This window comes from Capricornis sumatraensis, chromosome 3 (assembly GCF_032405125.1).
Source record: "Capricornis sumatraensis isolate serow.1 chromosome 3, serow.2, whole genome shotgun sequence".
Taxonomy (NCBI): Eukaryota; Metazoa; Chordata; class Mammalia; order Artiodactyla; family Bovidae; genus Capricornis; species Capricornis sumatraensis.
In genome coordinates this window covers 170,629,408-170,684,189 of record NC_091071.1, presented here as the reverse complement: position 1 = coordinate 170,684,189, position 54,782 = coordinate 170,629,408, and the positions used below count along the sequence as shown (strand labels likewise).

At 49.3% G+C, this 54,782-nt stretch overlaps 4 protein-coding genes across 5 annotated transcripts; 1 reads left to right on the top strand and 3 right to left on the bottom strand.

Annotated features, from left to right (window-relative positions):
* Window positions 1-5,989: 5,989 nt before the first annotated feature.
* SFN (stratifin) lies at window positions 5,990-6,736 on the top strand. Its single transcript, XM_068968694.1, has one exon. It carries the CDS (start codon window positions 5,990-5,992, stop codon window positions 6,734-6,736), a length of 747 nt encoding a protein of 248 aa, XP_068824795.1.
* An 8,179-nt stretch (window positions 6,737-14,915) lies between these two features.
* Window positions 14,916-25,427, bottom strand: GPN2 (GPN-loop GTPase 2). 2 transcript variants are annotated; one of them, XM_068968077.1, is made up of 5 exons: window positions 24,829-25,427; window positions 24,089-24,245; window positions 21,684-21,844; window positions 17,921-18,051; window positions 14,916-16,459 (listed from the first exon to the last, which is right to left on the bottom strand). In XM_068968077.1, exons 1-5 carry the CDS (start codon window positions 25,237-25,239, stop codon window positions 16,387-16,389), a joined length of 933 nt encoding a protein of 310 aa, XP_068824178.1. In that variant the 5' UTR covers window positions 25,240-25,427; the 3' UTR covers window positions 14,916-16,386. The 2 variants fall into 2 exon arrangements, with proteins under 2 accessions (XP_068824178.1, XP_068824179.1); XM_068968078.1 differs by having other exon boundaries at window positions 17,921-18,045.
* A 578-nt stretch (window positions 25,428-26,005) lies between these two features.
* On the bottom strand, window positions 26,006-32,611 carry GPATCH3 (G-patch domain containing 3). The gene is made up of 7 exons (XM_068968976.1): window positions 32,176-32,611; window positions 30,428-30,846; window positions 28,448-28,622; window positions 28,054-28,113; window positions 27,223-27,344; window positions 26,985-27,112; window positions 26,006-26,394 (listed from the first exon to the last, which is right to left on the bottom strand). Exons 1-7 carry the CDS (start codon window positions 32,609-32,611, stop codon window positions 26,178-26,180), a joined length of 1,557 nt encoding a protein of 518 aa, XP_068825077.1. The 3' UTR covers window positions 26,006-26,177.
* Window positions 32,612-44,330: 11,719 nt separating this feature from the next.
* Window positions 44,331-46,416, bottom strand: NR0B2 (nuclear receptor subfamily 0 group B member 2). The gene is made up of 2 exons (XM_068968666.1): window positions 45,856-46,416; window positions 44,331-44,895 (listed from the first exon to the last, which is right to left on the bottom strand). The coding sequence occupies exons 1-2, from the start codon at window positions 46,394-46,396 to the stop codon at window positions 44,654-44,656; spliced, it is 783 nt and encodes a 260-aa protein (XP_068824767.1). The 5' UTR covers window positions 46,397-46,416; the 3' UTR covers window positions 44,331-44,653.
* Between the last annotated feature and the right edge of the window lie 8,366 nt (window positions 46,417-54,782).

Sequence of the window (54,782 nt, the reverse complement as noted above, 5' to 3'; positions counted from 1 at the left end):
AGACAGCTCGTAACCCTGGCCCACCTCTCTGGTATCTCCCCCAGGAGGACACCTGTCAGGATTTTGCCATCTCCTGCACAGCCTGAGGGGAGCTAACAGGCCTCTTTGCAGAGGGTTAGCTGGTAAGACTGTATCTCCCCTGTCAGCCAGCAGCACTGCCCGCTCCCCTCACACACCATACCATCCTCATCGCATGCCTCGCCGCCCCGATGGGGCCCATTCATCTGTCTGGTGTGTGGTGCAGTGTGTGTGCTGGCGGTGGTAGGGCCCTCAGGACTACCCCCCATCAGCGGAAGGGCCGGGGCGTGGGCGCAGGGCTAGGAGCCGCCCCACCCTGCACGGAGGAAGTGGCTTCACGCAGAGCAGCTCTCCAGCTGGAGCAGGAGGTGAAGGGTGAGGTCGGGAGAGGATGGCGTACCTGCCCTGAGGCGCTGGGGCCTGCTCTCACGGGTCCTGGTGCGCAAGGGGGCCCTCGGTCACTAACTTGTGTCCTGGCTTTCTGTCCTGCTGAGCTTTTTCTCTCACCTGCCCGTTTTCTCTCTGCCTGGTTGCCTGCTGCCCGAGCCTCAGCCCTTCTGTGGGGAAGACGCAGGTGCTGTGGCCACCCCCTGCTCCCCGCCAGCCTCCTCTCTCCTCCCCATCGCGCTAACCCTCTCTCTTCTCCTCCTTTGCTGTCCTGCCCGGGATCTCCAGTGTGTGCGGGGGCTTAAGGACCTCCTGAGGACCGCTGCTCTCTGCCTCTCCAGGAGCGGCCTGGGGGGCACCAGGCCCCCGGCACCTCCACCTGCCTAACCCGTGGCCCGTCTGCCACCGTCTGTGCCTACAGGGTCTGCCCCCAAGCCTGCCCCACACGTATTCTCTCTAGAGCACCCCCCAGAGGAGACAGGAGTTGGCCTCTCTGCTCCCGCTCTCACTCCGCGCACAGGGCCAGAGTGTAGAAGGCCAGAAAGCAGCTGTCAGCACAATGATGTCAGACTCTGCTGAAACTCGCCCTCCCCTCCTCCACCTTCCTTCCCCTTCCCTAGATCTGTCAGGAGTCAAGACTCTAGGAATCTTGCCTTACAGCCTGCCCACCCCAGGATCAGGCAGAGCTCTAGTCTAGCCGAGCAGGTTTCTTCAGGAGCCTTCTGGAGTGTTGATGACGCTGCTGAACAAGTTTGGTGACTGTTCTGAGCACAGCTGGTTTAACACTGTTCCCACGCCCCCCCCCCCCGCCCCCCACCCAGCGGGTAGGACGCAAGGAGGACGCTGTCCCCCTTTGCTTCAGGCACCGAGGGGCTGGGCTAGCGCTGACAGTCCTGAGCTCTTCAGAGGAACTGAAGGCAACCAGGCGGGCCTAGGGAATCTGCTGAGCCCATGGCGGGGTGGGGGTAGGTGGCTGCTTGTCTATTGTCCTGTACCTTTTTTTAACCAAAATAAACATCTCCATCTTCTTGCCATACCTTTGAGTGTCTGGTACCACCTTTATTTGGGGTCCAGGGCTGGGGCCTATGATGAATCTGCAGGAGAACATCTGGCTTATCCTCAATGCCAGCCTAGTCAACTGGTCAGAGCCATTCTAGAGATTTTTAAAAAGAGGCACAATGAAACCAGAGGGAACAGAGGCAGAGGGGCTAGGGTTGTCTTCACTCTGCCCCTCCAGAACTCCTGGTCTCAGTTCCAGAGACCTTCAAGTCTTAGCTGACCTCTGAACTTGGAGAGGTCCCAGTCCAGGCTGGGGCAGCGGGTTTAACTCCAGTCTGGGGCTGTCCCACCCTGAAATGAGTCCAGCCCAGGGTGATAATGGAATCTTGCCTTTCCCCAGCTGACACCCCACATCAGAATACACGCCGAGGCCCATTCTCTCGCCTAAACCTATGAAGAAGGTGATGACAGCCTTTTAAGGAATTGCCCAGGGTCTCGCAGCTGATCAATCCAAGATCTGCACCTGCCCCATGTCTCTCCCAATCTCTGACTTTTCTGCACCACCCAAGGAATGAAGATGGCTGCGGTGGAAGGAGGGGATGTCAGAAAAGAAACCTTAATATCAGAGAATGTCATTCAGAGCTAGCAGGGGCTGAGTGATGATCTGTGTTGGCCTCCTTGAACTGATGGGGAAACTGAGGCCAAAAGACAGGAATGGACCTGCTCAAGGCCTTATAATGGAGCTGGGATGCAGTTCCACACCCAGACCTCATTCATTTCTCTTTCCAGTAATTCCACACTGTGTCCTAGAATGGCCAAGGAGATGTAGGGTACTCTAAACAGCAGTGCCTTGAGGAAAAAAGACTCAGATAGCTGAGTCATTTAAAAGTGATCTAATATCTCTCCCAAAGACAGCCAACTAGTGGAGTGAGCTCTTAGCTGAATAACTGAACTCTTGTTCACAACTAACCATGGGAGAAGGTACCATAGTTTCCCCTCTCTCAAGTCACTAAGTTATGTCCGACTTGAGACCCAATGTACTGTAGCCTGTCAGGCTACTCTGTCCATGGGATTCTCCAGGCAAGAATACTGGAGTGGGGTGCCATTTTCTTCTCCAGGGGATCTTCCCGACCCAGGGATTGAGGAAGCCCTTAGTTTCTTCTAAAGCATCTGCCTACAATGCAGGAGACTTGGGTTCAATCCCTGGGTCAGGAAGATCCCCTGGAGAAGAAAATGGCACCCCACTCCAGTATTCTTGCCTGGCAAATCCCATGGACGGAGGAGCCTGGTAGGCTGCAGTCCATGGGGTCTCAAAGAGTCACACACGACTGAGCAACTGCACTTTCACTTTCTTTCACTTTAGTTTCCTCTAGTTACCTGATTGATCATTCCAAAACTGAAAAAAATTCCCGAGGAAGTTCACTCTGAAGTCTAACCAGCGTCACTCCTGCTGCAATCAGAGCCCTGTCCTTGTTCTCAATGGAGGTAGATAGCAACTGGTTGGTGCCTTCTCTATGCCACAACCCTTCAAAGCCTGTTATTACCAGTTAGGAAGGAGTAGTTGTCTGTGGGACAAGAGGCTTTGATCCTGCGGGTAGGAAGGATGCTCTATGGGAGGGTGGGGAGGTAGCAGGCAGGATGAGGAAAGCCCCTTTGCGCTGCAGACCCCACTCCTGCCCTGCTGACTCAGGCAGCTGACAGTAGAACCCCATGCCCTGTCAGGGCCTGCTGCCTCCTGCCTGCCTGGGCTCCTGGACTTGGGAAAGGGAGGCCTGGAGGCAAAGGGAGGTGCCTGAGACAGGAACTGAGTCAGGACTGACAGGCCAGAGCGGGCAGGAGGTGTTAGGTAGCCTGGCTCCTAAATTCACCCCTGAGCTTCAGCAGGGGAGGGGAAGGAGGGACGAGGCTCCCTTTCCCATGCCCAGTGCTGTGCTGAGGGCCTGGAGCTCGTGGTGTAAGCCGCCACCAGGTCTCTGGTGAGAGTGGTAGGAAGAGAAGTAAGTCTTCCTGCCTTGAGACAGAAACAGCTGCAAAATCCCTGGGTCTACCAGGCCCTGCCCTCCAGGTTTCTAATGTTATGGAATCTCCAGCTTTCCCCCAGGACCTGGGAAAGCCCAGGCTGGATGACTAGTACCAAGGAAGGTCCTCGAGGGCCCAAGGCCTGTGGAGGCCAGAGGAATGTGTGAGCTGGAGAGGGCGGAGGTAGTGCTGAGTGAGTGCCTCTGACCATTCATTCATCGTCTCTCTGGTTGGGCAGGGTCTAGCCTTTGGTTGAGACTTGGTTTGGGGCCGGCCCTTCCTTATTTCGTAGAAATCAGCTCCGTATTAAGTGCTTCAAGTGTGTATATTTATAATAATAAGGCTCGGTTTTCTTTTCACATGATGTTAATAGTTACCATCCACTCTGCTAAGTGCTTTCCATCAACTCATTCAATTCTCACAACAAGCCCCATTTTTATTCAGGAAAACTGAGGCTCATAGAGCCCAAGTCACTTACCCAAAGCCACAGTAGCTTGTAAGAACTGAACCCAGGCAGTCTGATTCCAAGACTGTAGGCTGCTCTGTCATAGAAAAATAATACATATTCACCATTGATAACCTGAAGATACTAGGAAAGTCAAAGGAAAACGAAAAACCCACTTAGAATCCGACTACCTAAACATACACTGTAAATTGGTATTCCAGTATGTTTCTTTTTCATTGTTTTCTGTCAGTGATGTGATTTAGGCAGAGCCTTCAGGATGGCAAGCCTAAAATCCCTTCTGCTTGCTTCCTTGGAAAACATGGCATCAGCTCAGACACGTCCCTACTTTCCCTTCAAAGAGGCAGATCTCATCTCTGGGCCTCAGAGTTCTGGCCTAAGCCTCCCTCCAGGAGGAGAGGGTGGGTGTTCAGACACCAAGAGGAACTGGGGAGGGACAGGCTTGTGAAATAGTTCTGGTTCAAGCATTAAACTGGCTGGATCCCAGAGAGAGGAGCCCCACCCCGAGCCCCATCTGAGCTTTGGCTAGAGGTAGAGCAGACAAGCAGGAACCCACCCTCCTAGGTGCAATGCCAACACCTTGGGTGAAAATTTCAACTGACATAGAGACAGGGTCTCAGTGAACAGGGACAAAAGACTGGCAACAGAGAAGTCTCCATCTCTGACGCTTCTGCCAGGAATCAGAAGTGGGGCCGTGGTCAGAGGGAAGGGCAGGGAAACTTCTGAGAGGCAGGCTCACTCAGCTGGGGGGAAGAGGAAGGCAGCGCTCAGCTGGGACTGCTGCCCCATAAAACGAAACGACATGCGTCACAGCCGCCTCCATTGCCTTGGTCCTGTCTTTTCTCCCCAGTCGCTAGCGTTTCCCCCCCTCCTGGTACCCAGCTGGGCAGGGTACCCAGGTGGCAGGCATCCCTGCCTCTGACAGAGGGCGGGGCTGAGTTAGGCAGGAAAGTGGAACAGCCAGTGAGCTGGGTCCCCACCCTCTGTGCGCCCCACTGACACATGATGGCAGCCAGGGGGGGCAGGTGACCTGGTGTGGACAGCCAGAGGGCAAGTCCTCAGACAAGTGGCAACAGGCCACCAACTTGAAAGGGAAAATTGTGCTGTGATGGGGAAGGTATCCAAAAAACCTACTGGGTGACTAATTACAAAGGCTGGGCCAGAGCGTCAGAGGCCGCTCGTTAAACACCTCATTAAGTGGCACTCTGAAAGCTGCCACTTTTGCATTCTGGGAGCTCAGAGGGGACAGGATCCTGAGGAGGAGTGAGGGGTGGTGGGTAGAACCATTTCAGGTAGACTCAGGAAGAAGCCTGCATATCACTTTTAAATAGTCTGGAGCTCACAAGTCAAAAGACTTGATGGGAGCAAAGCCAAATTTAGTAGCTGTGTGACTGTGAGCAACTCTCACCTTTCTCTGAGCCTTAGCATTCCCATCTCTACAGTGGGAGTAGTGTCACAGACTTGCCCATTTCACACAGACAGAGCAGGTTAGATTAAGTTAGATCATGGGTATGAAGGCGCTTGGGAAGCTAGCTACCGCCCTACCTTAACAAAGAGTTATCTCTCCTGAACCAATACGGGAAACACACCTGGCAGGACTGGGAACCCCATCCTCCTGCACCTGGCTTTATGGGCTCTGCCTAGGCCCATAGCGGCCAGGTAGCTGAAGCCATCCTCAACCCGTGTAAGAACACGGTGAAGGAGGATCTGATTTGAGCAACTGGGACAGCTACCTACGGTAGGCATGTAATAGAAGCCCTGAACCAGAGCAGGCAGCCTGGGGCCTGGAAAGGTGTCGGTGCAGGTGAGGCCAACGCCCAAATCTCTCCCGCTGACAGTCCGGATGACTCACCCCCGGCCCCCGCCTCCCTACCCGCCATCCCAGCCCTTTTACCTTTAAGGAAGAGCGGAAAGGGTGTGGGGGCGAAGAGGAGAGGGAGGCAGGTCCAGGGCCCTAGCCCCGCCCTCTGCCCCTCCCACCCTTCTCTGGGCCTGGCCTTCCAGCCAAAAGGCGGGCAGAGAGCAGGAGAAGCACAGAACCCGGCCTTGGTTCCGAGGCAGCCAGTTAGCCCGCCGCCTGCCTGTCTGCCTGTCCCCAGAGCCATGGAGAGAGCCAGTCTGATCCAGAAGGCCAAGTTAGCCGAGCAGGCCGAACGCTATGAAGACATGGCAGCTTTCATGAAGAGCGCTGTGGAAAAGGGCGAGGAGCTATCCTGCGAAGAGCGCAACCTGCTTTCAGTGGCCTACAAGAACGTGGTGGGTGGCCAGCGTGCGGCGTGGAGGGTCCTGTCCAGTATCGAGCAAAAGAGCAATGAAGAAAGCTCGGAAGAGAAGGGCCCGGAGGTGCAAGAGTACCGAGAGAAGGTGGAGACGGAGCTCCGGGGCGTGTGCGACACAGTGCTGGGCTTGCTGGACACCCACCTCATCAAGGAGGCCGGTGACGCCGAAAGTCGGGTCTTCTACCTGAAAATGAAGGGCGACTACTACCGCTACCTGGCCGAAGTGGCCACTGGCGACGACAAGAAGCGCATCATCGACTCAGCCCGGTCGGCCTACCAGGAGGCCATGGACATCAGCAAGAAAGAGATGCCGCCCACCAACCCCATCCGCCTGGGCCTGGCCCTGAACTTTTCCGTCTTCCACTATGAGATCGCCAACAGCCCCGAGGAGGCCATCTCTCTGGCCAAGACCACCTTCGACGAGGCCATGGCCGACCTGCACACCCTCAGCGAGGACTCCTACAAAGACAGCACCCTCATCATGCAGCTGTTGCGAGACAACCTGACGCTGTGGACGGCCGACAACGCCGGGGAAGAAGGGGGCGAGGCTCCCGAGGAGCCCCAGAGCTGAGCCGCACCCGCTGCACGCCCTGCCCTACCCTGCCCGCTCCAGTCCCCCACTCCCGGCAGAGAGGACTTGTATGGGGTGGGAGGCCCGACCCTTCTCCCCAAACGCTCTGGCCCAGCTCAGAAAGGCTCCATAGAGAGGAGCAAGCAGAGCCGAGTCCCCCCTGGAGCCAGAGGATTCCATACTTCCTGCAGCTGTCAGGGGCTCCTGGCCACTGGTCATCATCCAGCCCTGCTCTCTGTCTCCACCCCCGCCCCCCGTCCCAGACACCCCCCCACCCTGACCACTTCCTCCCCACTCCAACCCCCTCCCGCCCCTGCTACCTATGGATCTTAAGAATTGAGGAGTGTCCCATCCTTAGAGCTGAAAACCGAACTGTGTGGCAGAGGTTGGTGATGAAGGTGTGTGTGTGCGCCTGTGTGTGTGTGTGTTGTGCAGCAACCAGGACCCAGGATGAGAGGGAGAGCATGTCTGCTGGGTGTGACCATGTTTCCTCTCAATAAAGTTGCCCTGTGACACTCCGCCTGTCTTTTTCAGTTATTGCGGAAGGGCGGGACAGGGATTGGTGTGTGAGTTACAGAGACCCTGACCTCCTTGGGGCTGGCTCAGTGACCCGCAGGCAAGACTCTGGAGCCAGGAGAGAGGCTGGAGATCCAGCCCTCTCCATCAGGGTCTGGTCTAGTCCCCTCAAACTGGTCCTATCCCGGGAGGGTCGGGTGAGCAGCGCCAAGGCGGCTTGGAGACTCCTCTGCCAGGAACGTGGGGTGGGAGGCTGAAGCGCTCAGGTGTGAGGGGACAGTCTCCGGGGTGAGGTCGGAGGGGTACGCCGCAGTGAGCGGCACTGAGCACCTCAGACCTGAAAGCGGGGAACAGTCCCATCAGATCTGAGCGGAGGGAAGTATCACCAGGGGGCGGGTATGACGCCGCCATTAAAAGCTCAGGTCTGAGGAGAAGACCGCCTTCCAACGTTCGGAGATGGGGACAAAATAAAACGGGCCGTTGACGAAGAGGCGCAACTTGAGTGCGAAGGGCCGCCGAGAGCGGGTTCGGCCGCGGCGGGCCAAGCCCACCGCCTCCGCATCTCAGCTCCCAGCAGCGACGCTCCTCAGCCTTCGGCCGCCTAGAGAAGCCCTACCTTCACAGCCTGAGGCCAGAGACGGGTCCGAGGCTGATGTCATCCAATCACGGGAAGGAGCTGCTCAGGGTACCGCCCCCGGGGCCAGACTGACCAATAGGAGAAGGAGCGGCGGAACGAGCTGGGAGCGTCTCCCCATCGCCCGCGGGGCCCTGCAGGCGCCGGGACACGCAGCCGGGAGAAGAGGCCCCCGCCACCCGCTGAGTGCCAGGGGCGGAGCTTTCCTGGTTTCACTCGGACGAGTTGCCACCCGCCAGACCCGAGAGCTCTACATCCTGAGAGCAGCGGGACGGGGCGGGGTAGTGCGGTAAAAGCAGTCCCCGCCCTCTGAGTCATCCGCTCTACCGGCGGTGCCTGAGCCTGGCCTGGCTGGCAGTATGGGCTGGAAAAAGGCCACCAAGGTGTCTCCATCGCACTCTAGAGCCCAAGCAGCCCTGACCTGGTGGCCAGGAGGCTTGGATGTGACCCTCACTGGCTTTGCAACCCTGTGCTATGTGCTTAGTCGCTCAGTGGTGCCCGACTTTTTGCGACCCCATGGACTGCAGCCTGCCAGGCTCCTCTCTGGCCATGCCCTCCTCCAGAGGATTTTCCCAAACCGGGGATGTAACCCAGGTCTCCCGCATTTGCAAGCGGATTCTTTACCGACTGAGCCACCAACTTTGGAAAAGTCATTAACCCCCACCCTGGGCCTCGGTTTCTACCTTCTGTATCATACGGGGCTTGAACTAATGGCTTTTTAGTTTGACTCCAAGCCTGCTTTGTCCAGGGTTCTTAACCATGCTTACCTTTTGTCCTTATTTGTGAAGTGAGGATTAAAAAATAGTACCTTCCTCTTAAAAGTTGCTGTGAAGTTTGAGAAAAATAAATGTATGTAAAGTAGCCCATAATACATATTTATACATGTTACCTATTATTAATCCTTCCAGCATCGGTAGTCCAGGATTTATCTAGCATTTCTGTGCCAAAAGCAGAATAATCAGGCCCAGTCCTGAGGAACAGCTTTACTGCCAAATCCAACCCGCCTGATCACTGGGTCACCCGAGAATACTGGCCTGACACAAGTGGGCAGTCCTTCACCTGATAATACTGGGGGAACTGCATCCAGCCTCATCAGGTGGAGTCCAAGTTTGGTCACACTCATAGACTAAAAGGCTCTTATCAGAATTTCTAATTCTTCAGGGGACACTGGCAGGACCACTCAGATGCTCTCTGGGTCCCTTGTCTTCTCTTTTCAGAAGGGTATTAGGTGTTAAGGTTTCAAACCGGTCAAAGACTCTGGGAAAGAGCAGGTGACTTCCCCTTAGCTTTGGAAGTGACCTGGTTTCTCTTACCAGACAGGTCTGGTGACTTTCTCTTAATGAGGTAGGTCCTGGGAAAGCAAATTCTTCTCTTTTCTCTCTGCATTTGACTTTTGCCTACTCCCTTTACGCCACCCATGGTTGCCCTCTATGGGCAAAGAAACGAGCTACTCTAAGGTAGCCTGTAGGTGTTGACAGATTTTAAAAGTAGATGCTATGGTTTGGAATATCACCAGACAGGCTAGCTGTGAGCTGCCTTAGGCACCAGCTTCTGAATTGGGTCCCAGACCTTTCTATCTAAAGCTTTCTTAAGGTTACCCAGGGTGGGGCCTCAGTGAGCATTTCTGGTCCTCTTTTCCTGGCCTAAATTTGACATTAAAATTTTTTCAGTTCTATACACCCCAACACTGTATATCAACTGTACTCCAATAAAATTTTTAAAAAATTTATTTTTTTCAGTCCTGCTGCTCTTGGGTATGAAATTTCTCTTAGGGTGATAAAATCTTCTTGGATTTAAATAGTGATGATGGAGTAGGAAATGGCAACACATTCCACTGTTCTTGCCTGGGAAATGCTATGGACAGAGGAGTCTGGCGGGCTGCAGTCCATGGGGTAGCAAGGAGTCAGAAAAGACTGAGCGACTGAGCATGCAGCATGATGGTCACACAATTTTGTGAATATATGGGGGAAAAAAAAAAGACACTGAACTGTGAACTTTATAGTGAATTTTATGATCTGTGAATTATGCTCAATTAAAAAAAAATCAGCCCCAGAGGGAAAAGTCGGTAAGAATGCAAAGTTTCGATGGAAATTTCATGATGGCCACTCTTCTTTTCTCATCGTCCTCTCCACTTGATCACTTTCTTCTAAACTTTTCCAAATTTCAAAGCCATCTTCAGGTCAAAAAAAGACTAGCCACCACGCCTTTCCCTTTAACACATACCGAGCTTTGGATATGCTACCTGGCCTATCAACTCTTTTCACTTCTTAGATATATTTATTCAGCGATGGTTTCATATCTATTTGGTTCTACCTCTAGCTTTGCAATTATGTCCTGGGTTTATTTTTTTAACTCCCCAGAGAGCTCCCTTAAAATGGTAACGTTGTCCCATTATTCCTTCCCACAGAGTCTCCAGCAAGGTTTCGTGTACCGGAAGGAGCTCAAAACTTAGTTTTAAAATCATCCTTCCAAATGCCTGGAAATTAACATAGGTTAGTACCAGGTCCTCTACTGTGGAAATGGAAATAGAACTAGTTCGGGGATAAAGCAAGGCTGTCGAGACAGAGATTGGGCTCACCAAGAGTTAAGTAAACAGAGTCCTATCCTTTCTGTATTGCTGGATACTCCCCCAGGAAACAGAGACCCAGGGCTTACAAAGATCTTCCTCTGCCAAGAATTTGCCTTGTATGGGGAAAATTTGCAACCTAAGATTTCTCGAGAAGGTATCTACTCTTCTCTCTCTTACATGTAGTTACTTCATAGAGCAAAGTTCAAACTGGCTCTGTCAATCCACAGGGGTAGGTGATGGGAAGCAAGGTGTAGGGGTTAAGGTACTTTATCAGGACTAAATAGGCACCTAGGAAGGCCAAGGCATTGGGGTCAGGCAGGCTACTGTGGCTCCTTCCAAAAAGGCAGAAAGGCAAGAAACTCACACACAAACTTACATACTGCCCAAGTGTCCAGCGCCTTTTTGGAAGAACTTAATTTCAGATGCTTGCACCAAGATTGCTCTTCTGACCAAAAGTCCCTATTCTTGCTTCTTCCTAGAGAACAGAAAACAGTTGTTAAGAGCACACAGTGTGACTGCTATATGCCAGGCGGTTTCATACATTAATCCTTACATATTATCTCCTTGGTTTTGATTATGAAGAGACTGAAGCTCAGAGCAGCTAAATAACCTAATAATCCAGGTTACACATGACTTACGTGCTCGGGGAGTAGAACAGGTCCAACTCCAAGGCTCATGGTTTTTAAACCACAATGGCTATTTTCAAACTTTGCTCAGAGGTTTCCCTAGCAGCTGCCACAGGGCACGGGCTCAGTGGTCAGGGGTTCCCCAGTTTCCCCACACTTTGGCTAAAATAGCCACACATATGCCTTTTTTATATATTGGGAGTTTCATGAGTTAAAAATAAATTTGAAAAGAAACACCTTATGCTATGCTGTCCTGCTCCTATCTTGGACTTTCTAAGAATCAAGAGAGGCTTCTTTCTCTACTTAATCTAAAGCCACCCCAGGGTGCAGCAGAAAGGAGTTGTTTTAAATGAGAAAAAAAAATGTGTAGTGGACCAATTTTCTGGCTTGTTCATCAAGTTAAGATTTCCTTAACCTGGTTACATCTTCTGTTCCTTTTCAATTCTTCACCCTGTTCTTAGGGTCTTCACACCCAGCCCTGCTGTGTGTAGGAGGAGAGGGGTTGAGGAAGGCAGGATTCTGCAGGGGTAAGTGCCCCTCCTCTCACAAACCCCCTAGCCCCACCTACCCACTGAGTCAGGAGCCAGGAATGTCTCTGGGGACAGCAGACAGGTATATCACCCTGGGGTTGTCAGAGGGCTGATTCATCTCTCATCTCCACCCAATCTTTCCCTTACTGCTCTCTAAAAAATTTTAACTCCTTTTTTTGGCCGCAGCCTGCAAGATCTTAGTTTTCTTCTGCCGGGGATTGAACCTGGGTCTGCTGGCAGTGAAAGCTCTGAGTCCTAACCACTGGACTGCCCAGGAATTCCCAAGAAATATAGAGATTTTGTCTAGGGATAAAAGAAGAAACCCCAGACTCTGAAAACACAGAGTCTTCAATCTGTGGCTAGGTACAGTGTTTAAAAATACATCAGATTATGGTATTCAATAAATATTTGCTAAAAGAGAAGGCAAGAGGAAGATACATTTCCCCCTTTTCTTCCTCCAGAATAAAGTTAACCTGAAATTTCCTTGTCTGACTGTAAAGGGGACTGGTTTTTAGCTCAGAATCGATGATGTGACCACTGGTGTGACTTACGAGTTGTCCCAGTACATCTCCTTTGCTGTTTCTGTGACCCCACAGAGCAACGTGGAGGCTCCAGGATTAATGTGCAGGCAGAGGTGACAATCCAGAGTAAAGGGAGCGCTAGGGAACGTTTCTTGAAGCGGTATTTGGACAGTGAGCACACCACTTTAGATTTGCTTATTTGGGATGACTTTGAAGGGCCCTCTCACCTCCCTCCTCTGTAACTGCTTCAGGGTTCAGGGTTTGGGATGGGGAGAAAAAAATTCAACTTTGCTATGTTCTAGTCCAGAGCATTTTACCAGTACTCATATTTTTCACCTCAACTGGGCTCCAAACCTCCAACCTATCCCTTCACAGTCCCTCAGTCTTAGGTCACTTGGAGCTCGGGCTTCTGGGACTGTGTGCAGCTGGCGGGACGTGAAGGACACAGTGGGTTGGAAGTGAAGTACATGGCTCTCTCCTACCCTCATCAAGCCTGATGCCACTGACATCTATGTCATCTGGGACTCAAAGGGGACTGGAAGAAGAGGTGAGCAGCCCAGACCTGGCTGAGTAAAAGGTTCAACAACCAGGGGCAAGAGAAGAAAAAGGAGAGCTACTCAGCTTGATAGGGAATTTCCCACCAGGATGCTGAGGTGGGTAGGCCTCCCCGCTTCTTCAAAAACAGGGTGGGCCTGAGTGGTGCTGGGAAGTCACTCCCATCTCTGTCAGAAGCCTTGAGAATCTCTCAGACCCTGATGGGAGCCTCATCTTCCCACAGACCCTAATGGGGTCAGGCTTCCTATTCTCAGCCAATTGTGGGTGAGCGTTTTGCTACTTCAGCAACAGCAGAGGGCAGACTGGTTGTGCTTCAGCTCTGCGGGCTTCAGGGTGTCATCCTCACTCCTCAGCCTCTTTGTCCAGGCTGGAAGGCTTTCCAGTGAGCTGAGGTCTGATAGGTTCCAAACGCTATCTTCCGATTGTCGGAGGTTCCCAGTTCAGAGCCAGGAAATGCACAGCTTAGCCATAATGTCAGTGGTTAGCAGAGATGACCAAGAAGGTCCCTTGGAAGACATTCAGGGATGGTTTCCTCCCTTCAGAAGTCATGATTGCCAGGTGAGGTTGGGACTGAGAAGAGCACTTCCAGACAGGGCCTGTGAGATGTAAGGTGGCACTTTTCTGGGAGGCATTTTGGGAATATGAACCCAGAACCTAGAAAATGTTGGTAATTTTATTTCTAGGACTTATGTATCATAATTTAAAAGTCAGAGACTCAGACAAAGATGTTAATCCCAACATTATTTATAATAGCAAAAAACTGGCAACAACTTAAAGGCTAACCATGGGAGTCTGGATAAGCAATGTTTTACCCATACTATAGAATATTATCATGACCTTAAAAAAAGTTTTTCTACTTTTCAACAAGGACCTTCTGTACACACAGGGAGCTCTGCTCAATATCATGTGGCAGGCCTGGATAGGAGGGGAGTTTGGGGGAAAATAGATACATGTATGTGTATGGCTGAATCCCTTTGCTGTCCACCTGAAACTATCACAACATTGTTAATCAGTCATATTCTAATATAAAAGTTAAAAAAGATTTTAAGATTTCTCTAGTTCTAATTACACGAAAAAATATTAACTGAAAAAAGGTTATAAAGCAATAACAATATATCCCACATATATAAATGCTATAGCTATCCCTCTGAATGTATAGAAAAATAGACTGAAAGAAAAAACACAAAATATATTTATACATTTGAATAGAAAATTTATTACTTTCATTTCCCAAGTATTTTCTTTTTCTATTAGGGAAAAAAAAAAAAAAGAAATCTTAAGGACAGTTGTCACTTGCTGCCAAATTGAGGGTAGTCTTTCTCTGGTGGTTTAGTCTCTTAAGTTGCGCCTGACTCTTGTAACCCCATGGACTGTAGCCTGCCAGGCTCCTCTGTCCATGGGATTCTCCAGGCAAGAATACTGGAGCGGGTTGCCATTTCCTTTTCCAGGGAATATCTTCCCAACTCAGGAATCGAACCCAGGTCTCCTGTATTACAGGCAGATTCTTTACCAACTGAGCTACAAGAGAAGCCCTAAAGAAAGTCACTCAGCTGTGTCCGATTCTTTGCGACCCCATGGACTATACAGTCCATGAATTCTCTAGGCCAGAATACTGGAGTGGGTAGCCTTTCTCTTCTCCAGGGGAATCTTCCCAACCCAGGGATCGAACCCAGGTCTCCCGCGTTGCAGGAGGATTTACCACAGGAAAGCCCAGTCTTTCTCTGACCCTGCCTCTATCACGCTGAGCAGACCTCACCTGGAACTCAGATGCCTCTGCTTTTCTACACTGTGCTGTCCACCTCGTCCTAACAGGGGAACAGAAAATCATGTTGCTATCAGTGGGAAGTGGTCAGAGCTCCATCCACTGGAGGAGACACACCCTTGTTGTCACACCAAGGCCTGAAAATAAAGCTTGGAGTGTTTCCATCCTTCTCCACTCGCTGATGCTGAGGGTGCTTGCATATGAGGCCATAAAGTTCTACATGACGCCTTTCTTCCATCTGGTGTGCTTTGGTGGTGGCTCGGGCCTCTAGTTCGGGGTAAGCATCAAAACCCCTGACCACAACTATTGGTACCAGCTTCAAACACACAGCACCCACCCTCACGCCTTAACTGATGAGGGATTTGTCCAAGAGCCTGGGCGTCATGATTCCCAGGCTCCAAGCCTCACAGGTGACTCACAGACAGCCCCAGGTAGTGCCTCCTGGCCTCAGTTTCCCTGGCTTGCCCTGTTGATACTCCCCACCTACTGTGTACAGTGTTAATAGGGGTGAGGTGCTTTGAACTCCTCAGATGAAAGAGGCGGGGGAAGTAGTACCCACTTATTATCCTGTATCCTGCCAGGCGTGGGAGTCGAGGTCGACTGCTTTCATACTGTTCCAGTCCGAAAAGCCTCCTATGGCCCCTTCCCCTCTGCCTTCTGCTCTGATGGCAAAACTAAGAAAGCAAAGCTCAGTCACCCCCATCTCAAGGCCACTTCAGAACAGATCCCCCTGATTTACGACTCAGGGATACTCTACAGGTGTCTAAATTCTTTCTCCTGATTGGCTACAAATCCTGTGGGAGAAGGGGCCGTGACTTTTCACCACTAAGGATTCACCATTTAAGAAGTCAGCAGAGCGAGTGTGAGAGAGCCAGGCTGACCGAGGTTCAAACTCCTCTGTTTTCTGCTTCCTCATGTAAAGTGGGGCTTAGCACTATTCCCCATCTCATGTGTATCCCTAGGCGTTCCTGTGAGAGTCATATGAGGACTGTCTGTGTGGAAGCTCTTTGTGAAATGCGAAGCCCATCCCATGTGTTAACAGGCCTGACTGTCTGCAAATAAGACTACTGGCACAACTGCCATCTGTCCCCTTCTGCCTCCAGGCTACAACTGAAAGAAAATTAAAATTAAAAAAGAAAAGAAAGCCTGGGGCGCCACCTATGGTTGAAAATAGGAATTGAACCCAACTAGCTGCAACACCCAATCAGAAGCAAGTACCAGTATTTCCAACCTGAGTCATCGTAATTTTCGTCACAGCCTTCATGATACCATATTATATACTAATATTTTTCTTTCAACAACTCATTTTGTATAAATAACTTCATTCAACTTTAATCATTATTATAAATGGAAAACTAACACTTGCCCCTCAAAAGAATAAAACTGAAATAAACAATAAAATAAAACAATGCAAGATCTGCTAGGAAGTGGTGCTTGTGAAAGCTCAGGCTTGAGTTCACTGTTAGCGCTGAAGATGAACAAAGGAGCACAACTGGAGGCTGAGTCACCCCTCCAGCATGATCCTGGGCTTGGGGGCGACCCTGTTCTGGAGTTCCTCTTCTGAGGAAAGGCAGCCTTCCCACGTTCCCACCTCCCTTGGCCAGGGTGGCGGAAGGAAAGTTTGGAAGCCACAAGAAGTAGAAAATAAGCTCTTGTATTGCAGCACATTCCATCACAGCCCGAGTGCGTCAGTACTGAATGCCCGGTGGCAGCACCCAGAGCTCACAAGGGTGTGACTGGTGCTCTGCTTGGTGGCATGTCTGGCTTCAGGCCAGAAGTCCTCCGCAGGCCTGAGTATCCCCGTGCCTGTCTTCTAGCTCTGGCCTGGAGGGCTGCTCTTGGATCTGCAGCTGCTGAGCCATCCAGCTGGTCACTGGGAGCCGCCACTCCCCCCAGCGCTGGGTCGTGTGTCTCGTCCTCTGGAGCCCAGCTTGCTGCTACAGCTGCATGGCCTCCTGCTCCACTGACTGCTCTGAGGGCACCAGGTACTTCTCCTGGAGGCCCAGGGTGCTGATGGGGGGGGATTGTCAAGGCTGACAGCACAGGCAAGGATGGGGAACTGGTCTGGGCAGGATCTGATCTCTGGGATGCCTGCCTCCCAACTGTGTCTGGCAGGTTTCTCCCATCCTGTTCCCTTCCTCATAATTATAGCTTCAGGCAAGGGGACCTCCTGCTCTGAGAAGTCCCCTGAAGCATCTAGACCCACATGCTCCTCTTTGTGCCTTCTCCCCACACTGCTGAGCAGCAGGGAACTAGAGCGCGCCAACCTTCCGGCTCTGTGTTGCGGCACATGCTCTGGAGCCATGCCCCTCAAACATGGCACAGCCCTCAGCTCCCATCCCTGCTACCCACCTGAAAAACCTGCCCGCTCCTCTTCCTTTTCTTGCCCCAGTGAGCACAACCACCCCTGAAAAGTCAAAGCGTTAATCGCTTGTCGTGTCTGACTGTGACCCCATGGACCACAGACCATCAGGCTTCTGTGTCCATGGAATTCTCCAGGCAAGGATACTGGAGTGGGTAGCCATGCCCCTCCAGGAGTGGGAGGTTTTCCCCATCTAGGGATCAAACCTGCACTGCAGGCACATCCTTTGCCATGCAAGCCACCAGGGAAGCCCTACAACCACCCCTACACCTGGGAGCCTAACTTCTGCTCCACCTCCTTCCATCCTAGAGCCACCTGGTCACCAGCTCTGGTTGTCTAGCGCCTTCGTATTTTTCCCAGGCCACACCCTTTTCTCTATTCTCACTACTACTCTCTACTCCATTTTCTACTCACTACTTTTCTACTCTTACTCCGTTCTCACCTGGAGACTAAAAACGCTCCTGCTCCCAATCACATTCCTTAAATGCACTTTCTGTACTTAGAAAGTGAAGTTGCTTAGTCGTGTCCAACTGCTTGCGACCCCATGGACTGTAGCCTACCAGGCTCCTCTGTCCATGGGATTTTCCAGGCAAGAATACTGGAGTGGGTTGCCATTTCCTTCTCCAGGGGATCTTCCCAACCCAGGGATTGAACCCAGGTCTCCCTCATTGCAGGCAGATGCTTTAACCTCTGAGCCATCAGTGCTTTTCAAAAATGGACATCTGATCACATCACGCTCAGCTCATCGGTAGGATGCTGGTTCCCACTGGCCACCCACAGACCGAAGTCCACACTCCTCCACTGCTCACCTCCCTTGACTACTGCATCTCCCCTTCTCCTTCACGTTCAAGACACCAGGCAAACTGAAGCCCTGTGTCTCTCCCACGTGACCAGTGCCTTTCATGGCTGGGCCTCTGTATTTGTTGCTCCTTCTGATCAGTGCCCTACTTTATCCTCAGGTACAAACAACCCTGAAGCCTTCCGAGGGGCCAGCCACCAGGAAGCCCACTGGTCAAAAGGAATCCAGTCATCCGTAAGCGCAGACGTGGCCACTCCTCAGCCCCGGCCTCCTGCTCTTGGCCATGGTGGAGGCTAGTGAGGAAGGATACGAGGAGAAGTGGAAGTCAGCTCCCATGGCGGCAGACATCATGGCCTCCAGGCTCCGCTGCTCCTGGACCCCAAAGCAGTAGCCGTTGGCTTTATCCACAGCCTGCAGCACCCGTTGGATACTCTCCTTGTCCTGAGCAGGGAGGAGAGAAACAGAGGTATGTGGAACTGAGGTTGTACCAAACCAACTGCATTCTCCAAATATGCTCCCTCCATCTTGCCTCGTGAAGCCTCTAGTCCATGCAGATTCCTTGGCCTGGAATATATCGACAGTGTCGCCAGAGGCCCAACTACACCCCTTCTTTCCTGACTACCAACTCACCCAAATTAGAACAGATAAGCTCCTCCATGCACACTCACCATCCCCTGGGTTATCCCCACTGTAGCTATGAGCCTACCATCTTACTATTAACAAGTTAGTAACTCCCCCACTGGACTGTGCACCCCTTGAGGTCAGGAAGTTGTTTGCCCAGGTATCCCCAATGCCTGGCATAGCACTTAGCTCACAGCAGGCACCCAGTAAATATGCATGTAACTTATTTGTTCCTCCATATAAAAGTGGTAAGGATGGTCCCTACATCACATGATGGGAAAGAGATCAAAACACAGTCCTCGGCGCGCACACACACACACACACACACACACACACACACACACACACACACACACACAATGTCTACACAGAAAGCCTTCAACAAGTTGTAAATTGTACGATTAATATTATAGGGTTCACCTCCTCATTTTCTCCTCTAGGAGAAAAGTGTGGCATTGAACAGAAGAGACAAGTTCTTTTAAGTCCACCCACAGCAGAAAGGAATCTAACACGCACCTTTTCCTCCCAGGTTCCCTTTGCAGGGTACAAGGTGAGAGGCACAAGGGTTGGGTACTATTTTGCAAAGTCAACAGACAGTTGCCCATCTGGAAAAAGCCTGAAAGACTTGTCTCAGGCCTTGGTCAAGCCCCTTGCTGGGAACTTTCTGAACTCATCCATTTTCACACAGAGGAGGTAACATAAGTGGAGAGAACCCAGCAAAACAGAACAGATAGGGCCAAAGTCTGGTCCACCCTCTTGACTGGGATCCTGCCTCCCACTGGTCTCAAAACCAATGAGACTGAATGATAACTGAACCCAGGACAAAGACGACTGTTTGAGGCCTCAAAGCTTCCTATAGCCTTGGTCTGGAAGTGCAGCCCCAGGCACTTCAGAGCCAATAGCCAAGGGAGTTGTTGTTCTAGTGCCTAGGACAAGCACACCTCGGAGATAATGTGGGTTGGGTTCTAGAGTATTCCAATAAAGCAAATCCCATGATCAAGTGAGTCGTATGAGTATTTCGGTTTCCCAGTGCATATAAAAGCCGTGTTTATGCTACACTGTAGTCTACTAAGTGTACAATTATGTCTAAAAAAAATACCTTAATCAAAAAGTGCTTTATTGCTAAAAAATGCTAACTACCATCTGAGCCTTCAGTGAGTCATAATCTTTTTGCCGGTTGAGCGTCTTGCCTCCATGTTGAAGTCTGCTGACTGATCAGGGTGGTGGTGGCTGAAGGCTGAGATGGTTGTGGCAGTTTCTTAAAATAAGACAACAGTGAAGTGTGCAGCATCAATGGACTCTTCTTTTTAGGAACCATTTCCCTGGAGCATGCAGTGCTGTTTGACAGCATTTAATAGCATGACAGGAGAACTTCTTTCAAACTTGGAGGCAGTCCTCTGAAACACTGCTGCTACTCTATCAACTGAGTTCATGTGATATTCTAAATCCTTTGTTGCCATTTCATCCTTCACAGTATCTTCACCAGTAGGTTCCATCTCGAGAAACCACTTGCTTTGCTCATCTCTGAGAAGGAGCTCATCCATTCGAGTTTTTTCATGAGATTGCAGCAATTTAGTCACAGCTTCAGGCTCTTCGAATTCTAGTTCTCTTGCCATTTCTACCAATCTGCAATTACTTCCTCCACAGAAGTTTTGAACCCCTCAGAGTCACCCACAAGGGCTGGAATCAACGTCTTCCAAACTCCTGTTAATGTTGATATTTTGACCTGTTCCCATGAATCACAGATGTTCTTAATGACATCTAGAATGGGGATCCTTTCCAGAAGATTTTCAATTTACTTTGCCCAGAACCATGAGCATAATCACCATCTATGGCAGCTACACCCTTCAGAAATGTATTTCTTGAGTACTAAGACTTGAAAGTCAAAGTGACTCCTTGATCCACAGGCTGCAGAATGGATACTGTGTTGGCAGGCATGAAAACTTCTCCATCACAGCCCCTGGGTGAATAGGTGTCTTGTCAATGAGCAGCAATATTATGAAAAGTATCTTTTTTTCTGAGCAGTAAGTCTCAATAGCGGGCTTAAAATATTTAGTAAAACATATATACAGATGTGCTGTGTATCCAGGCTTTGTTGTTCCATTTATAAAGCATAGACAAAGTAGAGTTAACAGAATTCTTAAGGGCCCTAGGATTTTCAGAATGGTAAATGAGCTCTGGCTTCAACTTAAAGTCACGAGATGTATTAGTCCCTAACAAGAGTGAGCCTGTCCCTTGAAGCCAGGCACTGACTCCTCTCTGGCTACAAAGTCCTAGATAACATCTTCCAGTATAAGGCTGTTTTGTCTACACTGAGAATCTGTTGAGTGACGTCACCTTCATTAATTATCTTAGCGAGATCTTCTGGATAATTTGCTGCAGCTTCTCCTTAGCCCTTGCTGCTTTACTTACACTTTCATGTTACTGGGATGGCTTCCTTCCTTAAACCTCAGGAACCAACCTCTGCAAGTTTCAAACTTTTCTTCTGTAGCTTCCTCACCTCTCAGCCTTCAAAGAACTGGAAGGGGTTAGGTAGGGCCTCGCTCTGGATTGGGCTTTGGCTTAAGGAAATGCTAAGGCTGGTTTGATCTAGTCAGACCTCTAAAACTTTCTCCATATCAGCTTTCTGATATGCTGAAAGATTTCCGTTGTGCTTTCTTACCACTCCTGTGCTCACTGAAGCAGCACTTCTGATTTCCTTCATGAATTTTTCCTTTGCATTTACAACGTAGCAAACCGTTTGGCACCAGAGGCCTAGCTTTCGGCCTTTCTTAGCTTTTCGACATGGCTTCCTCACTGATTTTAAGTATTTCTAGCTTTTAAAGTGAGAGACGTGAAGCTCTTCCTTTCACTTGAACACAGAAGCCAGTGTAGGGTTATTAACTGGCCTAATTTCCACATTGCTGTGTTTTAGGCAATAAGGCGGCCCAAGGAGAGGGAGCAAGATGAGTGAACAGCCAGTCAGCGAAGCTGTCAAAATACGTGTCAAAATCCACACACCATCTGTGGATTAAGTTCACTGTCTTATATGGGTGTAGTTGATGGTGCTCCAAAGGACTGTAGAGAGTAACATTAAAGATCACTGATCACAGATCATCATAACAAATATAATAATAATAATGAAAAAGCTTAAAATATTGTGAGAATCATCAAAGTGTGACATAGAGACATAAAGTGAGCAAATGCTGTTGGAACATACACTTGTTGAATGCAGGGTTGCCACCTGCAATTCGCTAAAAAAAAAGAAAAAAGCAGCAGCTGTGAAGTACAGTAAAGCGAAGTGCAAAAAAACTGAGATGTCCTTAGGGACTTCTCTGTCCGTCCAGCAGTTAGCACTCTGAGCTTTCACTGTCCAAGGCCCAGGTTCAGTCCCTGGTTGGGGATTCCACAAGCTGCACAGCATGTCCAAAAAAAAGAGAGAAAGAAGAAAAAAGAAAAAAGTATGCTTGTACCTGGATATTGAGAGGGATGAAGGAGACTAGGCTGTAGTCTTCAATGAGCTGCACCAGTTTCTCGTTGAGCTGCCGGTAGTGGCGGAAGAAAGGATCCGAAGCAAGATGGTCCAGCAGGTAGGAGAGGTCCAGGACCTCTGTGTAGTAGTCCAGGTTGAAGGCTAAGAAGAGAAATTGGTTAGCACAGGGAACTCTATTCAATATCCTGTGATAAAGATAAACCACAATGGAAAAGAATACAAAAAAGACTATATATATAACTGAATCACTTTGTTAACACAACATTGTAAGTCCATTATATTTCAATTAAAAAAGAAGAAAGAGAAGAGAAACTGGTATTAGGAGCAGCTGGCATCAGGCGAAAGACCTGAGAATAGGGAATGTATTTTTTTCTTTCTTCCTTTACCTTCATTCACTCACTCATTCATTCATTCATTCAACAAATATTTGTTGAGGCAGTGAAATGAACTTACTAAGAAGAAAACAACTGATTTCACTTGTTGGCGCTGTCATTTACTAGCTCCGTGGGCAGTTACCCACCTCATGAGGCTACTGTGAGGATTAACTGCCATAAACCTCAGTGCCTGGTTCAGAGAAGTGCCTGATCAACGGTAATAAGACTGAACATGTACCAATAACACTGCCTGGTCCCTGCCTCACAAGGCTAACAGCCAGGCAGTGCCCCCAGGACCAGGCACACACACTCTAAATCATCTATCTAGCAAGCTGGCCTCTTGGGAAAATGACTTTCCCTTTCTGGGCCACTTCCTTCTTAGCATAAAATGAGAAGATCAGAACAGATGACTCAGAGGTCCCTGAACTCAGTTCTATGAATACAAACTTCCTCTTAAGAGAAGGAAAGTGGGCCTTCCCGTATTATCCATTTCTGCCTGGAAGACTCAGGCAGCTGGGAACTCAGCAGATCTGTCCTAAAGTCAGTTGAGGGAATCTGGCTGTCGGGACCAACTGACTCACACCCTGAGCTCTGCTTTCTGTAAGAATACAGCCCTGATTAGAAACTGACACCCCTGTGCCTGCAAGGAAGAACATGTGGGCATTCCAACAAATTTCTTAGATTGCCTGACAGGTATGTTTCTCACTGAGAATGGAGAAACTGCAGCCAGGTACACTGGCACTTAGGTTTCCTCTCAGCTAACATGCTAGCTGAGTGACTGACCTTGGGCTATTCATGTAACTTCTCTGGGTCTCAACTGCCTGATCTGGTGTGTACCTCAATCTCTTGTGAGGAAGACTGGCAAGACTCAAAGCCAGAAATGCAGAGGACAAACATGTGGCCGTCTGGAATGAAGGCTGTGAAGTGGGGAGAGAGGCTTGGAAGGACATAAATCTGTACACAGATAAAATGGGGTGTCTGGGCTTGCCAAGAGATGGACCAAGACTCTGGGCTGAGGTGGCCCCTCCAAGGTGCTGACATCCTTCCATGTCCCAACTGGCAGCCAGTCACCCTCCCTGGACAAGGCCCCAAAACTTCACTCTCCCCACAACCTCCTTTCAGCTGTTCTTCTCTCCGTTCCTTCGTGGCTGAAGATGGTATTTAGAGAACTGATGCTGCAGTCAGCAGAGCACTAATTTTGCAGGAGAAAAATGCTGGCTGTTAGAACCGTAGGCAACACCCCTGCCTCGTGCCAGCCTGCTTCTCCTTTTGTTGTTCCCACCTTTATCCGTCCACTGGTTCAGTCAGAAATGTGAGAGCCATTCTTAATTCTTCTATGTCCAATCCACCAGCAAATCCTATTTCCTGAGTTAAGTTTTGTATCTATCTCCTTCTCTTCATTCCCACTAACCACCACCTGGGTTGCTGCAAAAACCTCCTATAGAATCTGTTTTCATTCTTGCCTCTTTCAATTCACAAAGCAGCCAAAAGGGCCTTTTCAGTTCATGGTTTCTCCTGCTTCATATTCATCAATGGCTTTCCTTTTTAGCCCCTGCCCACCCCTCTGACCTTGCTTCGTCCTATCACTCTCTGAGCTACAACTGGGCTCCCCCACTCCCCATCCCTTTTCCCTTGAACACAAAAAGCTCTTTCCCTAAGGGCCTTTACCGTTACTGGATCCCCTGTTTAGGACACTTCTGCCTTGACTGGCTTTTTTTTTTTACTACTCAGCTCAAATGGCAGTTTACACCCTCCTTCTCATTCACTCATTATCCATCATTTTCTTCTAATTCCTTCATAATACATATCACCATCTGTAGCTCTCTTGTCCCCAAAACCCAGAATAGTATCTGGCATGGAGGGGCACAAAATAAATGGGCAGGGGTCAGATCTGCCTGTGGCTACTATCACCAGGCCATACAGGGTCCCTGGAAGCGGCTTCTTTCAGCAGAGATCTCTGCATCACTCCAGCCTAGCTGTTGCCCTGGGCTGCCAGAACGGGATCTCTTACCCAGCTTCCCATAGTGTTCGATGAGGTCCATCTTGGAGAGGAGGTTGACGTGGGGCAGCTCCACGTGCAGCATGGTGGCCAGGGAAGTACACAGCACTGAAATGAACTTGGCAGGGTCTGTGCAATAGTGAGAATCCACCAGGTGAACAGCAGTCAGCTGGGAAGGGAGGAAGGGAAAGGCGTGAGCGTGGCCTGGGGAGGCAGGGAACATTAGGGCGTCTGTCCCTCCCATCAGATTGGGGACTTCTGAGGGCAAAGGGCAAGTCTTCCCATTAGTCTCTTCCTCCTCCTGTTTCATTCTAACAGCCGCTGCTAACCCTTATTCCAGGAGAGGTGAAACACTTTTTCCTACAAGATGCCTTGCACTGAGCCTCCCAGTGGGCACTGCATCTGACTCCACTGTTTCACTTTCTTTTGCCTACCAAGTCACAACAACAATCATCACGCCACTTTCCACTTAACCCCTTCAAACTCCCAATAATCCCACATTGGGTAGTGACACATCCATTTTACAGATGAGAAAACAGGTTCAGAAGGATTAAACTGACTTGCCCAGGACCACATTGTGGTCCAGTGGCAAAATGGAGTCAGTGGCAAAGCCAGAATTCGAACTCACACCTGTTTTACTTCAAAGCGTCTGGGCCCCTACCTCACTGAGGGACATGGAGGCGTGGCATGTGTCCTCCTCCCTGTCTCAGTTCTTCCATCTGCAAAATAGGCCCGCCAGACCCCAGACGCACCCTAAGGTCCCACTGCGTCATCTGGGAGAAGATGCTGCGCAAGGCTCCGTGGTGCGTGCAGAGTTCCACTTGGCCAGGGCAGTCGAAAAGGAAGTAGTGGCCGCGCAGGGGGTCGAGCTTGGCACGCAGCCAGTCCAGGTTGGCCTCCAGGTACTCCATGCAGTAGAGCAGGCCGCCGTTGGGGCCCAGCTGCAGCGCGTCCATCACGTCGCCCAGCCCCACCAGCTCGCCCACGTCCACGGCGCACTCGTACGGCAGCCCCTCGTTGGCTGGGTCCAGGTTCACCACCGCCACGCGCCGGCCCAGCGCACGCAGGAACTCGCTCATGCCCAGGCAGTATGTGGTCTTCCCCGAGCCAGGCGGGCCGATCACCGCCTGCCCAAACGCTGTGGTCGGAGCGGCTCCCGCCATGGGCGGCCGGCACACGGCTCCGTGCGGAGCAGCTGAGCGAGGCAGGGGAGGGAGGCGGGAGCCACACTGGAGACGAACTCTGAGGACAACGACGGGATCCCTCAACGTGCGCTTCGCCCCGGGCTGGCCGCGATGCCCGGGGCTCGCCTGAGGAAGAGGGAACCCGCGCGCAGTGAGGGGATCAGGCCAGGTACCGACGGGACCTGCACCCGACTTCCGGATGGCGTCGGGAAAGCCCGGCCCGGAGAGGAAGTCCCGCCCTCACGATGACGACACAGCTTGGCGCCGCGAGCTGTAGCGCCCCAAGCGGTGACGCTAGGGCGTGGGGCCGACTTGGGGGCCCTGCAGGGACCTTTCCAGGGGCTTCCCCACCTTACTCCTGGCCCAAATCCGAAGAGAAAGAGAAATTCGGTAGTTAACTTTTTAATTCTCCCGTTAGGTCACAGACCCGGCACATCTGCGGCAGGTTGTCTGCTGCCCCGGCCCAGCCAGTGAAGGGTAGATACTGGAGCCCGCCCCAAGACTGTCTCTTAGGAGCATGAGCCCTCTCCTCTTCCGTGTCCTTAACCCGCCTCTTTCTGGGCTTCATGGTAACCTCCTCCCAGGAAGGTTTTGCTGATAACCTCAGTCAGTCCAGCTTTTCAAGGGGCTGGGGGAGGCAACAGAACCAAGCCCAAAAAATAGGGACTAGGGTTAGAAGACCAAGGAGGAGGAGTCATTAATTCCTTTTATTAAAGGGAAGTATATAACGGGGGCTTTTTGTAAAAATGTCCCTGAGGTAGACAACCAGAAGGCAAGTTCTGAACAAAGCATCCTGAACAACCGTGCAGACTGCTGCTCCCAGAGTTCTCTCTGCCTTCAGTGGAAGATAAGGCTGGGCACAGGCTGCCACTGTGCAGTTATGAGTGATCCTGATTAACGGGGAGTCCTTGAACCTGTCACTCAGGCTCTGAGAGGCTGTTCAAGGCACAGCTGGAACTCCTCACAAAAGCCATGTCAGTGCGAAACTTCATGCTGGTGGGTGGCTGGCGGCGGAGCAGCGACTCTCCTTGGTCCTGGGGTAGGGGCTCATCATAGATGGTGGAGATGAGCCCCAAGCCAGTTCCACGGGGCCTCTTCGGTTGCCAAAATGGCTGGAGCTTCTCTCCATGGTACCTGAAACAAAAAAAAAAGGGCTTTCAGTGAGAGGGCCGCTCTCTTACCCCAGTAAAGGGGCTGGGAAAGAACAGGGTAATAGCTACTATGTATTTTCAGCTCAGTCGCTCAGTTGTGTCCTACTGTTTGTGCCCCATGGACTGCAGCATGCCAGGCTTCGCTGTCCATCACCAAAAATATCTGGTTTGTCCCAAAGACAGAGCATTGAAATCTCCTGCCCCCTCATCTTATCTGTTGATGGTGCCAGCAACCAGGGGCCTCACATACTGCTTTCATTTTAAATAGTACACAAAATTCAGAACAACTGTTACCACTTTGTGACTTACAGTCACTCCCTAAGAGCAATCATCAAGTGCAAATTCCTCAGACTTGAGGGAATGACTCCCTCAGGAGATTAATCATCCTTAATCAAGCTTGAGGACCCAGTCTTGAAAAGACTAGTGCCAGATCTACTTTTTCCTTCTAATTCTGCTTTAAAGTTCAATCCCTGGGGGTCTCTAGCACTCAACCCAGAACCAGAGGGAAGGGGGAACCAGGGTACAGCTGAAAGGCTCACTTAGCCTCCCAGGAAGTCCCTCAGCCATACTCACCCCAATCCACGCTTGCATCTGGGGTGCTGGCCATCATTATCCAGGGCGTCAGGAACACCTGAGCACCGGCTGCCCAGGCCCTGGCCCTCAGCCCAGCCCTGCCGTTCCAGCACCTTCCGCCCAATGCCCTGCAGAGGAAAGAGAGAAGACTCAGACATGGGGCTCCTGTCGGGGCAGGGGAGGGAATGGGGGTAAAGAAAGGAAAGAAAGGGGTCAGTGGGCTGGGCACAATGCTCACCTTGGTATGGCGCTCGAAGGTGCCCACCTGGTGTCTGATCACAGAGCCGGCCTCCTGGCCATCACGGAGCCTCCGCTCCAGACGCATTTGGACAGAATCTCGGGCGTCTTTGTCTCCACTATCTGAGGAAGCAGAGCCCAGTTTGTGGAAGGGTCTCTCTCAGCAGAAGTAGGGAAAATCAGGTTTCTAGGCCCTCCTCACAAGATTTACATATTCATCTTTATAGCGTGTCATTACTGTATTTCTCTCATTAGACTGGGAGCTCGCCAAGAGTAAGAACCATGGCTGTGCCATTTTACAGATGAGGAAAAACTGTGGTGCATAAAAGTCACAGAGCCAAAAAATGAGAGATGGAATTAGGACCCAGGTCTTCACCTCCCACTCTGTAAATCACCCTAGGTCTTTTTTTTTTTTTTTTTGGCCACATCGCACAGCATGTGGGATCTTAGTTCTTCAACCAGGTATGGAACCCAAGTCCTCTGCACTGGAAACTTGGGAGTTTTAACCACTTGACACCTGGGAGGTCTCAACCCTAGGTGATTCTTGACTCCAGAATCTAAATTCTTAACCGGAGCCTGAACTCCTGATCCTCCCACTCTACTCGGGCCTGCCCATCAGAATCAGACCTCCCTGAGGGCTGTGCCCACATGTCCTTCCTCCACACAGAAAGGAAAAAGGCACTGCCCACAACCAGCACTTAATGCACTCAACTAATGATCTTTTAAGAGACTCGTGCCCTGTCTCAGACTCTGCTAAGCAGGTCTGGTAAAGTGTCACTGCATGGCCAGGGCACCATTCCATCTCCGAGTACTGCAAGCCCAGGCCCAGTACCTGCGTCGTAGTACACGCTCATGTCCACATCCCAGTCATCAGCTGTCTGTTCATCAAAGTCTGCAGAGAGAAAAACATCAAGCAGAGTGAACCAAGGACTCTCAGTTCTATCAAGAGTTAAATCTAGATTCAAACATACATTCTAGAACTTGGAGTGTATATTCAAATCTCTCCTCTGGGAGGGTCACTCAGAATTGGGAAGAGGGCATTTTTTTCTCCACTCCCCTGACCCACCACCCCTAGAAAGGATGGCTGGTCTCTCAAATACAACAATGTAAGCCTCTTTCCTAGCCCTCTAGTCGGGCTCACCGCCAGGGAACCCACCGCGTGGAGCAGAGCACCCTGAGCGAATGCAGCAGGGACCACCCCTGCCCTTGCCTGGTGCTAGCATTACCTCCTTCCTCCTCCTGCCAGAACTGGGCGTCGGTATAAAACACCAGGCCGGAGCCACCCTTCTCCCACTTGAGCTCGATCTCCTCCTCAAAGAGCCGCTCAGAGGTCCGCTCCTGCCCCGTCACGTCCTCATGCAGTGCCTCGTGCCGCTCCCACTCCTCACCCCGGTCATCATCCTGGGAGAAGGTGGAGAGAGGAGACCTGCCTGTCCAGCTTCCTGACCTGAGGCCCACAAGTAGGCAGCTCGCTGCACAGGAGGTCCTAGAGATGGGACCTCAGCTCTATTCCTCCCAATTTCTCAGAGAAGCAGCAGGTTTTCGGCCCCTGAGGCCTGACCTGACATCTCTCCACGCCCTGAGTGTTTCTCAACATACTTGGCCACTTCCCTTACTAGTCTTTTTTTTCTTTTAAAGTTGCACCACACAGCAGGTGGGGATCTTAGTTCCCTGACCAGGGACTAAACCTGTGTCCCCTGCATTGGAAGCACTTCCCGGGCGTCCAGTCGTAACCATTGGACCTCCAGGAAGTCCCAAGCCTGACTCACTCTTATCGTTGCACTTTCGGTCACGTCGCTCTCCCGGCCTCTCTGCCCTGCTCTCCCACCACCGCCTCTTCTACACTTGGTTAAATCCTCCTCATTCCTCAAGTGCTAGAGCTCACATGAAGTCCCGCACACTGAGGCCCACAGTACTCTCACTGGTCTGTGAACTTCTCAGTGTTAATCAATATACACTGTTTATGCCTTTCTACATTATGTCACAAAGGAAGAAGGGACAAGAACTAATACCTACTGTCTACTGTGTCAGGCCCTTCACATACCTTAGCTCCTTTAATCACCCGAACAACTCTGAATAAGTACCATTATTCCCATTCTACAGATAAGGAAACTTCGATTTAGTGAAGCAAAGTAATTTGCCCAAGATGGTACACCAAGAGAGGGGCAGCACCAGCCTGCAAACCCATTCTATACCATGTACCCTTTGCAGATACTTGTTCTTCCTCTTCAGGGAGACTGAAGGCTCTTTGAGGGAAGGAAATGAGCCTTAGAGGGTCTCTAGAATCCTGTGCTAGCCCGTGTTTACATCTGCTTGACTGGACTTGTGGAATGATAGAATGACTCCTGGCTTAAAATCCTGGGGGCCTCCTGCCCCACTTAAATTCCAGGAGGTCTCAGGAATCACTGCTGCAGAGAAGGTGCTAGAGAAAAGGCATAACAGTACCACACTAAGGATGTGGTCCAGATGTGTTAGTAACTCCGAGTGGGGAGCTTTGAAGACATAGATCAATTGGTTTTTACACAAGGTACGCATTAAAAAAAAAGTTTCCCAATAAATGGCAACCCACTCCAGTATTCTTGCCTGGAGAATCCCATGGACGGAGGAGCCTGGTGGGCTACAGTCCACAGGGTCGCAAAGAGTCGGACACGACTGAGTGACTTCACTTCACTTCAATAAATAACAAAATCTCCTGATTCAAGGGGTGAACAACAAAGTTTGGAGAAAGAGGTAGAAGAAATATCTCTTTCACTGATGAGGTTAGATTGGAGGCTAGCGTTCAATCCAGATTCAAGGTCAGAAAACAGAGGTGACCTCTCAACAACGTGATGAAAGCACACAGAGGTTAGCCAAGGAGAGAATGGGACTGGGTTCACATCCGAGCTCTGCCTCTACTTCCCTAGATGATCGTATCTCTTAGTAGATTTCATCAATGAAAGAGACCCTCCTCACATTTCTTCTGAAGCAATGGAAAGAAGATGCCTTTGAGAATCTTTGGATAAAAGCTCTGGTCCCTTTTCCCAAAGAAACATATACCTGCACAAGCAAATGCAGTTTTATATTCAATGTCAGGGAGTTCAAAGTCTTTAGAAGCCTCCTGAGGACCGAGGTTTAGAACTCTCGGAATACACAATTGAAGACTGGCACTAGCCACGCGTTTGCCTCTCTAAGCTGCCAGCAAGGACAAGATGGCTCTCCATACTCACGTCATCTGAGCGTGTCTCTTCTTCCTCTTCCTCTTCTTCCTCTGGCTCTTCATGGGAGTTGGATGGTATGTCTGCCAAGCAGCTTCCCTGGGGTATTTCCTCACCCTCGGCTGTGTACACAAACTCTTCTTGCTCCACAGTTTCTGAGTCCTCATAAGTGAAGGGCACATTGCCATAGCGCCGAGAGGAACCTGTCTTGGGGAACTGGAGCTGCAGCTGGGTGATGATCCGAGGGGGTAGGCGGCAGGCCCGGATTAATTCTAAAAAGACCCGCAGGGGAGTGCCAACATTCCCATTGGGCATCAGCACCGGTGGATTCAGCTCTGGCAGCTGCCTCAGGTCAGCCAGTGTGAAGGCTTCACTCTTAGCTTTGTGACTCTGCAGTTCCTTCCGGGTCTTGAAGGGAAAGGAGCCCAAACCTTGGAAAGCAGGGAGAAGGATGGCACTTGAAACCTGAAAGTCTCCAGCCACAAGTGAGCCAGAAATTGGACAAGGTTTAAATCCTTTCGCTAATACTGTTTCTCCCTTTCAAACTGTCCCAGAGTCCCTTCCTCCGTTTCCTGACCAGAACCACCTAGTAATTTTATGCCATTTCTCATGACCTCAGTAAGCTCACAGGTTTCTTTCAGATCTGGTTCCTGATGACCTTTTGATTCTCAACTGCCACTAACCCTCACCCCATGCACACCCTCATATCATGTGTTCCAATCACATCAAACAATTTAACATGCCCTGAAAGTTTTTGGACTTTCACATCTCTGTATCTTTGTAAATACCATTTACTTTGAATACCATTCTTTCCCACAGACTCCTGTTTATGTTTCAAGATCCAGATGAAAAGCCACATTTCCTAATCCTTCTAGGAAATCGGTTTCTCCTCTGTCATCTCACAGCAGAGGGAGATAAAGAGCATAGGCTCTGGAGCAAAATGGCTGATTAATATTGTGACTGTCATCTTGTAACATAACTTTTGCATCCTTCAGTTTCCTCACTTACAAAATGGGTGACAACAGCTCCTGCCTTATAGGATAGTTGTCAGGTGTCAATAAGAAAATGAAAGGCTTAGAACAGTGCCTAATAAGGAAGTGATCAGTAAATGTTAACAATTAGAATGGCATCGCTGTACAATTATCTTTTTATAAATCTGTGTTCCTTTTTGAATTCGAAGCACAGACTGTCCGACTGTTTTCTACATACCAGCTAGAGTCACACTCAGTCTATCAATACAGGCTAGATTTGTTGAATGAATATATTTGAGGGCCCTGCACTGTGGTTCCTGTTTCCATATCAAAGTGATTTCCCAAGAAAATGGGAACAGTCCAAATAAAAAACCTTGTTTCTTCATTTGCATCTTGCCAGAGAAGCCTGGCATGCTGCAATCCATCGGACTGCAAAGAGTTGGAGACTGAGCAACAACTACGTCTTGCCGAGAGGACTGGGCGGGGGACAACAGAGAAGGGGCAAGAAAAACAATACTTGACTTCCTTTTCACCCCTCTATGTCAGTGCAAAATCGAAAGGATCTAGGAATAGACTTAACCAATTGGAAAGATCATCTGAATATGCCTCTGTTTCCCCCCTCTCCCCAAGTTTTTCTACCGCGCAAACTAAGCCTGAAACTTTGTCCACAAATTATCTAAACTCTTGAAAAGCCCTAATGAGGGACCTAACTTATCCTCATCACTCCTCAGGAAAGGTGCCTCTGTTCCAGTGCCTGTAGGCCAAGTCTAGTCTCTTTCCCACGGGTACCTGATGCCTCAGTAGGTAACCGAAGTCTGCGGATGAAACAACGACCAGGTAACCAAGTCCCCTGAGAATCCAGCCACCGGCGGCCCGAGTACATGCGGAGAAACCTCTGGGCCTGAGCGGCCCCCCGTACAGAGACAACACAGCAGCAGGTGCGGGTCCGGGTAGGGTTAGGGACCTGAGTTGAGAGAGCACCGGCATCGTTGAGTGACGTCTGGGCAAGACCCTGGCGGATAGGAGTTGGGGTAGAGTCGGGAGCAGCCTGGGGAGGGGCCCGCTCAGGCCGATGCCGGTAATGGAAACAGAGGAAGCCACAGTCGCGCTGTTCCCGAAACTGGCTAAAGTAGCTCCGAAGCTGGGCTGACCGCAACTCCGAGGGTATACCGCTCACGACTAAATAAACTACCGCCTCCTCTTCTGCCTCGCTGGACACCGCCATCTTGACTGTCACATGATCGGCTGGAACCAACTCTCGCGAGAACGTCGCGAGCTGGCGCTGAGACGTAGCAATATTGCGTATCCGGTGATGAGTCAGCCGGGGTTGTGGCTATGGAACCAAGGCCTGGGAACGTTCGAACGAAGTCGTTCTGTTCTTTTCCCACAGACAGGCAAGTGGTGATGAAAAAAGTCTCTCGAGAAGTGGCGTTACAGCGTTCCTTTACAAGAACGCTGCCGCTGCTAAGGCGCTTCAGTCGTGTCCGACTCTGTGCGACCCCATGGGTGGCACCCACCAGGCTCCCCCGTCCCTGGGATTCTCCAGGCAAGAACACTGGAGTGGGTTGCCATTTCCTTCTCCAGTGCATGTCAGTCAGTTCAGTTCAGTCGCTCAATCGTGTCCGACTCTTTGCGACCCCATGAATCGCAGCACGCCAGGCCTCCCTGTCCATCACCAACTCCCGGAGTTCACTCAGATTCACGTCCATCGAGTCAGTGATGCCATCCAGCCATCTCATCCTCGGTCGTCCCCTTCTCCTCCTGCCCCCAATCCCTCCCAGCATCAAAGTCTTTTCCAGTGAGTCAACTCTTCACATGAGGTGGCCAAAGTACTGGAGTTTCAGCTTTAGCATCATTCCTTCCAAAGAAATCCCAGGGCTGATCTCCTTCAGAATGGACTGGTTGGATCTCCTTGCAGTCCAAGGGACTCTCAAGAGTCTTCTCCAACACCACAGTTCAAAAGCATCAATTCTTTGGCGCTCAGCCTTCTTCACAGTCCAATTCACATCCATACATGACTACTGAAAAAACCATAGCCTTGACTAGACGGACCTTAGTTGGCAAAGTAATGTCCCTGCTTTTGAATATGCTATCTAGGTTGGTCATAACTTTTCTTCCAAGGAGTAAGCGTCTTTTAATTTCATGGCTGCAGTCACCATCTGCAGTGATTTTGGAGCCCAAAGAAATAAAGTCTGACGCTGTTTCCACTGTTTCCCCATCCATTTCCCATGAAGTGATGGGACCGGATGCCATGATCTTCGTTTTCTGAATGTTGAGCTGTAAGCCAACTTTTTCACTCTCCTCTTTCACTTTCATCAAGAGGCTTTTTAGTTCCTCTTCACTTTCTGTCATAAGGGTGGTGTCATCTGCATATCTGAGGTTATTGATATTTCTCCCAGCAATCTTGATTCCAGCTTATGTTTCTTCCAGTCCAGCATTTCTCATGATGTACTCTGCATATAAGTTAAATAACCAGGGTGACAATAGACAGCCTTGAGTACTTTTCCTATTTGGAACCAGTCTGTTGTTCCATGTCCAGTTCTGACTGTTGCTTCCTGACCTGCATACAGATTTCTCAAGAGGCAGGTCAGATGGTCTGGTATTCCCATCTCTTGAAGAATTTTCCACAATTTATTGTGATCCACACAGTCAAAGGCTTTGGCATAGTCAATAAAGCAGAAATAGATGTTTTTCTGGAACTCTTGCTTTTTTGATGATCCAGCAGATGTTGGCAATTTGATCTCTGGTTCCTCTGCCTTTTCTAAAACTGGCTTGAACATCAGGAAGTTCACGGTTCACGTATTAGTGAGGATCAAATCAGAAGCCTGAGGGAGGGACAGTGTTTAAGATTTCCCAAACCTAATTGTAATTATCAGTTTAGAGTGTTTTCCGTCGTTAATCCATTCATTCTTCCAAAACGTATTGGTGAACTCCCACATTTAGAAAATGATTTGGAAAAAGCATTTAGAAAAAGAATCTCGGGATTCCCTAGTGGCTCAGTTCCCTGTCATTTTCATGATAATGGGGAGCTGCGAATATGAGAGGGCTTTCTGTTCTTATTTTCATTATTTTCATTATTCATCTTTGTATGTCTTTCACATAGTAGATGCTTAGGGAAAGCTGGTTGGTTGTTGGAGGCCTTGCTGCTATTGGAAAGGATCAAGAAATAATCCCTCCCAGGGATCCTGCAGGAGACCTGGGTTTGATCCCTGGGTTGGGAAGATCCCTGGGAGAAGGGAATGGCTACCCACTCCAGTATTGGGCTCCCCTGGTGATTCCGATGGTAAAGAATCTGCCTGCAATGCAGGAGACCTAGGTTCTATCCCTGGGTCGGGAAGATCACCTGGAGGAGGTCATGGCAACCCACTCCAGTACTCTTGCCTGGAGAATCCATCCCATCGCCAGAGAAGCCTAGCGGGCTGCAGTCCATAGGGTCGCAGAGAGTCAGACACGACTGAAGCAACTAAAGGCAATCCAATTGAAAAGTGGGCGGGAGACCTTTCACAGAAGAGAAACATCTAATTAATAATGAAAGATACTCAATTTCATTTCATCAAGGAAATGTAATGAGACCCACTTCATAGCCAGCAGATTGGCAAACATTTTAAAATCCTCAAATCCTCTCTTAAATCCTGAAGATGCAGAGCAACTGGAGCTTCCTTACGCTGTTAGAAGTGTAAACTGGTACCACTGCTTTGGAAAACAGTTTGGCGTTACTCTGTAAAAGTGGAACTCCACATATCTTTTGACTCAGAAATTCCACTTCTAGTTATATGTTTTGTTTTTTAAACATTAGTCATTCATTTGGTTGCCCTGGGTCATTGTCATGTGCAGTCTTTCTCTGGTGTTGTGCGGGCTTCTCATCACAGTGGCTTTGCTTGTGGAACACAGGCTCTAGGTGCGTGGGCTTCAGTAGTTGAGTTGCCTGGGCCCAGCTGCTCTGAAGCATGTGGAATCTTCCCAGGCCAGGAATTAAACCTGTGTCCCCTGCTTTGGCAGGCAGATTCATATGCCCTGTACACCAGGGAAGTCCTCTAGTTATACATGGTAAAGAAATTCTTGCGTGTGTTTATCAGGAGATGTAGTGACAGTGTTGAACCTTGCTCAAGCCCTGTGATCCTGGAAACCAGTGAAAGTTAAGAAGCCCCCTCCACCCTTTTGTGTCCTGGAACCAACTTACTGCAAAGAGACAACCTTCCTTTTATGACTTAGATGAAACTCATGAGTGCCTTCTTGTTTACCTATGGCAAGGCTGGATACAGACTACAAATTTCAATTCTTGGCCTCATAAATGCTTAGATGAACTGCTTTTCTCCACAGATCAATAAAAACAAAATGCTTGTTAACTAAAGTTTAGTTTAGCTCCTCTCCTTCCTCCAGGTCCATGAACTTCGCACTGTGTTCCTCTCCCCCAGCTTGAGCTGCGTGCAATTCCTCCTTAACAGCCCCCTTGCCCCCGAAGAATAGTCTGGGTTCAGAGTAAAGCATTTTCTGACCTACTGTCCCGTATGTCATTCCCAGTCATCCCGCTTCGTCACACTAAGTTCTTTCTAGCCTTATTTACTCCTCCCTTGAGAGAGATGAGAATACCAGACCACCTGACCTGCCTCTTGAGAAATCTGTATGCAGGTCAGGAAGCAACAGTTAGAACTGGACATGGAACAACAGACTGGTTCCAAATTGGGAAAGGAGTGTGTCAAGGCTGTCTATTGTCACCCTGCTTATTTAACTTATATGCAGAGTACATCATGAGAAATGCTGGGCTGGAAGAAACACAAGCTGCAATCAAGATTGCCGGGAGAAATATCAATAACCCCAGGAAATGGCAACCCACTCCAGTGTTCTTGCCTGGAGAATCCCAGGGATGGGGGAGCCTGGTGGGCTTCTGTCTATGGGGTCGCACAGAGTCGGACACGACTGAAGTGACTTAGCAGCAGCAGCAGATATGCAGATGACACCACCCTTATGGCAGAAAGTGAAGAGGAACTCAAAAGCCTCTTGATGAAAGTGAAAGAGGAGAGTGAAAAAGTTGGCTTACAGCTCAACATTCAGAAAACGAAGATCATGGCATCCGGTCCCATCAATTCATGGGAAATAGATGGGAAACAGTGGAAATAGTGTCAGACTTTATTTTTTTGGGCTCCAAAATCACTGCAGATGGTGACTGCAGCCATGAAATTAAAAGACGCTTACTCCTTGGAAGAAAAGTTATGACCAACCTAGATAGCATATTCAAAAGCAGGGACATTACTTTGCCAACTAAGGTCCGTCTAGTCAAGGCTATGGTTTTTCCAATAGTCATGTATGGATGTGAGAGTTGGACTGTGAAGAAGGCTGAGCGCCAAAGAATTGATGCTTTTGAACTGTGGTGTTGGAGAAGACTCTTGAGAGTCTCTTGGACTGCAAGGAGATCCAACCAGTCCATTCTGAAGGAGATCAGCCCTGGGATTTCTTTGGAAGGAATGATGCTAAAGCTGAAGCTCCAGTACTTTGGCCACCTCATGTGAAGAGTTGACTCATTGGAAAAGACTTTGATGCTGGGAGGGATTGGGGGCAGGAGGAGAAGGGGACGACCGAGGATGAGATGGCTGGATGGCATCACTGACTCGATGGACGTGAATCTGATGGACAGAGAGGCCTGGCGTGCTGCGATTCATGGGATCGCAAAGAGTCGGACACGACTGAGCGACTGAACTGAACTGATGAATGACAAACTCTTTGCCTGACCCTTGAGGCACGTGTAGATCTTGTGGTTAGAGCTTCTCTTTGCAATAGCTTCCCTGTGTCTGTTTCAGTAGTTCTTTTCCTTCCTTGCAATAACTGTTACCAATAAAATCTCTCCTTCCTTAGTCCAGGTTTCTTTTTATTTGACAGTATATATGAATTCATAGCTGCAGTGTTCGCAAGAGCAAAAACTGGCATTTAGTGTTAATAATTTCAGGTGTATATATTGAATGAAAATAAGCAAGTCAGAAAGCACAGAATATTCCACTTATATAAAGTTCGAAAAGCACAAATCAAAAACATTTTTTAAGGATACATGTAAGTATGCTTTAAGATCATGAAGAAAAGAAAGTTTCCTGGTGGCCTGGTAGGTTAGGATTCTGGGCTTTCACTGCCAGGGCCTGAGTTCCATCTGAGATGCTGCAAGCCACATGGTATGGGCAAAAATTCAATCCTTAGCTAGCTATGTGGCTTTGGGTAAGTTACTTAACTTCTCTGAACCTAAATTTCCTCATCTACTGGATAGGAAAATTACTACTTCCCCTTGGAGGATTGTGGTGAGAATGTAATGTCATCATGCAAGCCTAGCATAAATGCCTAGCATACAGTGGTGGTGGTGGTTAGTTGCTAAATCGTGTCCTACTCTGGCAACAGCATGGACTGTATCCCACCAGGCTCCTCTATCCATGGGAGTTCCCAGACAAGAATATCGGATACATTTAGCCCTCCTTAAAAGTTACCTGTTATTTTCATGATAATGGGGAGCTGCAAATATGAGAGGGCTTTCTGTTCTTATTTTCAGTATTCATCTTTGTACGCCTTTCACATAGTAGATGCTTAGGGAAAGCTGGTTGGTGGTTGGAGGACTTGCTGCCTTTGGAAGGGATCAAGAAATTATCCCTCCCAGGGATCCTGCAATGTGGGAGACCTGGGTTTGATCCTTGGGTTGGGAAGATCCCCTGAAGGAGGGTATGGCAACCCACTCCAGTATTGTTGGGATTCCCTGGCAGCTAAACTGGTAAAGAATCTGCCTGGAATTCAGGATACCCCAGTTTGATTCCTGGGTTGGGAAAATCCACTGGAGAAGGGATAGGCTACCCACCCCAGTATTCTTGGGCTTCCCTGGTGGCTCAGCTGGTAAAGAATCCACCTGCAATGCGGGAGACTTGTGTTCGATCCCTGGGTTGGAAAGATCCCCTGGAGGAAGGAATGAGCTACCCACTCCAGTATTCTGACCTGGAGAATTCCTTGGATTGTATAGTCCATGGGGTTGCAAAGAGTCAGACATGACTGAACAACTTTCACTTTCTTAGAAAACTAGCATGATCTCCTCAAGTTGAGCACTCATTTTGTGACTCCATAATTCCGATTCTTATTATATAGCACCAGTTCTGCAAACATCTGTGTACCAAAACATGTGTGCAAGAATAATGCTAGCAGTATTATTTGATGGACCAAATGTTCTTCAGTAGTATAATGGATAAATAAATTATAGTGTAATGGAATACTTTACAACAATGAAAACGAATAGGTTACTGCTACATAGAGCATAGAATGGCTCTCAGATACAATATCAAGTAAAAGAAGACAAACACAAAAGAGTACATGCTGTACAATTCCATTTATATAAAATTTGGGTTTCCCTGGTGGCCCAGTGGTTAGGAATCCACCTTGCAGTGCAGGGAACACCAGTTTGATCCCTGGTCCGGGAAGATCCCACGTGCCTTGGGGCCACTAAGCCCATGTACGACAACCACTGAGCCTGAGTGCCACAACTACTGAAGCCTGCACGCCCTAGAGGCTGTGCTGTGCAACAAGAGAAGCCACTGCAATAAGAAGCCTGAGCACCACAGCTAGAGAGCAGCCCCCACTTGCCTCAACTAGAGAAAGCCTGTGCATAGCAATGAAGACCCAGTGCAGCCAAAAATAGAAATAAGTAAATTGAAAAAAAAGTTTTTAAAGTTTAAGGTGAGCAATCTCGTTTATCATGTTGGAAATCAGGGGTTAGTGACACCCTTTGGGCAGGAGGGAGAGATAGTGATGGGAAGGGTTTCTGGGGCATTGCCAGTGTTTTATTTCCTGCTGTGGGTGGTGATTACAAGGCTGTATTCATTTCATGATAATTCACCAAATTATACAGGTCTGATTTGCATACTTTATATTACACAGAAAATGTTTAGTTAAAACTATCTTTTTTAAATATCCAAAAATTGAAAAGTAAGTGTTATACGGTAAACAGTGTGTGCCAAAATAAAGATGGTATGCTCTGGAAAAGTTGTTAGATGACCCAAGAAGTTATGCACTTATGATTACACACAATTGTTATTTGTGGGATGAAATTCCCAAGACCTCGAATGGTGCTCAATATGTAGTAGATTCTCAGTAAATCATCATTGATGGAATGAATATTCCTGGCACTAACATGGGGATGTGCTGTTGAGTGTGGCTGAGGACTCTTTCCAGGAGAAATTGGCCACTTCCCTGGGGGAACAAGCAGGCCAGATTTCTCATCAAAAACTTAAACCCAAAAGTAACCAAGACAGTACTTTCACTCTCATCCTGCCTTACAGTGCAGTGAGGAGAGGAAAGAGTCTAGGTGCTGTTATTTATTCTCCACTTGATCATCTCCGACTTTTAAAGACTCATGATAGCATAGTGTTTAAGGGCACAGGACCTGTGGATTTCCCTGGTGATGTAGTGGATAAGAAGCCGCATTCCAGTGCAGGGAACATGGGTTTGATCCCTGGTCCAGGAAGATCCCTCATGCCTCAGAGCAGCTAAGCCCGTGCATCACAACTACTGAAGTGTGCACGCTGTAGGGCCCACGAGCCACAACTAATGGGCCCCTGTGCTGCAGCCACTGAAGCCCAAGCACCTACAGCCCAGGCTCCACAACAAGAGAAGCCACTGCAATGGGAAGCCCAGGCATCGCAGCTAGAGGGTAGCCCCCACGCTCCACAACTAGAGAAACCCCGCGCGCAGCAATGAAGACCCAGCGCAGCCAACTCCACAACTAGAGAAAGCCCACGCGCAGCAACGAAGACCCAGCGCAGCCAAAAAATAATTAATCAAAAAAAAGGAGCACAGCACCTAAATCATAACCATCTGAGTTCAAATCCTGACCCTACTGCTATTAACTCTGTAACCTTGAGTAAGTTATCTAACTTCTCGGTGCTTCTATTTCTCCATCTGTGTAATGGAGATAATGATAGTACTTCCAGCATTGAGTTGTAAGAATTAAATAACATAATCGATGTAATGTGTGTAGAGCATCGCTCTCCATAACTGTTTAGTAGCTCCCCAGAATGACTTGCCAGGAGTGAGGGGTTCCCTTTGTTAACTCTGATTCCCTGACACCTTAACCTTGTTGCCTCCACCAGTTTCACTGGATGACTTTTCTCTGCTGCCTTTTTCTGTGACATGCTTGCTTTTCACCTCTCCAGGATCCTCTGGTGCTCTTGGGTCTCCTGGGAGCCAGTTGCCCCAGACCACTGGCAGTGAGTGGAACACTCTTGGGCTCTGACCCCTCTGTGCCTTTGCACCTGTTGTTCCATCTGTCTAGAATGCCCACCCCCTTGGCTTGCCTGGCAATGCCCTATTCAATCTCTTTAGGTCATAGTGGTCACCACCTGGCTGAAGAATTTTTCCCAAATCCATACGGATTGGCGCAGTGAATCCACCTTCCAGAGCAGAAGATGCAAGAGACTCGGGTTCGATCCTTGGGTCAGGAAGATCCCCTGGAGTAGGAAATGACAACCTGATCCAGTGTTCTTGCCTGGAATGTTCCATGGACAGAGAATCCTGGAGGTCCATGGAGTCGTAAAGAGTTGGACATGACAGTGAGCACTGACACACACATTTCTAAGCCCCTGCTGCCTGTTGGATGTCCCTCTATCACAGTTCAGATCACTCTGTGCTGCAAGTACTCGTGTGTCTTTCTCTGCGGTAGATAGGATATTCAGTGAAGGCAGGGACTGTATCGTATTTATTCTGTGCTCCTCAGCATCTAGCACTGGGTCTGGTACAAGTGGACATAGAGAAAGATGTTGAAAATGGCAGGAATGGATGGATGGATAGTGGGCACTGGCTTTTGCTGGCATCATAGATTCTAGGCTATGTGACTGTTTCAAGGCCAGGGAGTGTCGGCACAGGGCACAGGACATGTCAGCAACCTGACAGCTTAATAAGCAATGATGATTTGGCTAATGAAGGTAGAAATAATGATGATAATCAAATCACCTGAGGCTGACCCAGAGCCATACCCATTCTCCTGCTTCCTAGTGAGTCATCCCTGGCTGGGCCTGAGGATAGGAATCAGACTGAGAGACAGTAAACAGTGGCTGAGCTGGCTCTAGACAGTCTGATCTTGGCCATGACTCACTCCAGCCTGTGCTGGTGGCTGGAGCCTGGCCTCCACAGTCACACAGTTCAAATCCCAGCACAGAGGGTGATCACTGCAGACCCTGAGTAAGTTGAAGACCCTGTCTAAGCCTGTTTCTTCCTCTACTCTCTCTGAGTGATGCGACATAATTCCTGCTCTTAAGAAATTGATAGTGAAGGCACAGTGCCCCACCTTCGGAAACCCTGCAGTCTCATGGAGAGAGAATTACTGCCTTTATCAAACTGTATCATAATTTACTTCTTTAGTTTTTCTCTCTCTTTATGTTCATCTAGAAGGCTTGGTTAAGGTACAGGGAGTGTGACTCAAGAGACACAAACAAAAAATAGACAGAAGTGTGGCTCCCCAATCATGTGGAGGGGTAGGAAAGAAATTTGCAAAGGAACAAGGTAGGCTAGTAAGGAAAGCTGTTTGGATGATGGAAACATTAGGTAAATTGAGGGAAATGGCTGGGGTGGATAGCAGAGAAGAGCACTGTCTAATGGCTGCTCAGCATTGGAATTGGGGAGGGGGGGCGCGGGGGTGAGTGAGAGGCAGGAAGAACTCAGCCTGAGAGTTCAGAGAGGTGCCACAGTAGTCTACTGGGGATGCTTAGTGAAGGGACATAAAAGACAGAATGGCCCCAGACCCCTGAACCTGCTGGAACTGGCTCCCATGGGGAGATGAGCCTCTCCTCTCTCTTCATTGGCTGTGGCGTGCAGGAGCCTTAGCTGGGGCACGTGAACTCTTGGTTCCCCAGCCTGGGAGCAAATCCATGCCCCCTGCAGTGAAGCACAGAATCTTAACCACTGGGAAACCAGGGAAGTCCCCAAGGTGTATGCTCTTGAAAGGGTTGCCTCATTCATCTTCCAGGTGAGATGAGCCCAAGGGGTGGGAGGGGGGCAGGGCTGGGAGGGGTGCCTGGGGCTGAGGTCTGCCTGGGGCTGAGGTCTGGGTCTGGGGTTCTGGTGGAGGGGAGGAGGGTGGAGCGATGTAGGGGTTGCTCCTGGTCTCTAGAGGATGTCTCTATTTAAGGATTATGATTAGTCCTGGCTGGGGGTGGTTGTTGAGCAGGACATGGCCTTTCTGACAGTGGATGTTGGGGGTCACCATGGGAAAAGGGAGTGACTGAGGCCCTAATGCTGTTCAGAGCAGTTTGACCTGGACTTGTAGCTTCTGGGTAGACCTTGGAGGTGAGCGGTCTCCCTACACTGGGGGCCACTGATCTTTTTACCGTGACACAGAGGATGGTGAGCATGCCCTGGTGTGCCCCATTTATCTGCAGAATTGGCGTAGGTGTGAACATCTGGCTTGGGGACGTCTCTCCTTTCCCTGAACGTGTTTGCCATGTGTCACTGGGTGAGTGTATCTGGGCCGTGCATTTCCGTGATGTGTGTGCGCTGATGGAAGGTCTGTTTTGTGGGTCAATGTAGGCAACGTCTGAGTTGTTCAACTTGGTGTATGTGTAGGCCTGAGTTTCGCATGTGTCTTCACTGTGGGGTCTGAGCCGTGAGTTTTGGCCTCATTCCGGTGTCTTGAGCGGTGAATGGGTGATTGGGAGGGACGGGGCACCCTTGCTGCTAGAACGGGGTGCCCATAATGGGTCCATGGCCCATTCGGTTGTGGTCTCTTTCCCTGGGGCCTTAGGGAGAGGTCTGAGTGATGACTCCTAGGCTGTTGTCCCTGAGTGAATGACCTCTTGTGGAGTAATCATTAACTTGGCCCCCCGTGAGAAGAATCCAGACTGTGGTGGTGAGGGGGTGGGGACTGGTCAGGTCAGGCCTCATTGCTGGAGAAAGAGGGAGGCCAGAAAGGGGGGTCCTATAGGCGTGTGTTTTGCTATCATCCCCTCCTGCCCATCCTGCAGGTCATTGACCCTGACCTGGGTGATGTTCAAAATATTTAATGAACAGTGAGGCACAGACATTGACCAATCAGAATAGACACAAGCCATGCTCTGAATGGAGCGGCCCTGGAAGCCATAGCTGTGCCAAGCGTTGCCTCTCTAGGTGCTGGACAGGAGGATGGGTACCAGGAGAAGGGCGAGCACTGAGGGGCAGTGGGAGGGAATGCAGGGGGCCTCCAGGCAGTGGCTGTGAGCCAGCTGCCTTGGAAGTGCGTTTCAGACTTTAACAGCTGGTGCGGCAGCTAAACCTCGGTCTGCCTTGGCTTCTAAGGAGCCCCCAGGTCAGCCCTAACTGCCCTTGCCCTCTCCCATTAGGAGAACAGGGGACCACTCCCCTCTGTCTGCTGAAAGAATAGGGAAAGTTCAGTTCAGTTCAGTCGCTCAGTCGTGTCCGACTCTTTGTAACCCCATGGCCTGCAGCACACCAGGCCTCCTGTCCATCACCAACTCCTGGAGTTTATTCAGACTCATGTCCATTGAGTAGGTGATGCCATAGGGGAAGTGAATGATCCCACATGACAGAGATTCCCGGAAACTGTTTCAATTTGGAAATGGGCTGCTTCATTTTCCTTATTGGTGACCCTCAGTGAGGTGAGAGGGAGGCTGGGGCAGAAGCAGAGGGAGGGATGAGCAGGGGATTTGAGGAACAGGGAGGGATATTCCTACCCCTTGATATAAGGGCAAGGATGTGTGGGGTCCTGAACTGATGCTAACTCCTGGATCAGATCCATGTAAAATAAATCTCACTGCCAGAAATGAAATCACCATCCCACCCTGAAAAATCAAAACTCCAGTTTCCTGAGTTCTGGCTTCTGTGTCACTTGTAGCTCCTTCCTCTTGGGCTCCTCTGGCGGGCCAGGGGACTCTGGAGATGAACCAGTCCCTTCCACGTGTACAAACTACACTGTCAGGTTCCAAGGGTGTCACACCTTTTATTACAAAAGCCAATAACTTAAGTCAGTTCCGTACAAAGTCAGTAGAACTCCTGGCCGAACAGCGGACATTTCTACCCTGCCCCAGGAGGGGAGAGGAGTCTTGGCCCAGAGGCTCTGGAACCACCAAGGGCTGGCCAGACAGCTGGAGCACTGTGTCCAAACTGAGGAGGATCAAGGTGGGGTGTGGCTGAGTGAGGGCCCACCTGATTGGGCTGGGGCCAGCTGCTCTGGGGAAGCCTCTGGGAGCACTGGGTCACCCAGGGGACAGCCAGGCCGAATCAGCGCTGCCAGCCTCCACCCAGGCCCTGCTTGGGCTGGAGCAGGTCAGCTCAGCAGAAGCATGTCTTCAAGGAGGTCCGCGATGTCAACGTCTCCAATGACGGGGCGAAGGAAGAGATCTCCAAGCAGGCTGGGTGGAATGGACTTGAGGGTGGAGGCCGTGAGGAGGACACGCGCCAGGCGGCTTTGGCCTGCTGGGCACCAGGGCTCCAGGACCTCCCACAGCGCCTGGTGTGCCTCCTGCTGCAGGTGCCCGATGTGGGAGGAGGCGTAGAGACCTGGCACTTCTGCGGGCAGAGAAGGCAAAGATGGCTGGTGAGTGGCCTATTCCAATACCACAGGGCAAGACTGGCCCAAGACCCAAGGCCACCAGCTTGGCGCCTTTGAGTCCCCATCACTACCTCCTTCATTTATTTATTTTTCACTTCGTTTATCCATCCTTCATGGAGAGGCAGGATAGAGCCATGGGTAAGACCCTGGGGGGCCTGGCTTTGAATTCCACACTGTCACTTATTAGCTGTGTGCCCTTGGGGAAATTTACTCAATCTCTGTGCCTTGGGTTCCTCATTGATAAAACTGGGACAAATAATAGTACCTATCTCCTAGGCTTGTTATGAGGTTTAAATGAGCTAGTGTATATAAAACCTTTAGAACTCGACCTAACATACAGTAAATGTAATGCGAGTGTTTGCTATTATTATAATGAATTACTCTGATCATGCATTCCTTGGGGCCATTTTGATGATTTCTCATCTAAGTGCCTTTCAGATCACAAAGAAGGCTTCCTCTATTTGTTGTCCTGGCTGAAATTTACGAAGACTCCTCCCTCTTCCCCCCCCCACCCCCATTTTCATTTCTCTTCTCTACGTGGTCTTTCTGAAACCGCAGTTTCATCTTCAGAACTTCTCCATGCAGTCTGCTCATGAAGGCGTGACTGAGGCATAGTCTGCCCACCCTCCCCTCCCCTTCTGCCCTAAGGGTCAGGGAAATTTCTTAGCAGAGCAGTAAGGACTAGATTTTGACACCAGTAGACCTGAGTCCCCATTCTTTCTCTTCCCCCACCTGGCTATGTGACTTTTCGCAAGTCGCTTTGCCTCTCTGAGCTTGTTTTGCAAGATGGCTATTTGGAGATAATCAGGACCCAGAGGGATTTCAGTTGTTAAGTCCTTAGAATGTTAAGTCTTTCCCTGGCTGAGCCCTGCCCCCCTCCAGCCTTGGCCCTCATCCAGGAGTGTCTGGGATCTCACCAGGGTTGAAGAGGACAGTCCCTTTCAGGTAGGCATACTCCTTGGGGCCCAGCTCCAGACTCCAGAAGGACTCCAGGCAGCACTGTAGCCACTGCACCTCAGCTAGCGAGGGCTGGGGCCGATCGGGCTGCTGGCTGCTGCCTGCCCCGCTGCTGGGCTTCTCCAGCAGGATCTTCTTGAGTATGCTAGGCATCGGGACCTCGGCCACCTGGAAGGTCACAGTGTCTTGGGCCAACCCCAGCAGGAAGAGGGGCCCCCAGCAGCCCCGCAGCAGCTGCCGCCGATCCTGGGAGGGCAGCTGGCAGAAAGAAGGCAGGTTCCTGAGGAAGGCCAGCGTCTTGGCCAGAACATCCAAGGCCTCCTGGCAGGTGCGATGGGGCGTACACAGCTGGACAGGCCGGTGCTGCCTGCACAGGCAGCGGCCGCGGGCTGGGGCCACAGAGGGCCAGTGCCTAACGCTGGGGCTCAGAAGTGTATACAGAATGGTCGGGCGGCCTGCAGCACCCTGGCACGGGCAGGACCCTGGCTGGCTGGAGCTCATGGTCGAGGATCTGCTTTGCCTTCCTGCTGGCTCTCCCACCCTCGGCTTGGTGCCGTGGGTGCTATTTATATCCCCAAATGGGGGAGGGAGGGGGGAACCGCCCAACAACCTTGACTCCAAAAGTCATGTTCATTGAAAAAAAAAAAGAAACTCACGCTGACCCTGGCAGGACCCAGGGAGAAGTGGTGGGGGAGGGAGACTTGGGAGCTCCACGTGGCCCCGATATCACTTCAGTCAATGAAGCAGCGGGTGCAGGGCACAGGGCCACCTGCCCGCTGGCCCCGCTGCCCTTTATCAGATGATTCAAGTGGATAAACAGGGTCATTAACCCAGGCTGTACCAGGGCACCAAGGCCTCAGGTGCACAATCAGCAGGTGGCCATGGCAGGTGTCCCTATTGGTGCCTGCAGGACTCGCGCTCAGCAGGGGAGCCAGCCCCAGAGCCCGACGAGCCTTGAACGCAAGGCCCAACCTGGAAGCGCCTTATCACTTGCTTGTTTGCCTAACCTTGAGGCCCTGCTCCTGTTGTCAGTAAGGAACAGGCTGTAGGGAAGGGAGCCAGGATCCTGGGGGGGCTGGGAGGACTTTGCCTGGCTGTGCAGTCTGGAAGAAGGCCCCCTTCCTCTGACCCCAAGTTCTGGGTGGCGGAGAGGCCTGCAAAAATAAGGTCCTTAAGAACTCTTTCTCCCCAGCCTGGATTCCTGGACCTCTTGAAGGGCCCTTGTCTGCTGAGAAGCCCTGGCAGAATGATGATGAAATACTACTGTTTATTGAGAACCTACTATGCGCCAGGCACTTTCCACTCTAATATTCAGAGCTTCCTTCTGAGGCAAGATGCTTACTTTTTGAGACTCAAAGAGGTAAAGTGACTTGTCCAAGTTCATATCACTAAAAAGAGACAGAGCCTAGGTCAGTCTGACTCCAAAATCCTTGCTTGTACCCCTGGACCCACTGGCCCAGTTGTGCAGCCAGAGCTGGTGATGACCTGGGCCCCTACCTCACTGTTGCAGACGTTGCCCACTTACAATCTGGACAGAAACGTTGCTCGGCCACCAGCTGCATGGCTCCTCTGTCCCTAGGCAGCTGTCTCGGATGCTGGGGCCTGGGCAGTGAATGCTGGTGGCAAGGTCCTTGGCTGTGTCAGGTCTGTGGACCTTGGCAAGCCCAGCCTGGCAAGCCTTCTGCTGACACACTGTTGGGCAACTATCGCCACCCCTGACATCCTCTCCTGGCTCTCTGTCTTCCTAGTTGTGTGACTGTGGGCTGAACCCCAAATCTCTGTGGGCCTCAGAGCTTCACTCAGGATAGTGCCTACCTGCAGGGCTATGCTGTGAGGACAAAGTGGTGTCAAATTCCAAGCAGTTTCTGGCATACTGGAGGAGGACTTTGCTCCCCCCTTCCCCTGACTAAGGAACTAAGGCAAACAGGCCCACAGACAGGCACGCATCTTTCATGCAATTAAAATCGCATAATAATCTTTTTTAAAAAAAGCACAAGTAGATTTTGATAAATTATAATTAGGTTGATCACCTAGGTTTAATGTGAAACTAAGGACATCAATTTTATGGCCACACATACATATTAAAAAAGCCACTCTAAGATGCTGGGCGAAGCTCTAGCAATGTGTTCACATACCTGGTCATACAATAGTATAAAATTTGTGAAAGTGGACCTTTTCGGAAATCCCATAGTAATCTTAATTCTTGCGCTTATAAAGTTCATTTAATGCCCTTATATCTTCCTATGTCTTCACAGCATCCCCTGGAAGGAGAGTCTAGAGTTAGATGGGCTAGGTCTAAACCCTGCTTCAGCACTTGGCTGAGCGACCTGGGCACGTCACTTCATGCTTCTGTGCCTCGGCTTCTTTACCTTTAAAAGGGCAGAAAGAAAAGCCACTCGTGAATATTGGTTTTATGGGGACTGAAACTCATATGATTTTGCAGGGCCTTCTTTAAGAGTAGAAAAATCAGTTGTGAAAGTGAACATTTAATAAATGAAAAAAACAAGTTAGTACAATTTATAAACTAAAATAAGCTGACCAAAAATACAAACATCACAAACCCAGAAGAACACCAAAGTACTTTTACTGATGAAGTGCCTGGCAATAATTGCCAACATATTTTACGTGCACTCTTTACTCATCTCTTCACATGTTAGTGATATTTATTTTGAAGCCAATGCAAACACAGAAAAGTTGTTGGGACTTCCCTGGTGGTCCAGTGGTTAAGACTCTGCTTCCGCTGCAGGGGGGGTGAGTTCGATCCCTGCCAAGGAACTAAGATCCTGCCTGACACAGAAAGGTTGCAAATATAGTATAGGGAACTTTTCTTACCTTGAATAATTTGAAAGTAAGTTGCCAACCTGAGCCCCAGCACCCCCAAATACTTTAGTGTGCAATTCCTACAAACAAGAACATTAAAAAAAAAAAAAAAAGAACATTTTCATATACTACGTAACAATCAACATAAGGAAACAGACATTGAATAAAGCCGGGAAATTAACATCTAATTTCATTGAATAACATCAGGAAATTAATACCTAATCTCTAGTTTTTACCTTTTAAGTTTCATCAAAGGCTCCAGGGAAATCATTGTATGTAGTAAAAGGACTCAGTCCAGAATGGCACGTTGCAATTCTTCACCGTGACACTTCAGCCTCTTGTTTAGTTGCTTAGTTGTGTCTGATGCTTTGCAACTCCATGGACTGTAGCCTGCCAGGCTCCTCTGTCCATTAGATTTCCAGGCAAGAACAGTGGAGTGGGTTGCCATGCCCTTCTCCAGGGGATCTTCCCGACCCAGGGATCGAACCTGCATCTCCTGCATTGCAGGTGGATTCTTTACCGCTGAGCCACCGAGGAAGCCCCACTTCAGCCTCTATTGGTCAGGAAAACTTATCCTCAGTCTGTCCTCCCCTTTCACAATCTTGACACTTTGAAGAGTTGTTATTTTGTAGCATGGTTTTCCATTGGGTTTTGTTCGTGGCTTTTTTGTGATTAGACTCAGGTTAGTATCCTACTAGGACTGTCCCTGGAAGTGATGCTGTGTTCTTGATACACCCTGATATATCAGGGAGGACCCATTTCCATTTGTCCCAGGGTTCACTTTGATTACTTGATTAAGGGGATTTCTGCTAGACTTTGCCATGTACCAGTTACTCTTTTCCTCTTTGTAATGAATCAGTATTTGTTGGGGAAGTACTTTGAAACTAGGTTGGTCATAACTTTCCTTCCAAGGAATGTCTTTTAATTTCATGGCTGCAATCACCATGTGCAGTGATTTTGGAGCCCAGAAAAGTGAAGTCAGCCACTGTTTCCTCATCTATTTCCCATGAAGTGATGGGAGCGGATGCCATGATCTTCGTTTTCTGAGTGTTGAGCTTTAAGCCAACTTTTTCACTCTCCTCTTTCACTTTCATCAAGAGGCTCTTTAGTTCTTCACTTTCTGCCATAAGGGTAGTGTCATCTGCATATCTGAGGTTATTGATATTTCTCCTGGCAATCTAGATTCCAGCTTGTGCTTCTTCCAGCCCAGCGTTTCTCATGATGTACTCTGCATATAAGTTAAATAAGCAGGGTGACAATGTATAGCCTTGATGTACTCCTTTTCCTATTTGGAACCAGTCTGTTCTTCCATGTCCAGTTCTAACTGTTGCTTCCTGGCCTGCATACAGATTTCTAAAGAGGCAGGTTAGGTGGTCTGGTATTCCCATCTCTTTGAGAATTTTCCACAGTTTATTGTGATCCACACAGTCAAAGGCTTTGGCATAGTCAATAAAGCAGAAATAGATGTTTTTCTGGAACTCTCTTGCTTTATCCATGATCCAGCGGATGTTGGCAATTTGATCTCTGATTCCTCTGCCTTTTCTAAAACCAGCTTGAACATCTGGAAGTTCACGGTTCAAGTATTGCTGAAGCCTGGCTGGGAGAATTTTGAGCATTACTTTACTAGCGTGTGAGATGAGTGCAATTGTGCAGGATCAAACCCAGGCCCCCTACAGTGGAGGCATGGAGTCTTAACCACTGGACCACCAGGGAGGTCCCAGGAGCTCCTATGATGAGGAGAGAGAGACAGCCCCACTCCCAGTAGCTCCAAGAGGGGAGCCAGGATGCCTGCATAGGTGGCGGGGGGCGGGTGGGAGCGCTACCTTGAGCAGTGGGGCTGAAGAGCTTGAATCTGGAAGGCTTTTGGGAGGAAAAGTTCATGACAGCACTCTCCCATCTGTGCAGCACTGTCTGGTTTACAGGGTGCCTTCACAGCAGTTACCTTAGTTAATCCTCATGTGACAACGGGACGAAGATGTTACTATCCAAGCAGGGACAATGATCATCATCATCGTTACCAGTGACACTGAGCGCCCACTGCCCAGGTCAGGCACTGGGATGGGCACCATTTGGAAATTAAGGCGTACCCTGTGAGACCACATACTCTGCAGTCCTATGACCAGGGCGCGCATGTTTGCTCTCGTTCTGTACAGAGGCCTCAGACTACTTGACGGTACAGCTGGGAGACCCGGGGCAGCAGAGGGCCCGGGTTAAGGGCTGGAACTGCGAAGTAGAGAGTGAGGACTAGGTGCCTTTGCATGCTCTGAATGCGTCCTGCAACTCTGTGCCTCCAAGCTGTTCCCCGTGCCTGGGCTGTGTTTCCATTACCCTGTCTCCTTGGTAAGCTCCCGGGTCACCCTTTATGGTCTAGCACAGGCTTCATGGGTTTTCCCTCTCTGCCTCTTTGGAAGAATAAATTGTTTCCTCCCTTAGATCCCCGCGGCGGCCGTCTAGTCCTAATGGAGCACTTAGTGGGTGATGTAATCACCCATTTACCTGCTGCTGGTGGTGTTCAAATGTAGATGGGGTCAGAGACCAATAGGGGAGGTTGACTTATCACCAAGAGACTTTCCTGGGCAATGTTTATTATTTCAGTGAATTACCAGGATCCAAGATCAGGCCTTGGTCTCCCAGGACGTAGTTACATCAAATAAGAACCTGGGTCTGAATTCTAAAATCAGAATGCCAATTCAGGGAGGTAGAACTCTAAGACCTCTGGAGTCAGGCTGCATGGGGTTGAATCTTGGCTCTTCCCTTTCAGCTGTGTGGCCCTGGGCACATGACTTCACTTCTCTGTCCCTGTTTTCTCTCTACTAAATGGAGCACTGAAGTGAAGTGAAGTGAAAGTCGCTTGGTCATGTCCAGCTCTTTGCGACCCCATGGACTATACAGTTCATAGAATTCTCCAGGCCAGAATACTGGAGTGGGTAGCTTTTCTCTTCTCCAGGGGATCTTTCCAATCCAGGGATTGAACCCAGGTCTCCTGCATTGTAGGTGGATTCTTTACCAACTGAGCTATCAGGGAAGCCCTAAAGAGAGCATTATGTTAGATCAAATAATGTTGATAAAGCATTTGGCACAGTACTGGGTGCTCAATAAATTTTAACAATAAATTTTAAAATTTGTAAAATAAACTTTACCAATATTTATTGATAAGTTTTATAATGAAAGTCAACAGTATCAGGCAAAGACCATTTATTCATTCCTCAAATATTTATTGAGGTTCTACCATGTTTGAGGCTCTGTGCTGAATGCTCAGATAAATCAGACAGGTTCTGTCTTTCATGAAGTTTATATTCCAGGGAGAGGGAATGGATATAGAACCAAAATTTCTTAATTGTGTATTTCAACTGTGGCAAGTAATTACAGAGGACCAGTGAAAATCATGGAGATAGAGACAGTCTGTCTATTAGGGTCACTTTCCTGGTAGCTCAGATGGTAAAGAATCTGCCTGCAATGCAGGAGACCTGGGTTGGGAAGATCCCCTGGAGAAGGGCATGGCAACCTACTCCAGTGTTCTTGCCTGAAGTATCCCCAGCGGACAGAGGAGCCTGGCAGACTACAGTCCATGGGGTCTCAAAGAGTCAGACACGATTGAGCAACTAAGCACAAAATTTCACAGACGAAGTGGCATTTGGGTTGAGACCTGATAGGTAAAAAGGAGTTGCTGGCAAAGGCCTTGGAATTAGCACAGGGCATCTGAGGAAGTGAAAGCAGCCAGTGAGGAGAGATTCTGGTGTGTGAAGGAGAGTGTGAGACAAGATGAGGCTGGCCAGGCAGGCAGGGCCCTGATGTTGCTGCTTCTCAAAGGCCGTGGTTGGGAGCCTGGAATTTATCCTGAATGCAGTGGCGATCCATGAAGGGCTACTTTCAGGCAAGGGAGTAACAAGACCTGGCTTATCCTTAAGAGTAATTGCTCTGGCTGTTCAACTCAATTCAGTTGCTTAGTCGTGTCAAACTCTTTGCAACTCCATAGACTGCAGCACGCCAGGCTTCCCTGTCTATCGCCAACTCCCGGAGTTCACCCAAACTCATGTTCATCAGGTCGGTGATGCCATCCAACCATCTTATCCTCTGTCATCCCCTTCTCCTCCTGTCTTCAATCTTTCCCAGCATCTGAGTCTTTTCAAATGAGTCAGTTATTCACATCAGGTGGCCAAAGTATTGGAGTTTCAGGTTCAGCATCAGTCCTTCTAATAAATATTCAGGACTGATTTCCTTTAGGATTGACTGGTTTGATCTCCTTGCAATCCAAGGGACTCTCAAGAGCCTCCAACACCACAGTTCAAAAGCATCAATTCTTCAGGACTCAATTTTCTCAGCTTTCTTATGGTCCAACTCTCACATCCATACATGACGACTGGAAAATCCATAGCTTTGACTAGACGGACCTTTGTTGGCAAAGTAATGTCTCTGTTTCTTAATATGCTATCTAGGTTGGTCATAGCTTTCTTTCCAAGGAGCAAGCGTCTTTTAATTTCATGGCTGCAGTCACCATCTGCAGTGATTTTGGAGCCCCCCAAATGAAGTCTCTCACTGTTTCCATCGTTTCCCCATCTATTTGCCATGAATTGATGGGACCTCATGCCATGATCTTAGTTTTCTGAATGTTGAATTTTAAGCCAACTCTTTCACTCTCCTTTTTCACTTTCATCAAGAGGCTCTTTAGTTCTTCTTTGCTTTCTGCCATAAGGGTGCTGTCATTTGTGTATCAGGTTATTCACATTTCTCATGCAATCTTGATTCCAGCTTGTGCTTCATCCATCCAGGCATTTTGCATGATGTACTCTGCATGTAAGTTAAATAAGCAGGTGGCAATATACAGCCTTGATGTACTCCTTTCCTGATTTAGAACCAGTCTGTTGTTCCATGTCTGGTTCTAACTGTTGCTTCTTGACTTGCATACAGATTTCTCAGGAGACAGGTAAAGTGAAGTGAAGTGAAGTGAAGTCGCTCAGTCGTGTCCAACTCTTTGCGACCCCATGGACTGTAGTCTACCAGGCTCCTCTTGTCCATGGGATTTTCCAGGCAATAGTCCTGGAGTGGATTGCCATTTCCTTCTCCAGGGGATCTTCCCAACCCAGGGATCGAACCTGGGTCTCCTGCATTGTAAACAGACGCTGGCTGGATGAACAACTGCTGAGTTTTCTAAATTTGTTGGCATATTGAGTGCAGCACTTTAACAGCATCATCCTTTAGGATTTGAAATAGTTCCAAACTGGTTCCAAACTGGGATTGACTACAAAGTGACAAAAAAGGAAGTAAGGAGACCAGTGAGGAAGTTGGATATAGTAGATGTCAAGCAAGAGACAATGCTGGTTTAGACTAGAAATAGCATCTTAGGAGACCAGTGAGCAAGTTGGATATAGTAGATGTCAAGCAAGAGACGATGCTGGTTTAGACTAGTAATAGCATCTTGCTTCACACAGCAAGGTGAGAAAGAGAATCAGGATGTATTTTGGAGGGAGAGCTAACAGGACTTACTAATGGATCAGAGTCAGACACGACTGAGCGACTGAACTGAACTGAACTGAATGGACTAGATGAGGTCAGATTTTGACTGGTCAAAATTGGTGGATGAGTAAGTTTGGGTTTTTGCAAATCGGTGCTTGAAGGGGCCATTTAGTTTAATGGGGAAGACGTTGGGAAGAATTAATTTGTGTGTTTGGGAGCATCAGTATTGGCCATGTTGGTTTTTAAAAATAATAATTCTTGAAAATAATAATAGAGTATCTATTAAGAGTTCAGATTTCAAATTGTCTCATAAAGTTATAAAACTTCTTACTGTGGTAAAATACACCTAAGATTGCATTTGCCATTTTAGCCATTTTTAAGTGTACAGTTCACTGGCATTAAGCACACTTACGTTGTTATGCAACCATCGCCAGCACCCATCACCAGCCACATGAGTTTTGCGATATCAGCTAGTCAACCCAAGTGCAATGCAGGAGACTTGGGTTCAGTCCCTGGGTCAGGAAGATCCCCTGGAGAAGGAAATGGCAACCCACTCCAGTATTCTTGCCTGGGAAATCCCATGGAGGGAGGAGCCTGGCGGTCTACAGCCCAT

Coding starts and splice junctions, on each gene's coding strand:
- SFN (XM_068968694.1), top strand. CDS start 5,990: ATGGAGAGAGCCAGTCTGATCCAGAAGGCCAAGTTAGCCGAGCAGGCC.
- GPN2 (XM_068968077.1), bottom strand. CDS start 25,239: ATGGCGGGAGCCGCTCCGACCACAGCGTTTGGGCAGGCGGTGATCGGC. Junction 21,845..24,088: donor CGAACACTATGGGAAGCTGG/GTAAGAGATCCC, acceptor TTCTCTTCTTAG/CCTTCAACCTGGACTACTAC. Junction 16,460..17,920: donor GCTGACTTCCACTTCTCCTC/GTATCCTTCCTC, acceptor CCCCCCCATCAG/CACCCTGGGCCTCCAGGAGA.
- GPATCH3 (XM_068968976.1), bottom strand. CDS start 32,611: ATGGCGGTGTCCAGCGAGGCAGAAGAGGAGGCGGTAGTTTATTTAGTC. Junction 30,847..32,175: donor GTTACCTACTGAGGCATCAG/GTACCCGTGGGA, acceptor CTGCTTTCCAAG/GTTTGGGCTCCTTTCCCTTC. Junction 28,114..28,447: donor CTGGCAGGAGGAGGAAGGAG/GTAATGCTAGCA, acceptor TTCTCTCTGCAG/ACTTTGATGAACAGACAGCT.
- NR0B2 (XM_068968666.1), bottom strand. CDS start 46,396: ATGAGCTCCAGCCAGCCAGGGTCCTGCCCGTGCCAGGGTGCTGCAGGC. Junction 44,896..45,855: donor GACTGTCCTCTTCAACCCTG/GTGAGATCCCAG, acceptor CTCTGCCCGCAG/AAGTGCCAGGTCTCTACGCC.